Source organism: Pinus tabuliformis, chromosome 2_1, assembly GCF_031772625.1.
Source record: "Pinus tabuliformis cultivar Carrire ecotype Pingquan chromosome 2_1, CPIR1, whole genome shotgun sequence".
NCBI classification, from domain to species: domain Eukaryota; kingdom Viridiplantae; phylum Streptophyta; class Pinopsida; order Pinales; family Pinaceae; genus Pinus; species Pinus tabuliformis.
The window spans coordinates 362,466,771-362,538,859 of NC_142299.1; the positions used below are offsets into that span (position 1 = coordinate 362,466,771).

Sequence of the window (72,089 nt, forward strand, 5' to 3'; positions counted from 1 at the left end):
GATCTTACCATTCAATCTGACGGTCTGCGACCCTTCAACTAACACACGGGTTACCGAACAACTTAGACCCCGCAGTGGACTTTGACGTAAGCGGTTGAAAATGCGACGATGGTTAGGATTGAGTGTGGGCCTTCAAACACGATCAAGACACCCATAGACTCCTAACCTCCATAGTTATGCATTTCACTTTGGCACTCAAATTACATTCAACGTGGATCGTTGAATGTTACTCCACTCCACCTTGCAATCAACTTCATCTCTGGGTTTGCAATGCAAAGCATTTAATTCTGATGATCCACACAACAATTTGCTCTTTCCCTCTTATTGATACCATATACAGGTCTAGGGTAGGGTCAATGTTACCCTTTGACTTCTTTATCAGTGTATCTACACCCACCATAATCATGCGATCATCTCCAACAGTACTGGAACATTTCACCGTGATCATAATTTGATCTCCACTTAGCCATATCTTCTCTTCTTATATGTGCTTAGGTCCTCTATCAATTCTCCTCGAATTCATAAAGGAATTCTTCTCGGCCTTTCTGTCTTTGGTTCCCTTTTTCTGCATGACTCTTCTCTTGAGTTATTCTTCCAAGTTCTTCTTTAAAACTACTACTTCTGAGCTTTGCGTTGATTTCTTTAATCAGATTCATATATTCCGACCACTATCCTCCTCTGTATTCCTTCTCTGCACTCGTTCTCTGCTCGAAATTATCATGCATATATATATTAAACGAAGTTCTCCACTATACACATAATTTATCAATTAATTTCTTAATACACACTATATAACTTAGAAAATGAATCTTTGTATTCAAAAACAAATGTATATACAAAGGAGTCTTTCTCTCGCTTCAATGCCCGTAGGCTACAATCCAAACCCTATATATTTCCTATCTAAGGATTATTCTTCATTCTGCCTTTTTTGCCTTATGCCTTTGAGGTTTATATTTGTACAAAAGGATTTTGTTTCCAATTCTGGTTCATATCCTCAATCTTCTCAACCAAATACTAAGAATCCTCTCAGTCCTCAATTAGTTCCTAAAATATCTTCTTTATCCCTTGAGGATCTAAACTTTCAACTAATCCTAAGGATCCTCCATAAATCATGAACTACTTTCTAAGATTTGCAATATCTCAATCCATACTAATTACTCATCATCACTCATGTTCTCCTGCATTCGTGAACATTTACAAATATCCTCAAAATATTTAATTAACTCCTATTCTAAATGTCTCACCTAAATCACTCAAAATATTTAAAATTACATGAATTAAATACTTAGGAAAACCACTCTTTTGAAAACACAAGACCACCTAGATTCTACTAAATGTACACATTTTCGGAACCATGATGCTCCTGCATCAGACTCCCAAAGTAGAAAATAATCATGATCTCCAGATCATGTGCTTCTAATCTTTGTCCTCCTGGATCCTATATTTTGTTTTGTAATTTATCTTTGCCTATTTCTTTTCCTTTTAGTTGTTATGTTGTTGTTGTTGTTTGTTGTTGTTTTCTAGGTTTCCATACCTTATTCTGCAATGCTCCACTTGCTATGCTCTCACTTTCTCTTGTTGTCTTCCTCTTACTGCTGCTTCTTTGCTTTCCTGTTGTTGTCTTCTTCTGAGACGCCTTTATCATTATCCTTCTTATCAGTTCAATCTCTCTCTCTAGTGTATCTTCTGACTGCTAATTGCCTTCAATTCTTGATTGCTGAATTTTCATTTTTATTGTCGCCCTTTTATCCTTACTCTCTTGTTCATTATTGTCTTCTATAGAATTTTGCACCTTTTCAGTTGCTGTCATATTGTCCTTCAAAACAATTTTCTGCTTTTGTTTATTGTACCTGTCAACTTCTTCTTGACTGTCATTTATGACAATTTCTTTGTCATCCTTCATCAACAATTTACTCTGAATATTTATCCTCTGTTGTTCTAGCTTTCTCCTTTGAAGGTCTAACTCTCTATATAACTCAATGATTTTACTTGGAATAGAATTTGGAAATTTTACACAATTTTCAATGCTTTCATTTGTTGTTGACCAATCGTCAGATGGCCTTTCTGCCTCTACTAAATCTTCCTTAACATCTTTCAGTAGATGTTCTTTCTCTTCTTCTTTCATTTGGTTGTCCACCTGTGCCAAATATGTTCCAGTTTTTGTAACACAATCTGCAATCATAGGCCTTTGTACCTCTTCTTCCTCTAGCAACCTTTCTGTATGTTGCTCTGATCTTTCCTTTAACCCCTCTGTCAGCACATTAGTATGATGATTAAAACTCAAAGAATTCTTGAGACTGTCAACAAGTCTCTTTTCCACACCATCTGTCTTAATGATGCCTCTCTGCACTTGTTCACTGTAGTGAACTGTTTCTTCTCCAATCTCATTGTCATACTCTGCTTCAAAACTTTCATCTTCATGTCTTAACTCATATCTGCTATTCCAATCTTTACTGTTACCAGCTCCAATATTCTACTTCATATTTCCATGAGACCTTTCTGTCTCCTTTTGTTTCTGAGATCTTGCTATCTCAGTCTTAATCTGAACAGATTTCAAATTCTGCTCCTTCTTCTTAACAAACTCTAAAGTTTTTTCATCACCCTATGTTGTACCTGCAATCATACACAAATCATTAGTTTTAAAAATACAATACCTTTCGGTCTCGGTTGATGCTTCAAACATCAAGTCTTCTTGCCACTCTGAATCCTTCATATGATTCAGTTCCTCAATAGATTTTCCCTCTATCTCTTCATTACTTTCAGAAATCAATGGACCATGTTCTGGTTCACATACCAAAACTTCCTTCATATACTCATTTAATCTGAGTAACTCTTCCTTTAATTGAGCATTCACTCTATGCTCCCACTTCACTTGTAATTTATGCCATTGGACTTTCCTTTTCATAATCCAACCATGCCTTTGGTCTTCATTCTCTTTCTCTTGTATCCATCCCTGTAGTATCTCCAACTGTACTCTCATCACTGCAATATTTCTCTCTCGCTCCTCATTACTCATCTTACCTATATGGCATTCTCTAGAACCTCTTCTATGACCCTCCATGGCCATCTTCCCTCATGAGCTCATCTGTGCCCAATTGGTGATCTGCAACATAGCCTTTTCTTGTAGCATTATTCTCTTGCTACTCAATACCCTATCAAGCTTCCTCTATGAGCTTGATCTCTTCCTAGGTATTCTCTCTCTTGGTTCACTCTCTTGAACCTTTTATAGACTCACTGATCCTTTGGTTGCTGCACTCAGTCACCTTTCTCCTTTCTTCCAACCTCTAGTTGGATAGGTTCGTTGCCATCATCATCAAAAACTCTGCTTGTTCTCCGCTACAATTATCAAACATCTTCATAGAATTTTTCAATCAATAATTCATCATTAATTAACTGAAACCATGAAGACCATACCTCACTGTCCAATTTTCTGAACACATGTTGCTGTTGCAGTTTTTCACTATCCCTTCATAAACAATTTCCTCAATTTGTCCTTTCAATAATCTGATCTACTTTCTCCCAAAGTATATTTTTTCTTCTATCTTTTAACTGTTCTTTCAAAAATCAATTTATCAATCACCAATTTCAAAATTAAATAAGAAAATCATTTTTTTTTTACCTCAATCAAATTCAGATCTTATTCTTCTCTTCACTTCTGTCGCACCACTCTGGTTTCTTGAAAATTCTTCCCATTCTATCCTTTTCAAACAAAACTCTTCAAAATCTGTTCTCCGTTCACAAAGTTAATGACGAAATAAAATAGTTCCATAAGTTCTAAATTATTTCAAAAGACAAACCCACTCTGATTTCTCTTCTGTAGAGCATACCTGCTCTAATTTTCTACCAAAAGAGCTTTTTCCAACTATGATACCACTTTGATGCAGGGAAAACCACCTAAAGGCAATTTCCATGACTTTAATAATAACCTTACCGTGAACCTGTGGATTATGGCCCACCTTTACAAATCAGAAGCGTTTACATTGGCGGTTTTAACAAAACCCGACCAATCACCAAACATCGGAATAACACAGAATTCACCAACGAACATCGATCCCACCTGAATACACAAGACCGGACTCCAAATATAATAAACTCGCGTCCATACACTTCTCGGGTTCGCTCAGCAATTGAACAGCAATTGAACAACAATTGAACAATTGAACCACAAATGAACAACATCGATCCCACGTTGTCGTCCCTTTTAGCACAGGCGCTTCTTCTATGCCATTGATCTTACCATTCAATCCAATGGTCTGTGTCCCTTCAACTAACACACGGGTTACCAAACAAATTAACCCCCACAGTTGACTATGACGTAAGCAGTTGAAAATGCGATCAATGGTTAGGATTAAGTGCGGGCCTTCAAACACGATCAAGACACCTGTAGACTCCTAACCTCCGCAGTTACACATTTCACTTTGGAACTCAGATTACATTCAATGTGGATCGTTGAATGTTACTCCACTCCACCTTGCAATTAGACTTCATCTCTGGGTTTGCTACACAGAGTATTTAATTCTGATGATCCACACAACAACGTGCTCTTTCCCTCTTATTGATACCATATACAGGTCTAACGTAGGGTCAATGCTACCCTTTGACTTCTTTATCAGTGTATCTACACCCTCCATAATCATGCGATTATCTCCAACAGTACTGGAACGTTTCACTGTGATCATAATTTGATCTCCACTTAGCCATATCTTCTCTTCTTATCTGTGCTTAGGTCCTCTGTCAATTCTCCTCGAATTCATAAAGGAATTCTTCTCGACCTTTCTATCTTTGGTTCCATTTTTCTGTGTGACTCTTCTCTTGAGTTATTCTTCCACGTACTTCTTTAAAACTACTACTTCTGAGCTTTGCGCTGATTTCTTTAATCGGATTCATACAGTCCGTACAGTCTGACCACTATCCTCTTATGTATTCCTTCTCTACACTCGTTCTCTACTAGAAATTCTCATGCATATATATATTAAACAAAGTTCTCCACTATAAACATAATTTATCAATTAATTTCTTAATACACACTACATAACTCAAAAAATGAATCTTTGTATTCAAAAACAAATGTATATACAAAAGAGTCTTTCTCTCACTTCAATGCCCGTAGGCTACAATCCAAACCCTATCTATTTCCTATCTAAAGATTATTCTTCATTATGCCTTTTTTGCCTTATGCCTTTGAGGTTTATATTTGTACAAAAGGATTTTGTTTCCAATTCTGGTTCAGATCCTCAATCTTCTCAACTAAAACCTAAGAATCCTCTAAGTCCTCAATTAGTTCCTAAAATATCTTCTTTATCCCTTAAGGATCTCAACTTTCAACTAATCCTAAGGATCCTCCATAAATCATGAACTACTTTGTAAGATTTACAATATATCAATCCATACTAATTACTCATCATCACTCATGTTCTCCTACATTCGAGAACATTTACAAATATCCTCACAATATTTAATTAACTCCTATTCTAAATGTCTCACCTAAATCACTCAAAATATTTAAAATTACATGAATTAAATACTTAGGAAAACCACTCTTTTGAAAACACAAGACCACCTAGATTCTACTAAATGTACACATTTTTGGAACCATGATGCTCCTGCATCACTTCTCATCATATAAATAGGTTGTGGTTGTTATTGCATAGATATTTGTGATATAAATTTTTGATCCACAAACAATCTTTTATATGTTTTAGGAGGTTGTTAGATCTAGTTAAATATGAGATATTTTCTCCAACTAATTTAGCTTCTAAATTAGTGTGTGGTTGCCATACTTTCTCTCAAATAAATGCCAATATGCTAAGCCAATGTTTCTACCTTGAGATAAACATTCATGTATTTATATGCATATAATAACATCATTAAATAGAGTGGCTCAACCTAGTTTTGGTGTGAGTGTAAATGATGTCTACTCTTATTTAGATGGTGTCAAATCAAACACGACCCTAACTCTCTAATAAGAAGGGCATGTGATCATGGAATTTTTTTGACATGGTTAATCCTTTTTATATATAGGATTAACGTAGAGAGAAAGAGCATTTTCTACAAGTAATTTTATGTGGCCTTAGTTTGTCCATGGGAGTAAATGTTGTTTTTCCACCATTTCATAAGTAGAAGTTTGTGATCTATTGCAACTAGACTATTACTTTACATATTCCTTGGCATCTAACTAAACCCATGGGTTAGATGAGCCAATTGGTTTTAATGGGGTTCTAATTGGTCATGTTTGTGAACCTTTCAACAATGTAGTGACACTTTGTAAATTGCTATGCTAAGTTGGGTGTTATTTCTTGTTGAAAATAGCAACAAGAAATGATAAAAATAGAATCCAAAATATTCCAATTTTAATTTGTCCTTGAATTAAAATTGTGAACTAAAATCAAATTTAGTCTCACCAGCTGCTTGGAAATAATTAATTAATTCATTATGGATTAATTAGTTGGATAAATTCAAGTTAGAAGTCTTTCTGAAGTCATGCAACAGTTATCCCTTAAATTAAGGAGATTATCCCTTAATTAAGGAAATAAGATTGAGTTATATTTGAGTTGCGATTAGTTAGCTCAGTTTACTGAATTAAGTCCAGTTAAATTAGTTCCAAACTATTTGACAAACTAATTGTGAGTTATCAGTCAGGTGATGCATGCATGCACTCAACTAGTGTACTCCATATAACTGAAGATCCCCTCATTAGTAACTCATGCATGTCTATTCTGAGAAAAACCCAGTTGAGCTAAATGTCAAGGACAATGTACTATCAGTTGCATGTGTTTTCCTATAAAGGAAACTCATGCATGCAGTCAAGGTAAGGTTCCTTGGAGGATTGCGCAGTTCTGACAGGGTGTAGGATCAATGTGAGAGATCATTCTTCCACTTGGTAACAGGAGGATCACCCAGGAGAAACTGCACAAGGAAATAGGAGCTTGGAGGACAGAGGAGAAGGCTTGTGAGAAGCCAAGTTTCCTGTGAGCATCCAAGAGGATTGTACTCAGAGTTGGCTAGTTGTGACAGCTAAGGCTTTGTATAATTCTCATGTATTTCCACCTTGTATGATAATACAGATAGTGGGGTTTTTAGTTGAGGCTTTCCCCTGAGTATTTTTTGTGTTTCATGTGCATTGATTCTTCTTCTTTTGGTTATATGTGTTCAGCTCGATCTTGCTCGATCTTTAAGCTTCCACAAATTAATAGTAGAAGTAGATTATAATATTTTGCTTTGGTATATTGCATTATTGTGTTAATATACAATCAGGTTTTCTACATGGTCTTAGAATGAGATTTGCAGAGAATTTGCAAAATTTCTACATGGTATCAAAGCTAGCCAATCTATAGAGAAATTTCTACATGGTATCGGAGCAAAGTTTATCGGAGCTATGAACAGTATACGGAGAAGATAGTTCGAAGTTTGAAGTTCGGGGTTGCAGGTGCAAATCGAATTCATATCATACTTCAATTGAGATGGGACATTATGTGACTAATTGCCCATCGAAGAAGTCCAAGAAGGGATCCTCGGAAGGATCGGAAGGTGAGGCATTATCCTCTCAGATCGAAATGGTCTTTACCCTCATCGCATGCATGGTGTCTTTGATGATGGGTTGTGTCTGGTATCTTGACAGTGGAGCCTCATTCCACATGACCGGTGATAAAAGTTTATTCAGTGCCTTGGAGGAGAGAGACCTCAAGATGTGCATAGAGATGGGTGACGACGAAAGGTATAGTGTTTTAGGAGTGGGCACGGTTGCTTTTCAGAGGGAGCATGGAGCTCCTATCACCTTGAAAGATGTGAAGTATGTGCCTAGACTAAAGAAGAACTTGGTATCGGTCGCGAGGTTGGAGGACAAAGGCTACGATGTTGTCTTCAGTAAGGGAAAGGTTTTCCTTAGACACATCACCACTAGACAGGTGAAACAGATCGATTCACGAGTTAAGAACCTGTATGCTCTTGAGGTTCAAGATGCAAGAAAAGCCTTGAGGAGCAAGGCAAATGTTAGAGACTTGGTGGTTGAGAAAGAGAGTAAATTACCTCTCAACATGCAGCCCCAGAAGAAGTCTCAAACAATTGTGGAGGAGCCACAATTGGAGAAGCAGAGAGGAGACCGAGTGAAGAGATCCACTCATGCAGATACCTCCATTAGGGGTGAATTTCGATCCAAGTGGGCAGAGGGATCACATGCAGCCATACCTCCAAGTGTGAGGTGGGGCGATGTGAAGTGAGAATCCCAAGAAGGCTAAAATTGGGCAGGGTCCATTGAGAGGTTTTATCTCATGGATCGTACCTTGCTACGGGAGCCCAAAGTACATAGTAGCGGGAGGAATCAGTGGGATTGATGCAGTCAGAGATCAAAGTGACGAAGGCTAGAGCAGACAGATATTGAAGAGCGCAGAGAAGGATTGACAACACTGCAGAAAAGCAGAGTCAACAGAAGAGCAAAGTTTTCAGTTGACAGAGGCAATAGCAGTTAGAGTCTTTGATGATAGATGCATCATATTGATTCAGGTTGGATGTTTTTTTTTGTTTCTGGAGTTGTTGGAGCTACAACACCCGAGAGAAGTGTTGCATGCAGAACATTCCAAAGGCTCAGGATCGGGATTGAGTTGAATTCCTTTCTTGTTGAGAGGGAGTGTTGAAAATAGCAACAAGAAATGATAAAAATAGAATCCAGAATATTCCAATTTTAATTTTTCCTTGAATTAAAATCGAATCTGGTCTCACCAACTGCTTGGAAATAATTTAATTAATTCATTATGGATTAATTAGTTGGAGAAATTCAAGTGAGAAATCTTTATGAAGTCATGTAACAATTATCCCTTAAATTAAGGAGATTATCCTTAATTAAGGAGATTATCCTTAATTAAGGAGATAAGATTGAGTTATATTTGAGTTGTAATTAGTTAGATCAGTTTATTGAGTTAAGTCCAGTTAAATTAGTTCCAAGCTATTTGAGGAACTAATTGTGAGTTATCAGTCAGTTGATGCATGCATGCACTCAACCAATGTACTCCAGATAACTGAAGATTCTCTCATCAGTAACTCATGTATGTCTATTCTGAGAAAGACCCAACAATTGAGCTAAATGTCAAGGACAGTGTACTATCAATTGCATGTGTTTTCCTATAAAGGAAGCTCATGCATGCAGTCAAGGTAAGGTTCCTTGGAGGATTGCGCAATTCTGACAGGGTGTAGGATCAGTGTGAGAGATCAGTCTTCCACTTGGTAACAAGAGTATCACCCAGGAGAAATTGCGCAAGGAAATAGGAGCTTGGAGGGCAGAGAGGAAGGCTTGTGAGAAGCCAAGTTTGCTTGTGAGCATCCAAGAGGATTGTACTAAGAGCTAGCTAGTTGTGATAGCTAAGGCTTTGTATAATTCTGATGTATTTTCACCTTGTATGATAATACAGATAGTGGGGTTTTTAGCTGAGGCTTTCCCCTGAGTATTTTCTATGTTTCATGTGCATTGATTCTTCTTCTTCTAGTTATATGTGTTCAGCTCGATCTTGCTCGATCTTTAAGCTTCCGCAAATTAATAGTAGAAGTAGATTATAGTATTTTGCTTTAGTATATTGCATTATCGGGTTAATCTACAGTCACAGTTTCTACATGGTCTTAGAACGAGATTTGTAGAGAATTTGCAGAATTTCTACATGGTATTAGAGCTAGCTGATCTATAGAGAAATTTCTACATTTCTTCCTACTCCTATAGCCCTTTTCACAATGCATATTAGAATCCATGTTGATTATATAATTGTTAGATTTTTAGGCTAATTGTTGATAGTATCATTTAGTAATGGTTGAAGGCCAAGGTTTCTTGGACTTAATGTGTGAATATGGAGTTGCGATGAGGAAATATGATTGATGGTGTTGCTGATGCATGTAGACTAAACATGCTTATGCATGAACAAGGAGTGTCTAACCACCGATGGATGCAAATAAGTTGTTGAGCATGATTTCCAAGTGTGGAAGCTAATGATAGGATGCGTAGTTTTCTAATTTAAAGGAAATGTATCAAGCTATAAAAAAGAATGACAAACATGAAAGGCTATCCCCAAGTGTGATTTAATCCATTCCCAAACTTCATAGATGAAGGCAAGGGCATATATCTCTTTGACCTCTCGGTTTGGGTTCCAATCCTTAGTGATTACTAAGTTGTCATGGGGAATAACATGTGGGGTGCTATGGCTTAATTTTTAGGTTTAGATCCCTATAATCAACGTATCATAAAGCTCATATTCACCAAGTACTTGAAGATAATGAAGAGATGGCTACAATGCCAAGTTTACCTAGCACAATGCAAATAAATTTGTGACTTCTCAATATCATCAAGAGTATCCATATCAAGGTAAATAATTATATTATTACAACATGTTAAAATAGCTTAACAACATGATTATGAACTCATATAAAGATTGTTGGATTAGATATATGAGGAAAAGTGGACCAAACATTTTTTGAAAAAAATGAAAGTGAATGACAACTACCTTCCAAAGAGATGAAACTCTTAAACTTGAGTACATAATACGATTGAGCTTGCATCGGAAAGATCTCATATTTTGTCTTTATTGTGTAAAATGTATTCATATTATTTATGATCAATATTTATCTTGTAATTACTCTTAAGTTAATGGATATTATTTAATTACTAATCTTTATCATTCCAATTGTATGCAGTACTCAAATGAATAAGATTTTTGTTTTAATTTATAGGATCAAGAATTATGCAAGGTGATCAAGAAATGACAATTACATTGGAATTCACATTGTAGATATTTAATATAGCGATATTATTAATGTATTAATGGTGTAATATTTATAAATAGAGTATTAAGTTAAATGGGTTTGATAGGGAGGAAAATTTCATAAATTGAGATGAGTGACCTCTCAAAAAAATTGATTACTAGATGCAGGCCCTAAATAAATGTTATATCGATTGTATATGATTCATATAACAGTTTCAATCACATTTCTTAATACTTATAAACATCACTTCCCTAACGGGTCTGTTATGAAGGGAGGGCAGGGGTCTTGGACTTTGTGCCCACCACCTTTGTTGTAATAATTGTGCATTGATGAGGGGCAGACGCACTTGGCGCCCCACATGCACGAGCATGCAACCCTCTAGTTGGAAAAGGGGATATGAATTGATGGGAATGGAGGTCAAAGGCATTTGTGAAATCTGGGATGGGGGAGATGGGAGTCCCTCATCGTCTTGGTTCAGTAGTCGTGTAGTACATGTCAATGGTGAATCTTTGGTTAAGAGGGTGAGACCCTGGCTATTGTGGCATAGAATTATGATAGGTCTTGTTAGGGGTGAGTTCTTGTTTCAGAAGAAAGCCCTGGAGCCTTGAGCCTCCATAATTTGGCTACCTAGTGAGGGTTTCATGTGAGGTGACCGTGGTTTTTTGTGGGAATTTCTTGTTAGCGTTTGGGAGTGGTAAGTCTTGTGTACTTATTTTGGTCTTAACTTTTCAAAATTGAATGTCTTACATAGTTTTTATGGGAAAATAATAATTCAGGGTTTAGTGTCTCAGTTGTTGATTGTGTCTTATTCTCGGGTCTTTAGAGGATTTGTGACTATGGTTGGGCCTTGGATGTTGGCTCTATATTTTCTCGAAGAAGTCAGAATTGGGGTTTTGATTCCAAGGGTGGTCTAGGTGCTACTGGTAGTAAAGTTTACCTTGTTTTGTGGGCTGAGTCTAGTTATTAGTCTTTGGTGTTTTGAGTGTTGTAGTGTCTTGGTCCTAGGGTATTATTTGGTGTGCACAATGGTAAAGGGGGTCGAGTCTCTAGTTGATAAGGATTTTTCCATCTCCTTGCTTTGTGGGTTTGCGTCATAAGTTGATTCTCATGTTTCGTGTTTTTGTGACAAAGTTATTTAGTGGTACCCAAGTTTTTCCAAGGTCGAGTTGAGTCAATTTTTTTGTCCCTTTGTAGGTAAAGGCGGCCCTTTCAAGGAAGTGAAATTTCCCTCCTATGTTTCTACGATGTTGCCCAAGCAGAACGGGAGAAGTAGGAGGGGAGGAGGAGGTAGAGCTCAGCCAAGCCAACAAGGTGCTAATATTTTTGCTCATGACTATGTGACATCCTATTTCAATGCCATTCCTCTTGAGATTTGCCAAGAGATTCGTGAGCTAGAGATTAAAGCAGGTGAAGAGAGATAATCTCTCTCAAACTTGGAATTGTTAGAGGACATGTCAATTTTGGTTCCAAACCCTGGGAATACCAGGGGAAGGCACAAGCAGTACCTGAAATCAATGGCACTCCACTAGCAAATGAAAACACTTTTGGGGTTGGTTTTAAGAGACAAACAAGTGGAAACATATAACATCTTCGACTTTATTGAAGATGTGAAAAGAATGTTGAGGAACTTGGGGTAATGTGTGGACAATATAGCGACCAACCTGATGCATGTGGAAAGTCACATACCTTGTGATTCAGAGAGGGGGGGAGGAATTGGATCCCGCAGGTTCTATTGCATGGGTTCTAGCCAATATCTCTTCGTCATAGAATGATTAGCATGGGTAAAAGGTGGTGGGTGAATCTTGGGTCTTCCTGTTGGTTTTGATGAGGCTTTTGGCCGTCTTGTTATCTTTGGATGACAACAACTTAGATGGATCGCGGTCGTGGGTTTCAAATTTTTGCTTCCAGTCTCAAGTTTCAATCTCTAAGGTTGGTTTTTGCTTCCAAAGAGATAAAAGGATGATGCTCGATGATTGGGGTGAAGGATGGTCGCTCCGGGTGAAGGAGGGTCGCTCCTTTTGCTGGTGTTGAACACATATCACGTGTGGACCGATGATTTTCACAGTGCAGCGTTTGAGCCGACTCCTTATGGTCTTTTTATAGTGGTAGAGTCAGGCCCAAAGCCTTTGCTCTCAGCTTTGTCTTGGGCTCCTCATGTAGTCTTTCAATATATAAAGTGTTTTCCTTATCTATGTTGGAACTGGGGAATATGTGTCTCGTTTCAGTGTTTAGTTTCAATCTCTATATAGAAGTACAGATTGAGACGCTCTTCCTTCTTCGAGATAACTAGATACCTATAATTTACTCTTCTTTTCTAAAATAATATAAATATTTTAATTAAATATATGCTTATGATTAATTAAAAAAAATCGAAAATATACACATTAGTGGAGATCTCTCATTGGTGATATTAAGAAAAAGAAAATCACAAATGGACAACCTTAGTGGAGATTTCTCAATTTAAAATGTGTGCTCCTTACATCCCGTGTGGCTTCCCTCCTTGTCAGATTTGATAGATGGGAGGACATCCAAAGGAAAGGAATGGTGAATGAGGGCAGAATAAGGGATTTCAAGTAGGAAGGGCTCCACCATGTCCGTGTCCTTTTCAGTTGCATGTTATCTCGAGACTTGGTCTTCGGAAGCCTCGGGACTTGGTTTGTACACAATCACCGGGTCTCCTTACAACGACAAGGGGGACACACTGACTGTGGATCCTACCTTAACGAGTCAATCATTAATTCCCCATGTGAGGTTTACCAATATGCAATCTTTGAGCCACTATGCAATCTGCATGGAAATTTAAATATTTTATAGAGTAGTTTTTAGTGGGATTTTGTGGGAAAAAAATTGGTTTATTTTTTGATAATTTGTTTAGAATTTTGTTGGGATTTATTGAAATCACAATTTTGAGGGCCGAACTATTTACAATTGAAGTGTTTTCGCTAATTTTGAGGGCGTTGAATCTATATATAGTCAAAAAAATAGGTTTAAACAACACACATTAAGATTTGACCATAAATTTTTCACCCGGGCTACAAATGGGCTGGAAACTCCAAAAAATTGCACTTAAAGACTACATTTTTTATTTGTAATACTATGATGACACTTGTTGCAGGGCACTGATTGCACCCTAAGTATTGCCATTACAACATAAGTATTGCAATGATAAATAATGTGTAATATTTTGGTATTTTATGAATGTTTATAATTATTTTGTTTTTATTTTGGAATAGAGTTTTTATAATTTTAATTTAATTATTAATAATTATTAGATGGATAATAAAGATTTAACCTCTACTAAATATTTTAGAATATTTTTAGTAGTAATCATACAGTGAAAATTGAGATTTGATTGATTAATTAAAATAAATGTCATATGAAATGAGTTATGGTTCATTGGGTATGTGGTATTGATAAGTCATATATTGGTTTGTGGTATTGATAAGTCATGTTATTGGCTCCATGGTAAGGTGGAAGTGAATCTCCATGGTTTAAAATCTTGTTAGATGATTTTTTAAATATAGATATATTTAATTCATAGATTAATTATTTTTATAATTAATATTATTATTATTATTGATAAGAAAAGTAACCAGTAACTGGTTTGTTCAGGGGTTAAATGTTTTTTTTCAGGGGTTATTGGGTTATTGTTTAGACGTAAATAGTTTTTGAAATTTGCAATCTAGTTAAATTCAGGGATTTTATCTTGAAACGTTAACCAGAGATGTTTTCTAGAATCCGCAATCAAGTTAAATTCAAGAGTCTTATTTATAAATTTAGATGCAGATATTTTCTTGAATCTACAGTAAAATTAAATTCAAAAAATTTATTTTGTATTGTTAAAGAGAGATGTTTTCTGGAATCTACAATCAAGTTAAATTCAAGAGTCTTATTTTATAATATTAACCAAAAAACCATCGGCCTTTTGACGAACATTTGGAATGATGGACTATAAGTCCATATACACTTGCAGATATTTTTGCTTTTTCAGTATGTAGATACAGCAGAACAGTACATCTTTTTGTTTATATTACAGTATATATTGCTCTCTGCGAAGAGCCAAGCACAAATTCTGAACATATCTGTCTTATTTTCATGCTCCCTGCGTGGAGACTTATATATATATAGCTGCTACAATGAACTCGACAGGCATAAGCCTGCTTTTGAATATGTTTCGGCATCTGCAAAATGTAATTTTCTTAACTTTAATGAAAATTACGACTTTTTCCCAGGGGAAAAAAATATTAACCAAAAACAATCTTTAAATTTTTTTCTTACACTTTCATAATTATTATTTTAAAATATGTTTCTCAAAATCTGCAATCAATTTAAATTTAAGAATTTCATTTTGGAATCTTATTCCATAAAAAAAACTTAGATTTTTTTCTGGCATTTTTGTAAATGTGAAAAATATTTAATCAATCAAACTAATTTTTCCAGCTCAAAAATGATATTGTCTGATTCATATCATCAATTCCACTTTATACGGAAGATGTTTCTATTTCTGAATTTTTTTCTTTTGAGAATCCAGTAATACAGAATTCATAACCACCTTATGAGACTGATAGTAATCCAGTACCACCTTCATATTATGACAAGAATACAGTATTACACACTTCATGGCACATCAGGAGACTGATAACAATCTAGTAATACCTTGATATTATGATGAGAATCCAGTTTTACACAGCTCATAATGGACCATGAGACTGATAGTAATCCAGTAGTGCCTTGAATTTATGATGGGAATCCAGTATTACACAATTCATAACACTACTAACTGCAATCCATTACAATCTTCTTGATTTATAATAGGCAGTTTGAACAGCCATGGACAGAAAAAATAAATGAAGAACTGCTTTAAAAATGTTGATATTCCATATGAATATTATATTATATAGTCAAGGAGTTTTCATTTATTTTTTTAAGTATACAATTTAAGATTGATTTCTTTTTTAATATACAATTTGAGATTGAGGTGGAAGTTTGGACTTTGGGTATTAAAGGAAATAAATAAATAAAAATTAGGATAATAGGAAAAGTATGGGAGAATGGAATGACGGGCGACTGGGGTTAGGGTTTTGAAGAAGGTTTGCGACATAGGTAACAGGGATGGCAGAACGACCAGGTTTGAAGGCCCCGTTACAGAAAACCTTCGCGGCTACCTTACCTCTCCCATTAGTTGTTTACGGCTCAACATTCTGGTTAGTTTGTATTAACCCTAGATGGTTATCAGTCCTCCACCGACATTCTCTGTTTGCTTGAATCGATACTGTAGGCAGCTGTCAGCTAGCGGTTTTGACAGTTATGGAGGACATTGTTGATTATTCCGTGGATCCTACGAAGAACCAGCCCATTTGGACTCAGCCTGGGACCACATCAGAAGATTTTTTCTCATTTGACCATGAATTTACAGCGAAAGTAGAAGCCCTCCCCACTTTCTCAAGGCCACGCATACCCTCCATCTCTCTGCCCAAAGAAGCCTCGGCTATTCAGGATTTCACTGCCCCTCCTCTCTTACCAGGCACCTTGGCTATTTCTGAGCACTCGCGAAATCCTGGCTTACAAACCCTAGGGCAAGGTTCGGGTTCTTTTCACTCCGCGGCGAGGCCAAACAAACCCCTGGCGGGATATCTACCGGAACAAGACGATCATGCGGCGGTATTATCTGCCCCCTTGGACACGGGGACTCCTCTACCTGGCAATTTCACTGGAATTGGCATCATTTCAAGGCATTTTGACAACATTAGGGTAAAAGACCCTACGGCAGCAACAGGTTCATTCACTCATGCGGCGGCGCAAACTGGAAAAACGACTGAAGACATGAGCAGCGAACACAGAGGGGAATCCAAGAGGAAAAGGCGTCTCCTACAGAGCAACAGTGATATCTTCCTTAAACTTACTGAGGACACATCGTTTCTAGAGTCAATGGATTCGGCTGAAAAAGTACTGGTGGGACGCATCAGGGGAAGGCACTACAATGTGGAGAGGCTGCAAAAATGGGCAATGGAAGTTTGGGGTCATCATTTGACAGAACCCCCTAGGGTTCAAACCTTTGTCAAGGGTTGGTTTGCCCTGAGATTCAAATGTCTCGCACATACAAACTAGGTCCTCTCCACTATTTGGCACATTGACCAGGCACCTGTCCTCCTCCGAAGGTGGACACCGATGTTTGATCCTAAACAGGAAAGAGTGGAGGCTGGACCTATCTGGGTGCGTCTTCCGGGCCTTCCCTGTCATTTCTGGACAGAGCATATTTTCAGGCAGATTGGGGATGCTATGGGATCTTATCTTACTTTTGATGACTCTTTTCAAACAACTGGAAGAATGGCTTATGCCAGGATTTTAGTGCACCTTGACCTCTCGGAAGGACTACCTGAGTACATTAACATTCAATGGAGGAATGCTACGAGGAGGTAGATGTTGGACTATGAAGGGATACCCTTCAGGTGTAGATGCTACCACAAGGTGGGGCACCTATTCAAAGATTGCCCACTAAATGGGTGGAATCTCAAGAAGGCTGCTAGACAGGCTTCTCAGGAATCTCAGGAGTAGGAGGCTCAGTCTCATGGAGATCTAGCAAGGAGAGAACAGCGTAGGGCTTCTAAAGACATGCCTAGGAACATCACTCCATGTTCTGAAGGAACAACTGCATCATCTGGTCCTGGATTGAAGACTTCAGAACCGGCTCAGAGCAACCCGAGGAAGCGTGGTAGGCCGCCTCATCATCCTCCACCACCAATTCCAGCTCCAGCCACGGCAGCCTCGGGTGACTCCAACACTTTGGGTATGAACTCCATTCACTTGACCCCCTCTCAATGCATTTCTGATATTATTATTAATACAATATCTGGGTTGTCATTGGGACCGGGAACTGTAAATTTAATGGCGGCCTCTGTTCAGATTACATGTGATATTGCTCCTCCTCACACTACTTTCCCCCCCACGCCCCCTTCCCTTTTTTGTACCCCTCCTCTAGTGCTCACAACCCCCTTGACTGCTCTTTTTGTACTTATTCTGTACTTAGATACAATACTCGTTCTAGATCGAAGAATTCGGTACAGGATCAAGTCGGACTTGACATCATCCATCCCCCTCCCCCTCCTAAGGCTCTTCGTGACCGTCCCTCTGATGTTAAATGTGCACAAGCACAAGTGGATGATGATATTGCTTTGGGCAAACAATCCACTATTCCTGGGGTTCTTAGAGCCAGAATAGCCCCATCTGAACCCCCTCCATGAAGATTTTATCCTTCAACTACAGAGGGCTAGTTAGGCCCGATAAAAAACTAGCTCTTCGTCGATCAATCTCTGCCGACTCGCTGGATATTATTTTCCTACAAGAGACTTTAGGCTCCGCTGATGATATTACTCGCACTCTTGAGCATTCTCTTCTGGGATGGAAATTTTCAGGATTGGATGCCCAAGGCCGATCTGGAGGGCTCGCTTTGGGCATCAATTCTCGATCTATCAAGTCTATAAACAGCTGGGGAGGGGTTGGATTTTTAGGGGCCGATGTACACATAGCCAAGCTAGGTATGCTTTTCAGGATAATCAATATATATGGGCCTTGCCAGAATCGGCCTGAGTTCTGGGACCATCTTCTGAGATTGGATTTATTTTCGGTCAATAATTTGATTGTTGGAGGGGACCTTAATTTTTCCATAGGTCATTCAGAATCCTAGGGATAGCGTGCTTAGAGGGACTCCCTCTCGGAATACTTCTCATCCATTCTGGATTATCATCACCTGATTGATATTCCCACTGCAAAGATACAAGCCACATGGAGGAATAATCGAGTTGGTGAAAATGGTCTAGCTAGGAGACTGGATAGATTTTTAGTCAAAGAACAGGTTATGGATCTGGGATTCAACATAAGGCACAGGTGGACTCTCAGACCATCTGCCTATATATATGGAAATGGAAAGTGGTAGAGCTAGGCTGAAGGGTCCGTTTAAATTCAGCTCAACCTGGCTCAAGGAAGCTTCGTTTATCAGCATGGTGACTGATTTCTGGAAAGCAAACCCTCCAGGGGAGAGGGGAAATGTAACAGCAGGATTTATCCATAACCTCACAGAGCTGAAGAAGATGTCCAAAATCTGGGCTCACCAAAAAAGATTACAGGATGATCAAACTCTGAGACAGATAGAGCTCGAGTTGGCTGATTTTGAAAATGAGCTGGGTGGTCTATATAGCTCAGAGGAGCATAAGAGTAAAATCACATCCCTCTACTCGACCCGTGGAAAAATTCTTAAAGAAAGGGAAGACAAATGGAGATTGAGAAGTAGGGCTATCTGGATTCAGGAGGGGGATGCTAATACAAAGTTTTATCAAAAGTTTTCTAATGGGAGGAAAGCTATTAATACCATCTGGAAAATGCAGGACGAACATGGAAGGACAACAAACATATTCCCTCAGCTCACTTCTCTAGCCAACTCTCATTTTAAGAAGGCCTACAGTGACCCCAGGGAAGCTAACTTGGCAGAAATTATCAGAGTTGCTCAACATTTCCCCAGATTTGTGGAGCAAGAATATGAAGATGAACTGATGCAAGAAGTAACATTAGAGGAGCTGGAGACCACATTAAAATGGTTTAAAAAGGACAAAAGCCCGGGACCTGATGGCTGGACCATCGAATTCTATCTGGCTTTTTTCGAATTGATTGGAGCGGATCTACTTTGAGTAGTTGAGGAGTCAAGAGCTTCGGGTCATTTGGAAGCTACCATAACCTCCACCTTTATTGCACTCATTCCGAAGTCTGATAATCCGACCACCTTTGATGAATTCCATCCCATTTCGCTTTGTAACTGCTTGTATAAGATTATTGCCAAAATTATAGCAAATAGGTTGAAGCCAATCTTATCGAAGCACATCTTGCCTGAACAATTTGCTTTCCTTCAAGATAGGCAGATCCATGAGGCAATTGGGACAACACAGGAAGTATTACACTCGCTCCATAGCAAAAAAAGCAAAGGTATGATCATGAAGGTAGATTTATCTAAAGCTTTTGACAGAGTGAATTGGTTATACTTAAGAATGCTTTTAACTCATCTTGGGTTGCCTTTCAATTTTATTAAATGGATTATGGGATGCATCACTAATATCCCATTTAGTGTCCTGGTCAATGGGAGTGCATCACCTTTCTTTTTTTCGGCTACAGGACTGAGGCATGGGTGTCCCCTCTCACCGCTTCTATTCCTACTGATCATGGAGGGGCTCAGTAGGATAATCAAAGAGGAACACAGGAAAGGAAGATTAAAGGGTATAAAGATTATTGAAGATTGCATGCTCACTCACTTACTGTTTGTGGATGACGTGCTAATATTTCTCAATGGAAGCATTGGAGATCTGACTATCATCAGAGATATATTTTCTTTATTTCAGATAGCCATGGGGATGATAATTAATGATGGAAAATCTACTTTGACGGCCACTGCCTGCTCACAGCATGAAATTCATTATGCTCTCCACTGATTCCACTGTGAACAAATTGGTCTAGAGCAGGGACTAAAATATCTGGGTTATAAGTTAAAGCCCATTGGATACTAGATAGCGGATTGGACTTGGCTCATTTCCAAGTTGGAAAAGAGACTCAGCATATGGTACCTCAGATTTTTATCTCGGGCTGGCCGACTCACACTCATCAAGAGTGTCTTGGAAGCAACCCCATTCTATTGGATGTCCCTAGCCTGGATTCCTAGAGGCATTTTGACAAGGATTCAAACACTCTGCTGCAGATTCTTATGGAGGAGTAGTCAATCGGGAAGAATCTTTGCATGGGCCAAATGGGATGCCCTCACCCTTCCATAAAAATGGGGAGGCTGGGGACTCAAAAAGCTTGATGATTTTTCCTCAGCCCTCGCAGCGAAGCTAGGATGGCAGTTGGTCACTTCAGAGAGTTTGTGGACGAGAGTGGCTTACTCGAAATACATTGCCCCTTTACAAATTTTGGATTGGATCAGGAGACTGGTTAGACTCAATGCTGGTATATCGATCATTTGGAAGGTTGTCCTGAAAGCCTTGGATCCCATCCGAACAGGCATTACTTGGAGAATCCATTTGGGGAGAAAGGTGCGTATTGGAATTGACCCGTGGATTAGATGCGGGAACATGCACAGATTAGCTCCAGATCTTCTATTGCACCTAGGAGAGCAAAATGTTACATACCTTGCTCATATAGCAGATAAGAAAAACTCCTCTCTCCTCCATCAAGCTTGGAAATCAGGCCTACAGCTCAACATTCCACCACTTTGGCAACAACCCTGGAGGGACTATATACAAGCTCTCTCGGAGGCTCATATTCGCATTACCGACGGAGAAGATGAGCTCATCTGGGCTTTGGCAAAGTCCGGGAGATATTCTCCAAAGGAAGGATACTTAGTTCTAGCAGAGCCGCAGAAGACCCTGATCCTTCATTCCTAGTGGAAACACCTCTGGAAGCTGAAGGCGCCTCCCAGATCTAGATTATGAATGTGGTGCATTCTGAGAAATAAAATCCCCATGGGGGATAACCTGGTGAAGCGTTCCTTCCATGGTCCTCACTGGTGTTATCTTTGCAACAATGATAGTGAATCTGCATCCCACCTGTTCTTGAAATGCCCTAAAGCCCGTAAGTTATGGGCCCTTGTCACAGCAACCACCCCCACACCATGTGACTCGCAAGCGAACTCTCTCATAGAGGCCTAGAACTTGTGGTACTCCACAGTCACACCCCACAAATTGAGGAACCTCCCCTTGCTGTTCTACCAAGCTGTTTGGATAGCCCGCAATCTTTATATTTTTCAGAATACCCCTCCCTGGTGGCCAATAATAGCTCCTAAGATCAAAGCAGACTATGATCTCATCCCCGATGACCCCCCGCCCCCTCGCACAAGGAACATCACCCATGAACTGATTGACCCCCTAATGCCTTGGGCATATTTTGATGGGGCCGCATAAGAAGAAGGTTGTGGTGGGGATGCTATTCTTCATTTATCAAAGAGGCACTCTTACAGCTTGATCATGGGATTAAGGAGGGGTACTAATAATTATGCGGAACTATCAGCAGCCATGCACATTATTCGTTTTGCTTTGGAGAAGAATTACCATGCTTTACAATTGTTTGGGGACTCAAAAATTATTTGCAACTGGTTGAATAAAAGTTCTTATTGTTGGTCATAGTCATTGAGACACATACTAGATGAGACTTTAAGATTGATATCCAATTTTGACTATTTTACATGTAATCACATCTACAGGGAGCGGAACACAGATGCTGACTGCCTTTCCAAAGAAGCTGTGATCCGGGAGTCGGGCATCTGGTTGATTCGAGAACAGAATGAAGGAGCTCACTACCAATACTATCACCGACTGTTTATGGACATTATGGATTAGATTCAGGGCTCTTGATATCATATTTTTGTACATATTTCTTATCATTGTTACTGATCTGGCATGCGGCTATTTTTATGAATAGCACAGTACTTTGTTTTGAATATTATCTCCCTGCATGGATTAAGATAATATTTTTCTTTTTTGATCCTGTTGCATTTTTCATGGATATTTTTCACAGTTTTGTTGGGCTATTACCTCCCTGCGTGGATACAGGTAACTAGCTTTGCTGCTTCTACGGAAGATGATAGACTATCAATTCCATGGGAAAAAAAAAATAGGAAAAGTATTGGTCTCTTAAGGCTATATAAAATCACAAATTAAATTTAAATTATTATTATTATATTAATTAAAAATATATTTTTATTATTTTAATATATTTAAAAATAAATATTATTTAAATAATTAAATATTTAACTAATTTAAAAATATTATTTAAAAATTAAAGATAATATTTATTCTAATTTCGGATCTATCAAGGTTAGATGGACGATCCGGAATTAAGATAGATCTATGCTAGTTTAATAATTATTTATAATTAATTATAAATATAAATTTTATGCTTTTTATGAATCAAAATATTAAAGATGAAAACATCTCTGCTAAACTGGGATCAAATGTTTACATAGGAGTTAAGTTTACTTATCAACCTCATATATATATATATATATATATATATATATATATAAAGTGAATCACGTAAGGGGAAATCTTGGATAAAATATAATTTTACAATATTATACATTACTCAATACTTATTACGAGCCCCACCCAATAAAAAGTGGTCAGGGGTGGGGGGAAATACTAATGAAAACGTAACATTATTACATTTTACTTAATATTTCCCTTCACACTCCGCCTAAATATTACATTTCAGTCAATATTCCCCCTCGTCCCTACTAATTTTATAGTTGGGTTTGTTTATCTTTAAACTTCAAATATAAAGAAAAATTACAATACGAAGTGGACTTGTTGAGGGAAAACACTGGGTAAAATATAATATTATAGTATTATATTTTATTATATTTTACCCACTATAACCTAGTAAAAAGTGGATCGAAATAGGCATAAATATCAAATAAAGTGCAATAATTACATTTTTCCTAATATTTTTCTCACCCTAATCGTATCTAGACAAATGTTCAATGCCAACATGCATTGATTCAACATTATTTTCTACAGCCAATTATATATTTGAATATAACATCGAATTAAGATAGATTGAGGCTAGTTTAATTTCCCCCTTAAATAGATTATTTTGTTACTTTTATTTTATTTTCACCAAGGTAAAATGTTTACATTACATTAAATTACACATTTCTAATACTATAAGCATTAAATTATGTATATCCCTCCTAGTATATATATGTTAATTTCAATTACTTTATCTTACTATATAAAATTTAATATTTAATATAAAATTAAAATATTTTATTTATAACTAATATTAATTTTTCAAATAATATTACACACAACATCTCTTTTTTTTTTTTTAATATAAACGCAACCAAAAACTATAAATATATATTCTTATCCATTTATCATCTCGTTAAAAACCTTATCCAAAGATTAAGAGAATACGACTTTCTCCTCCCACCCCAAATGTTGTTGGTTATCCTCCACTCCTCCTTAAGACTTTTGAATATGTATGGTTATCAATCTATCACCTTCTTTAATTAAAAAAATGATAATACAAAAAATAATTAAAAGATAATTAAATGATGAAGCATACCCTTGGTTAATTGAACCTAATTATGATATCATAGAATGTTCTTAAAGTTAAAAAAAGAAAAAAAGAGAGATTAATATTATAGAGGTTAAGGTTTATTATTATGATTTTTGTGAATACATGTTTATTAAGTGTAATATTAATTTCTCAGAAGTTTACCGTGTTACTTCCCAAAAGATCGGGCTATTAAATGTGAATATTTTTTTTATAAGTAATTAGGCCGATAGGCCTTCCTTTGAAAGACTTTTTCGTCGTCCTTTTGTTTCTGAGACTGACACCTGGCATCCACATTCAACAGGAAATTGTTCAAGCGTTTCTGTTAGCAGTTAAGTGGAAAAACGCAAAACGCAGACTCGGATTTCATAGATCCTGTATGGCTGATAGGTAAGGCCACCAGATAACCATGGACTCCATAAATATTGCAGATAACTATGCCCTCATTAATTCAAACTAATGACATGGAGGCTTATCCCGACAAATATGGCATGCCTGACTTCGCAACGCCTTCACCGCATTCGATTATCAGTGTTTCAAGGGAAGTGGGATATAAATTCAGGAACCATATCTGCCTTCACCACCAACGCAAGAAGCAAGCCTTTGTTTGTCCTGCATAATACTACCATAGCGAGAGAAGACCATTTGCGCAGAAAGGAAAATGGCGAGCTCTACTGCAGGCCAGGTTATCAAATGCAAAGGTAATTACTCCAGTTGAGTTCAGTTCAGTGCAAAGAGTCATGGCCACATTCTATTTATTTCATGTATATCATTTCAGGGCAAAATTGAATTTCAGGGTTAAGTTGGATTTATGCAAACTGTATGTGTGCTTCTTGAAATCTGATATATTTTGATATTTGTATATCTGTTGCAGCTGCTGTTGCCTGGGCAGCAGGGGAGCCTCTGAAGATTGAAGAAGTGGAGGTGGCTCCCCCACAGGCAATGGAAGTCAGAATTAAAATTCATTATACTGCCTTGTGTCATACAGACGTTTATTTCTGGGAAGCAAAGGTATGCTTTGAAAAATTATTGGAACTAAATTTATTAAACATCAATAAAAATTAAAGTCTGGATATGTGGCATTCCCCTGCACTGTATGATACATTAGCTTCCTCTTTATACAATTAAGTCACTACAAACATTGATTATTACATATTTTCAACAGTGAAATTAAATTACTGATACTCATACTGCTTTCTGTTGCAGGGCCAAACCCCTCTCTTTCCCGGCATTTTGGGACATGAAGCAGCTGGGTATGCACTCTGTTTTTTATTCAAAATAAATTAATTAGTTATACTAGTAGGCATGTAGAATTTCAGAAGGGAAAAAGAGACAGAAACTTTGTGATTTATTGTTCACTAACTATAGGTTGGTTGACACAGGGTTGTTGAGAGTGTTGGAGAAGGGGTGACTGACCTCAAGGAGGGTGACACTGTGCTTCCTGTATTTACTGGAGAATGTGGAGAATGCAAACACTGCAAGTCAGAGGAGAGCAACATGTGTGATCTTCTGAGAATTAACACTGAGAGAGGGGTTATGATAAATGATGGAAAAACAAGGTTTTCAAAAGATGGGAAACCGATTTACCATTTCCTTGGTACATCGACTTTCAGCGAGTACACTGTTGCTCATGCCGGTTGTGTTGCCAAAATTAATCCAGAGGCCCCTCTTGACAAAATCTGTGTTCTGAGTTATGGTGCCTCAACAGGTAACTACTTCATGCGAACTTCTTAATGTACTTGGTTGATGATTGTGAAACCCATGATCGTTTCCTAGATTAGAAATGTCATTCAAACGTCATTTTGCTGTGGATTCAGGGATGGGTGCGGCTTTGAATGTAGCCAAACCCAAGAAGGGTTCAACATTAGCAGTATTTGGCCTTGGGGCTGTTGGGCTTGGTGTAAGTACTAACGAAAAGTGTACTCTCTTTATGTTCGTGTCAATACTCTTATTTTACAGTCATTAATGGATTATGATGATTATTTAACAGTTCAGCACTGTTCCTGAATATTTTGGGACCAATATCATGAGTGTACCCTTTAGTTTTCTGTTACGCATCTTGTTTGGGTTAATCTATGCAGGCTACTGAAGGGGCAAGAATTGCAGGAGCTTCTCGAATAATTGGAATCGATTTAAACAGTGAAAGATTTGAAAAAGGTTGAAAATTGACCATTTCCACCATTTGTTAATCAGTGTATATATGTTAAATTGCCCATTTCCGTCATTTGTGAATCAGTGTGTATATGTTTGACTGAAGAATTGCCTTTCCTTTCTAATTTTTTTGATCCTTTTACAGCAAAACTCTTTGGTGTAACGGAATTTATTAACCCACTGGACCATGCCAAGCCTGTTCAAGAGGTCACTTAGTTTATATTAATTAACTTTTAAAGCTGAATACAGTTTTACCTTGCCTTGCAAGAACTGCTGATTAAATTCTTTTACAGGTTATTGCTGAGAAAACTGATGGAGGGGTGGACTACAGTATCGAGTGCACGGGGAATGTTAAGGCCATGATTCAAGCCTTCGAATCCTGTCATGACGTATTTAGTCTGCCCTGCCTTGCCTTCCCTCTCTTCTGAAATTGTAAATATACGCTCAGTTTTAGCAACTATGCATATGCTGATCACATGGGTATCCCGCCTGTCTATCGCCGTATGTGTCTCGTGTCTCGTCGAGGTCGAGAAGAGTCCCAAGCCCATGGCATCTTGTGCCATGCCTGCAGAGTCCCAGTAAAGCCAAGCATCCATTTCCAAGGAATGGGAATGAGCGAATATTAAGAGATTTCAAAGATTCACAGGTGGGTACTGGAACTTCCCTAAGTCCAGACTCTTTGATCCCGGTGCATTTTTCAAGTGTGAGCACCTTCAGCTTTCCACTACAGCTTCCTAAAGCATCTATCAGGCCAAAGTGAGATATCATATTGCGTTCCTCTAACTGTAAATTTTCAAGCGAAATTGCAGTTTTGGTAAATGCTTTCAAACCTTTGTCAGACAATAATTCACACTTGCGCGCACTAGGGCAGCCTTGTCCTATGGACTCCAAACCCGGGTCTGTTAATCCTCGACAACAGGTAATTGACAGTAGTTTCAGCTTTTGCATAACTGAAGAATTTCCCAGAGCCTGAAAACCCTTCTCTGTGACTTTCTGGAGATTTACAAATGTTAATTTAGTTAAATTCTTGCAGTAAAGTCCGATAGCAGCTAAAGTATGATTAGTAACTTTTACGGCCTGCAGCTTCACCTTCTCCAACTTTGTTGAACTTGACACTAAAGACATAATCCCTTGGTCACCAACAAGAGAACAGTCACTGACGGATAAGGATTTAAGATTGGGACAGTGCTGCCCAACTGCTTCCAGGGACTTGTTTCCGATTTTTGGGCAGCTTTCTATGTTGAGGGTTAATAAGCCAGGGCAATTTTCCGCAATAGCTTCCAAACTCTTGTCTCCAATCAATGGGCAGTTGAACAGGTCAAGCTTTTCCAACAGATGACAGCCCTTAGCAATTGCCAACAGTCCCTTACCGCTAATTAAGGGGCAATCCCAGAGAGATAAGACCCTGAGTGCTGGGCATCCAAGACCAATTGTACTAAGACCTAGATCACTCACCCCTCGGGAAGGGTGATTTCCTCGGATTTTGAGCTTGCCTAGTCCTCCTCGACCACCCATGCCTATAGAAATTGCTGCAAGCCTAATATCAGTAGCTCTCTTTCCTTCCAAACACCTGGACAGGTCTCTAATAGCCCATCTTGGCTGCTTTTCACCTGTTCCTTTCCATCCTACGTCCAACTCCGTTGACTCTGACTCTAAATATTCCACTTCACCAAATCCATCATCGGAAAACTCTTCAAAATTGTTCTCAGTAAAACTTGCATTCTTTTGACACAGTTTACATTGTTCTGAGCAGTCTCTATTAGGTGTTTCTCCACAAGTTTTGGGGCTTGGCTTGGATCTCTTGATTTCACTTCTCTGCATGCTGCTCTGGAGCATAAGCCAGCGCTTCGACACACACGCGGATACGCTGCGGTCTCGAGCTGCTGGTAGATGTCTGAATATTTCAAAAAGACATTCATCAGGCAGCATGCTAATAAGATCTTTCTGTTCTTGCCTTCGCTTTGTCTCTCTGAATGGTATGATGAAATTACCACGGAGTCTTTTCCGAGGAGGGCAAAGTACTTCCATTCGAGGTGCAAGAGACAAGAAAAGATCTGTATCCACATGACCAGAAAACTTAGGCCTTCCAAAGTCTTCATCACCTGCAGATCCAAGGTATAGCACCCTCAGCACAAAAGATATATAGCACCAGTCATTTTTTTACTACCTCAATGGCAAATAAACCAAACATAAAGACTGAAATTTAGCTACAGCACCCAACAGATCACAACCAACCCTCGTAAATCATCTACCATACTTGAAAAGTTGAAACAAACCCACAGATCGTTCAGAGAATAATTCCAGATTGATGAATAGAGTGATAATACGTTTATCCCTTTTAAGTTAATATTAAGATTCATTATTCAAATAATTACACAGCAGCTGAAGGCCTAAAACTAGACAAAACCAAGGCTCCTGCTCCTAAGATGCTAAATGATAGTCAAAGGTTGCCTTAAACCCAGCAAGAACAAGCAAAAGCACAAGGTAAAATGGATGGAAAGAAACGTAGCAAATGATTTAAAATCCACAAATCAAAAGTCCAAAACATTAAAGCCCCGGACACCCATTAACGATAGCAACAGCGACAACCGAAGAAGAAAAGTATTATGAATTTGAGGTTGAAGATGCAGAGGACGAATCAGATTCTGATGTTGGGGAGATAAAGACAACCAGCAAGTAAAGGGCAAGGGATTGAGGTGGGCTGATGTAGACGACAATGGATTGGATAAGACGCAAAAAAAGGCTCATAGAAGCTCTGCCTCCAAAGTTGTCTGGAAGGAGCAAGGCCTTGATGAAACATATAATTTGTTTATCAGAAGAGGATGATCCATCTGAATTAATCATGAAGTGGGTGAGAATAATGAAGCCCAAAAGAGTAGATTGGCTTGCAGTCCTCAAACAGATGGAGGAACAGAACCTCAACCATCCCCTCTTCTTCAAGGTCAGTGGCTTTTCAATTATTATAGATGTGCTTCTTAAATATAGATGGACTGAGTAAATTATTAACCAAGTTGATCTGTATGACATTTTATTTTCAGTCCACTAATGCCTTTACTGCTCTGCAATTTATGCCATACGAAGCTTCTTGGCAGTGTTATCAGACTCTTCGCAGTCCAAGTGGAGTCGGGAGTTTGACTATGTTTTAAGAGGAAACAGAGTCTAATCAGCTGAATCTGAATCAATCCCGACTTATTCTTTAAAGTTTAACTCATAAATATCACCCAAACTCACTGTTACCACTCAAATTATCACCTAGGAGGAAAAGTCCTAACCTCAATGGGACAACCTAGACGCATAATACGCAAGCCACTCACTGTCACCTTGATGGCCTTGCCCGACCAAGGAGACTGCCTATCCCAGGGGGAATCCGCATGATCAATTTAAACTTAGATTGTTGGGAGAGAAATTGGAAAATACTAGCATGACACCTTGATGGCCTTGCCCGACCAAGGAGACTGCCTATCCCAGGGGGAATCCGCATGATCAATTTAAACTTAGATTGTTGGGAGAGAAATTGGAAAATACTAGCATGAATTGACTACTCTTATACTTAACTCAATCAAATCGATTCATTCGTCAAAGATGTGAGAATTTGCAAATGTTGAGATCAAGTGTGAAATACCCCCGAAGTGAATGCTTAAATGGTTACAAACAAGTAGATTAATGTTGAGAACAAGTGTGAAGTAATCCCAAAGTGATGCTTAAATGATTACAAAATGTAGATTAATGTTGAGAACAATTGTGAAGTATCCCAAGTGATGCATAATTTGTTATAAAATTAGATTGATTCAAGTCACAAGGTAATGCTGAATCTAAAACCCCTGTTTAGATAGAGACCATTCACGTATGGAAATTGCAACAAGTAATCCATAAAGTCCAATTTTAAATACCATTCAAAAATTGCAACTGAAGACCATAAGATTTTGTGATAAATCATTTTTGCTTCATGTATTACTCCTTAAGAGAGTGATCTTATTCACAAAAATGCAGCGAATTTGAGTCATATCCAATATCTCTAGAACCAGTGGGTATTGACACGCTCAAATAGCGCTTATCAAAGTGTTAGGTTGTAAGCAGTTGTGGTTATCAATTTGAAGCGTTGTCTTAGTACGTGTGTATGATCACAATATAAGCAATGAGATAATATTTCAAAGTATGGCATATATCAATGTTATCATAAGAAATAGTGATTGCAAATGAATGAAAACAAAAACATCTAAAATGCTATACAAATAATTCCAAGTGAAGTATTACTCTCTTGATTCTGCCTTAAACTGAATCTGCCCTTAAATAGTATAGCCTTAAGAAAATATTCCAACCATTAAACTGTCAACTGAAAATTTTGAATGAAGTCATTTGGCCCACTCTTTGTAATTCGTCTCAAAGTAAAAACATCCATTCCTTTTTTAGCAATATTAAACCGGATCTGATATAATCATTGCAAGTGCAAATGTTGTGATATGCTAAAGCAAGGTCTAGAATTATTGCCAGTATTTAAGATATTTACCATTAGCAAAACCTAAACCCTAACGTCCTCTTATTGGAGAAAGACTGACCTTCTTCAAAGCTTATATCAGTTGGAAAAACAATGGCAATCCTTGCAAAAAAACCTAGTCATCGATAAAAGAGAAACATAGAGCGAAAACCTCACATTGAATTTGCCCCTTAATTGCATTCTCCCAAATGTTTTTCAACTAAGCTTGTAGAGGAACTGCCACAAATCCAACCGTGACTTTAGCAAGTGAATCATCTTTTCTATTTATAACATTCAAATTAAAACCTGAATAATAAAATAATATTTCTTTACAAAAGACCCTGGTATCCTCCTTTTTTTCCCTTTGAGTGAATAAAATAGGCCCACAATGCTACTTGTCATCTCCATAAGGAAAGAGCTAGCCTCTAAATCTGTAGAGAAGACCTCAACATTGTGTCCTTATCCCAAAACACCTCAAAAGGTGACATATGCTTTTAAATATGTGACAATGGATTAAATAATGTGTCCTCTTTAGTTGGTGGTCTGCACTCATATAAGCGATATTCTTCTCTTCTGGAAACTTTCCAGTTTTGTCCCTCAACATTCTCGTAGATGTTTTCTTCCAAATTGTAGGATATAATTTCAGGTGTAATTTCCAGCATTATTTCTCAGTGTGCCCATAAATCAACACTGCAATGATTGTAGTGATTCCTGGTGTTGTCTTTTGAGTCACTGAGCAGCGGTGAAAGTCCTATTTCTGTTCGTTTGCCTTTCCTTGGTTTTCCATTTCCCCACTTACTGTTGGTTTTCTGTTCTTGTACTCAATAAATAGAGCCTTCTTACCAGAATCATTAAGGTTCTTTACTTCAAATGGGGTAAATTCCTTTCTGATGTAGCCATGTAGTTCTCCTCAATTTTTTATCAACGTTTGAGGAACTTCTACTTTGAGATTTAGCAAGCTTGCTGATTTCTTATATTCAGTGGTGTAGTCCTGAACAATTTTTCTTGTGTTTGTGAAAATATCACAATTAAATGGATCTTCTTGATATCCAATATCATAGAACTGATCCTTCAACAGCATTTTGAATGTCTCCTATGATACTATCGAGGGTCTCCTTTGCTGCTTCAAAGATTGCATATAGCTGTCTCACCTTAAAGCATGGTGGAAGATAACGAGGAAGTCCTCAAATTCAGAAGGTTTCAGGTTGTTTACCCTTAGTATCCTCTTGATGAGAATTTCCTTCTTTCTTGAAATTTACTGAGCATTCCTCTTTCTTTGTCATTAGATGGGTCATCATTTTTGTTAACATACCAATATTTGTTTTTAACCGACTAAGGATGATATTGGTTCTTCTCTTTCTTCTTGGTATTGTTTGTCAATATGAAAGACCAAATACACAATGCATGGAAGATGTAAAATATGATCTTTATATCAAATGGGGCCATTGCATACAATGAGGCAGATCTCCTTTTATATTACTGGTTATTTCTTGTACAACTAATTTCCCTAATCACGATAATTACAAGTGAATTTGAATTAATCTTACCAAAATTCTTAGTTCCTTGAAGTTTATCTATTATGTTATCAATGCATGGCAATGGATATCAGTTTTTAAGGATATGGATCAACAATCGTCAACACTTTTAACTGCTTTGAAGTTTTGCTCTGCTCCGTTGGATCAGGTGACACACTTTTAACTGTTGATTTGAATGGTGACTGCTTTTTCCAAATATCAGTTGAGTTGCCTTACTACTTTTTCCCATTCTTTTATGTCACTATTGAAGATATTTTTACTGCTTTTTCCCTGCCATTTGTTGTTGTTTTTCTTCTTCCCTGGCTTCTGGCAAGCACTGTTCTTTTGTGCAGAGAAAGGCTGGTTGATGAAGCTCTTCACATTCTGCACTAGATGCACTTCAGTAGAGAAATCCCTGTGGATACCCAAATCTACCATATACTCCTAGATTGATGCATTGTCCAGAAATTATTGGAAGAAGGCAAGCAGGTCCACGCCCACATGAGAATCACAGGGGCTCATCAGAATCCCTACTTGGCTACCAAGCTTGTTTATCTTTATTCTGCCTGTGGAAGCATTGTCGATGCGCGGGCGGCCTTCGATGAAGCCTCTGAGCGGACTATGTTTATGTGGAATGCTTTGCTCAGAGATTATGTTAAGAATGGGTTCTGTGAAACCAAGGCTATGGAGATTTATAATCAGATGAAGTTATCTGGCACAGAGCTTGATAATTTTACGTTCTCAATCATGCTGAAGGCATGTGGAAGCTTAATGGACCTGCAACACGGGATGGAGATTCATGGGCAGGTTATTAAGACCGGTTATGAGCTTGATGTCTTTGTGGGAGGTGTGCTTGTGGATATGTATTGCAGGTGCCGTTCTGTGGAGGATGCAACTAAAGTGTTTGAGGAAATGCGCCATCGAGATGTTGTCACATGGACAGCTATGATTGTTGGACTTGTGCATAATGGGTTTCATGGCGAAGCATTGGAATGTTTCCGACAGATACATGTGGAGGAACACAAGAATGTTTCACTAAGAAGCAATGCTTCGATTTGGACCCCGGGGATATCTCTATACTCCTGCGCCTGATGTGCACAGGGTGTAGTATTTCACGGATACTGAGTTTTTCATCAGATGGGATGGCCATTGGGATATATGTCTGGACGAGGATTTTCCCATAGCAGCCAATCACATTAAGGCGAATGCAGAGGAATTCAAATAGGTGTTTTTGCGTGTGCGTACAAGCTCATATGCAAGTGCAAGCAATAGGTTAATTTCATGGTACTATGCTGTTTAAAGTTTCTGTAGTTTATTGTCTAGGGATGGATTCTGTATGCTATTTCCTGAAATTATGTTCAAGGCCTTTATATATATAATAATTAAACTATGTATTCAAAGTTTGCCTAATACTCTTTGTGATGTAAACAAATTTCAATGAACATCAAACTATTCTCATAATTGGCATGGATTCTTGCAACATATCATCGGCAAGTTTTTTTTCCCTTCAATTTTGTGATTCGTTCCTTCTGGTCGAGGAAGGTTCCAGACCTTCACGTCTTACCTGAGCTCAAAAAGATAGAACAATATCAAAGGTCAATGAGCAAGTAATTCAAATGACAAGTATAAGAGCGATATAGTGCACTATTGCAAGTAAGATGGAATGTTCACAAATCAATGGGAGAGCCTAGACGCATTATAGGCAAGCCACTGTCATCGACACTTTCATTCTCGTTGAGACATCTGGCGTGGTTTCCTACTCGACCTCTGGGTATAGTCCTGCTTGACATATGTGCACAGATTTTACGTCACCTTATAATATTTATTATTTTAAACCAAAATACAATTCTTTCAATTTAACATTTCTATCGGCCTCTCTTTGCACCTTTTGGGGCAATTGCTAGTAATTACAGAATTTTAATTTATAATTAGACGATGAAGCATAAAATTGGTTACCTGAACCTAATTATGATATCTTAGTGTTTTTAAAAATTTTAAGAAAAGAAATTATAGATGCATTTTATCTTTTCATTTGTTAAAGTTTATTATTTATTAAAATGAAAATGTAAAAATTTAAATTTAAAAGTATAACTATGTTTTGACTATTAATTCAAGTTTTGTTGTAGTCATAAATGTATTAAATTTAACCATAATAGAGGTTATATTTTATTCCATTTTATCTGGTACTTAATTCTTCAAAATATTGAAAGGTTTCTTGGAATGTTGAAATCTACCACATTAGCATTTATCACAAGCAAGAAAGATAGTCATGAATTGGTCTCCCATGTCGGGAGTCATTGAAGATAGTGTTGCATATCATTGTGATTCTAGAAACTCTAATCACCTTTCTTGGATTGTAGGAAATCAAGCCTCATTCTTGGTATACAACAAGAAGTCTAATATGGAAGGCAATGTCCCTAGCCTCTTTTCAATTTCCCTCATTGTTTTTTACATTGGAGTAAAGAGATTTAACCCTAGTGAGAGTGGGTCAAATTCACAAGAAATGTCATAGTCAGAACACTAATGGAATGCAAAAGTAGAATATGGAAGAGAGGCTATGTAAGGAAGGTCTAATGCAAGAGCTCTTGCACCTAATAACAAGGGGAGTGCACATTGTTAGCTCTCCCTTCAAGTTGTTGCATGCAAAAACACTAGGAGAGATGGCTAGTAGAAGGGGAATTAGACCTCCCATTTCTCTTTAAATTAATGTAACCATTATAGGGAAAGGAGGAGCCCCCCCCTTTGACAACAATCAAATTTCTCATGCTTAGGCATTATCATGCTCACAATGTGATGGAGGGGTGGGCTAAGCCACTTTGATTCACCAATTCATCCATGATAGAGTTATTGTCACAAAGAAAATTGAAGATAAATACATTGTGGAATCTTGATAAGCATTAATTCTTTTCAATGCTTCAATAACAATAAGAGTTGCTTAAAAGGAGGGCGCAAGCTAATGATGGTCTCTCATGACATGTTACTAGCAATGCAAACATGGAAAAATATCAATCTGTTAACTTGGAGGGATGATTTGATGAATTCAAATATAGTGTCAATATGCCAACTAAGAGTTAAAGGATACACTTGGGAGGTCATGTGTGTGTACAATGTGTTATTTATGGCCTTAGATGCACCAAATCAAGGTGGTGTTTATTGGATTTGCTTATGGTTAGGGATGTCGGTGCCACTAGATGGTTTTGAGTTGTAGGTATGTGCCCTAGGGCCTTGGAAATTATACTCACTAGTTGTAATATGTGTTAGGTGTTCTAAAGGAGTTGGCTAAGCCCCCCACCCCCTCTTTTTGATGTTTTGGGGTAGGAGCTCCCAACTAAAATTCTTGGGTGGGTCCTCAAAGGTATAAAAACTATTTAAAAATTAGTAGGAATGCATGTGTGCCATAGAAAATTTTAGGGGCGAATTTTCGCCCTTGGGCTAAATTAAGGGGTTTCATATTTTTATTGGGCGAATATTTTGTATCATAGTACATTGTTACAAATCGCCTCAAATTTCTTTTCTAAAAAAATTAGGTATGGAGGTTAGCCCACCTTATTTTAAGGGAGAGGGTAAAAAAAGTAAATTTAGCCCTTGAAATTAGGAGTTACAATCTTCCATTTGCCTTCATTTTCAAGAAAATGTATTTATGATAGTTATAAATAAAAATATATGTAGAAATTTTGAATAATTTAACACATATTGAACAGAGATTATCCTGATCATGTACTTTTTTCCTCTGGAAAAATCAGTATATTTCATTGATTATCAGTAATTACATGAGAGTCAGTTTATCATGATGTTCAGTACCATTCAGTTGCACTACCACGCAGGGTCTGCATATCTGTATACTATCAGTGAGTTTTCATCAAAAAAATTTCAAAAAAATATCAGTCTATGTCTGTATGCTGTCTATACAAATAATAAAAATAAAGTAACTATGATGTTGCCCGCTGATCCAGAGTTGGATACTCTGGATCTATATAAGGCCGATGGTAAAAAATCCTGATCATGTACTATTGCGGAATACATACACAATACATAAGCTCCTCTATGTTGATCATCAATATAGCAGCATCAATAACAATAAAACATCAAGAGCATTCACACATTAACATAGCATGTAACCCGAGGAAAGCATCTCGCTAAAAACTCCAACTATCTATATATTAATGATTGAGACCATGTAACATTACAAAGTACAATGCTTATCACAAGCAATCCAGTACCAGCTCCACCTATTACACACAATACAGCTAAGATCTAATCTCCAAATCTATTCCACTGCTTGCCTGCCTCCGCTGCTCAATACCTGCTCAAGAATGAATGAGAATGGTTTACCAAACTCGTATTTCACCTCCAAAGAATCACTCACACTGTGTACGTGAGCAGAGGCTATAATACTGGGCAAATACATGAGCAAACTCATTGGCATACTCAATCCCTTGATTGTGAAAATCCTCATGCACAACTATAGTCACAACTGATAGCAATCTGATTCTCTAACACCTGTCCCTGTTGAACTGAACATGCACTGACATGCAACTGAGTTAACTGATGTATTCTATAGTTGTATTATGAGTTAATAATTAGTTTAACAACTCATCATTAGTCTATTTGCAGTTAGACTAACTACAACTAGTTTAACCAAGTCAAACTGAACATAACTCCATCAACTCCACCAAACTCAACTGATTGAGTTCTAACTGAAGTCATGCATGCAACAACTCAACTGACTCATAAGAAAAGCGTACTTCCTTATGAGAGCTGCATGGGCCACATCTGTAGCTCAAAGTGAAGTGCTCCAAGAGAATAAGATCAAGTTTATAGTCCAAATATTATTATGAGACAATAATATTTGACTTTTCTATTTTGGACAGCCAATCTAAAAATAGACTTTGATCACTCCTGCTATGATCACTCCTGCTGTGGTCACTCCTACTATGATCACTCCTGATGTGGTCACTCCTGCTTTGATCATCCCTGTTGTGGTCACTCCTGTTGTGATCATCCCTGCTGGGATCCAAAAATAGAACTTGCGCCATAATTTGCCTGCGGGCCCACTTAGTGAAGGCGACTCTTTTAACTAAGCTCCATCATCTTGTTGCAATCTCAACACTCCCTCTCGACAAGATATGGATTATCAGCAACCCCTATCCTGCCTCGGTGGTACTTGAATTTTCTCCTGGTGAGAGCCTTCGTCAGAATATCAGCATCCTGATCCTCTGTTGGAATGTATGAAAGCAACATGATCCTCCGCTGCACACAATCTCTGATATGATAGTACCTGATGTCGTCCGTTGAGCTCCCTGCCCAATCTGCATCCTCCTGTTTGTACCAATATCCATATCCTGATGTACCTCTCAAGTAGCGCAATACATGCTTGCCCGCCTTCCAGAAGAGCTTGGTAGGCTTAACCATAGCTTGTGAAAGCTAGTTAACTGCATAGCATATATCAGCTCGTGTATTGACCAAATACATCAGCGACCCCACCAACTGTCGATAAACAGTGGCATCAACTTTTTCTCCCGAAGTGGCATCCTCCTTCCTCCAACCTCCAGGAAGAGGAGTATCAACAGGCTTGTAGCCATGCATGTTGAACTTCTCCAGTATCTCCCAAGCATACTTTCCCTGAGAAACAAACATTCCACCACTGTGCTGCCATATTTCCAATCCTAGGAAATAGTGAAGGAGGCCCAAGTCCTTCATCTCAAACTCTGTAGCAAGATCCTTCTTGCATGACAGTATCAACAGCTCATCACCCGTTAGAATCAAATCATCAACATACAGTACAATGATAAGCAACTTACCCTCCACCACAATCCGGTATAGGTTAGGATCCGTCTCGCTCTTGGAGAATCCAAGTCCTGTGAAATAGATGTCTATCCGTGTGTACCAAGCACGTGGTGCTTGCTTCAACCCATACAGCGCTCTCTTGAGCGTGCACACATGTGACTCACTGCTGAAGACCTCAAAGCCTTCGGGTTTCTCAATGTACACCTCCTCCTCAATGAATTTGTTGAGAAACGCAGTCTTCACATCCATCTGATGAATGTGCCATCCCATCTGCGCTGAGAGAGAAATAATTGTCCATATGGAAGAATACCTTGCGACAGGTGTAAAGTTATCCTCATAATCAATCCCCTCTATCTGTGAAAAGCCTCGAGCAACAAATCTTGCCTTGTACTTCTCTACACTCCCGTCAGCTGCCTGCTTAACTTTGTAGATCCATCTTGAACCCACCACTGATTTCCCTTCCGGTCTAGGAACAATCTCCCATGCACTGTTTCTGACAATAGAATCATACTCTTCCACCATGGCGTCTACCCATGCGGGATCCTCCACAGCTTCCTATGGCTCAGTCACAACACACTTGCTCATAAGAGCCATGTATCCAGTGTACCGATCAGGTGACTGTCTCTGCCTGTGTTGGGCTGTAGGTGGTCCTACAACTTTCTCTGCATCTTGAGCCAGTCGCTCAGCTTCTGTCAAGCGCTTTCGCCCTCTGATGGTTGGCGCTGCATGAGTGGTCTCTTCCACTCCATGAACCTCGTCCTGTGGCTGATCCACATCCTGAAGCTCATCCTTAGGAACTAATAGCTCCTCATCTGCATGCAAGTGTAGCTCCCTCTCAAGTGAACACTTCATGGCTTTCTCCTCCTGAAATTTTATATCCCGTCGCACGACAGTTTTACCACTGTCTAGCAAATACACACGATAGTTGTGGGGCGTATCAGTGTACCCCACAAATATCCCAACCTCTGCGGTCGGCTCCAACTTCTTCCTGGCATCCTTCGTCACATGCATGTAAACGTTAGCACCAAAAATCCTCAAATGAGAAAGATCAGGCTTCTTACCAGAATAAGCCTCCTCGGGTGTACTCATGCCAAGTATCCTATGAGGACAATGGTTCTACACATAAACTGTTGTATTGCATGCTTCCGCCCACAAGTGAAGGGGTAGGCCCTGATCATGCAACATTGCCCGTGTAGCACCCACAATCGTTTTGTTCTTCCGCTCAGCTACCCCGTTCTGTTGTGGGTTATGGGGAGCTATGAGCTCTCTACGAATCCCTTTTGCCTTGCAGAAATCCTTGAACTCGTTCGAGATGTATTCACCACCATTATCGCTCCTAAGAGCCTTCACCTTCTTCCCCGACTCCTTCTCGACCAGTGCTTTGAATTCACAGAACTTTGAATATGTCTCGCTCTTCTTCTGCATGAAGAAGATCCAACACTTACGAGAGAAATCATCAACAAAAATCACATAATACCTGTGTTTTGCTGTCGAAGCAACTGAGAAAGGTCCACACACATCTGTGTGAATTCTCTCAAGGATCGTCATGGCGTGACTATCCTTCTCGTGAAAGGTGGCTTTCACAAACTTCCCCAAGGTACACCCCTTGCACCGATATGACTGTGCAAGTGTGCCTTTAGGAAGCCCTGTAGTGATCTGCTGCAGTATCTTCAAGGCTCCATGGTGAAGGTGACCCAATCTCCTGTGCCACAACTCGCCATCATCCCGGCTCACTAATCCTTCTACCTTGCCTGCCATTGCTGCACATCCATCTACATGCAACTGATAAAGGTTCCTCACTCGAACCCCTATCTTCCGGGTCTCACCAGTTGTCTTGCTGCGCAGGAAGGCCTTTCCCTCGCTGAAAACAACATCATTCCCCTTGTCTTCTAACATCGCCACTGAGATAAGATTCTTCTTCAATCCTGGAACATGCATGACTTCCTTCAATACGAAGGGTTTACCAGACTCCCTCTCAAAGGAAATGGTACCGATACCGGTTGCACTGTATCTACCATCATCGCCCATCTCGATGTGCACTCCAAGATCTTTGTCCTCCAGATCATAGAACAAATCTCTATCTCCCGTCATGTGGAAAGACGCACCACTGTCCAAGAACCACACTGATCCTATCACACTTGAAACCAAGCATGCGATCAATGAAAAATCAAGCTCAAACGGTGAGGCTAGAGCCTCTCCTGCTGAAGATCCAGCAGCCTGCTTGTTCTTCTTCTTCTGCGGACAATTAGTGGCATAGTGTCTGTGCTGGTGACAGTGAAAACACTTCACCTTGGACATATCCTGCTTCTTGCCTTTCACACCAGACTGAGAAGCTTTCTTGCTCTTCCCTTTCTTTGCTTTGGCAGCCAAAGCGTAATTCTCTTCATCAGCTCCCTTTGACGAAGATCCGTCCCTGGTACTCCGCCTGATCTCCTCCTGCACAAGATCTGACCATAGTCTTTCCCATCCTAGCAATTTCTCCCGACCATTGACAGAGTCCTGATAGGAATGCCAACTCTTTGGAAGACCAAGGAGAGCCAAGCTCACCAAGTCCTCATCATCGACAGTAACCCCCACACTTCCCAGCTCATCTCGACACTGAGAGAACTTCGTGAGATACTTGGGCATACTGTCACCCTTATCGCATTTGATGTTTCTGAGTTTATCTTTGAGCGCCAGCTTCCTCTGATCGCTCTTTCTTTGGAATAATTTTGTTAATGATTTCCACATCAAATATGGAGTATCCTTTCCATGGAGGCTGGACACAATGTGATCCTTCACGCCCTCCAACAGAATCCTTCGACATTTTGCGGTCTTCTTTTGCCAAGCATCAGCTTGAGTAGCATCAGTAGGCTTTGGGACATCCGTCTCTATGAACTCCTTCAGCCCGTTATCATCCAATACTGCCTCCATCCTATCCTTCCATGCAATGTAGTTTGAGCTGCCCTCAAGAGCATACTCCAATCACAATCCGTTGAAAGACATTGTTGCGTTGCCACCAAGAAAACACTGCTGCAAATTCGAATTCCACCAGCAACCAACTCAACCGCCTCGGATCTAAGATTCGTGAGAACACAATATTTCTCGTACAGAGATTGACTGTATGGGCATTCACCGGATATCTCACCTTCCAAAGGAAGGATGAATCCAGAGGCTACCTGGCCCGATTACAGACTCTGCCTGAAGAAATAGAATGTAAACACTTCCTGAATAGTAGATCTGATGATCAACAGCTCTGATACCATGTAGGAATTTTAAATAATTTAACACATATTCAACAGAGATTATCTTGATCATGTATTATTGCGGAATACATACACAATACATAAGCTCCTCTACATTGATCATCAATATAGCAGCATCAATAACAATAAAACATCAAGAGCATTCACACATTAACACAGTATGTAACCCGGGGAAAGCATCTCGCTAAAAACCCCAACTACCTGTATATTAATGATTGAGACCATGTAACATTACAAAGTACAATTCTTATCACAAGCAATCCAGTACCAGCTCCACCTATTACACACAATACAGCTAGGATCTGATCTCCAAATCTATTCCACTGCTTGCCTGCCTCCACTGCTCAATACCTGCTCAAGAATGAATGAGAATGGTTTACCAAACTCGTATTTCACCTCCAAAGAATCACTCACACTGTGTAAGACGTGAGCAAAGGCTATAATACTGGGCAAATACATGAGCAAACTCATTGGCATACTCAATCCCTTGATTGTGCAAATCCTCATGCACAACTATAGTCACAACTGATAGCAATCTGATTCTCTAACACCTGTCCCTGTTGAACTGAACATGCACTGACATGCAACTGAGTTAACTGATGTATTCTATAGTTGTATTATGAGTTAATAATTAGTTTAACAACTCATCATTAGTCTATTTGCAGTTAGACTAACTACAACTAGTTTAACCAAGTCAAACTGAACACAACTCCATCAACTCCACCAAACTCAACTGATTGAGTTCTAACTGAAGTCATGCATGCAACAACTCAACTGACTCATAAGAAAAGTGTACTTCCTTCTGAGAGCTGCATGGGCCACATCTGTAGCTCAAAGTGAAGTGCTCCAAGAGAATAAGATCAAGTTTATAGTCCAAATATTATTATGAGACAATAATATTTGACTTTTCTATTTTGGACAGCCAGTCTAAAAATAGACTTTGATCACTCCTGTTGTGATCACTCCTGCTGTGGTCACTCCTACTGTGATCACTCCTGCTGTGGTCACTCCTGTTGTGATCATCCCTGCTGTGGTCACTCCTGTTGTGATCATCCCTGCTGGGATCCAAAAATAGAACTTGCGCCATAATTTGCCTGCGGGCCCACTTAGTGAAGGCGACTCTTTTCACTAAGCTCCATCATCTTGTTGCAATCTCAACAATATAAATACAGTGGAGGTATGGTAAATAAATAAAAGCTCTTTTTATACTTACTCCAAAGGTATGGTAAATAAATAAAAATACAAATAAACTAGAGGTATGGTAAATAAATAAAACCTTTTTTTTATATTTAGTCCATAACCCTCTTTCTTTTTAAGAAGGCTCAAAAACGAGGTTTCATTTAAGTGAATCCTATGGGCCAAATACCATATTTATAAAAGAGGTATGGTAAATTAATAAAAATATAAATAAACGAGAGGTATGGTAAATAAATAAAACATTTTTTTATATTTACTCCATATGTCACCTTATATTTATGAACACGCAAGCGTGTAAATAAATAAAAATATAAATAAAGTGGAGGTATGGTAAATAAATAAAACCTCTTTTTATACTTCAAAGGTATGGTAAATAAATAAAAATATAAATAAACTATAGGTATGGTAAATAAATAAAACCTCTTTCTATATTTAGTCCATAACCCTCTTTCTATTTAAGAAGGCTCAAAAAAGAGGTTTTATTTAATTGAATCCTATGGGCCAAATACCATATTTATAAAAGAGGTATGGTAAATTAATAAAAATATAAATAAACGAGAGGTATCGTAAATAAATAAAACATTTTTTATATTTATTCCATAAGCCACCTTATATTTATGAACACTCAAAAAATGTGTTATATTTAGGTGAAGCCTATGGGCCAAATTATTATTAATACCATGCAAAAAAAATTATTAACCGTAATATTAGTATTAATAAAAATAAAGATGGCACATGGTATTGACCCATGGTATTTACATGGAATGCAGCCTATTTAAAGGGGAGAATTAAACTAGCATAGATCGATATTTACTCTGGATCAAATATCGTGATATGCAAACTAACATAGAGTGAAAAAATATTTGATCCCTCTCGGGGCTTGGTAGATCAAGAGTAAAAATGGATCTTGTAATTTAATGTCACTTAAACATTTTAACTTGGTTAAAATAAAAAATAAAATAAAAATCAATTATTAATTTTTTTAATTTTTTTAAATTACTAATAGTATTTTTTAAGCTCCGGGTTTATGATAACCCATGGTAATACCATGGTATTCATGTGAGCATAGACTATTTAAAGAGGAAATTCTATCAGGTTAGATCCATCTTAATTCTGGGTCTACCAAGTGCTGGGAGGGATAAATAGATTTCATTCCTCTAAGAGTGGTAGATGTGGAGTTAAGATGGATATAGGTTGGTTTTTATGATAATGAAGATATTAAATAGACTTAGGAAATTATATTGTAAAAAAAAATCTTAAGGTGAATGGTTAAAACTACATTTATTCACTTCACAAAATTTAGTAAAAAATATCGATATCTCCATTAATATTAGTTTTTCTGATTTAACAAAAAAAAATTCAAAACAATGAAATTTTAACTCTTTCCGCATCACCCTCGCAGAAGCGAGACAGTCGCTGCCTAGATTTTCCACCATTTTTCAAACATTCTCAATATGATATCTTCATGAAATAGTTAAGGTACTGATCTTGGATTAGTTGTTTGAAAAATACGTTTCTTTGTACAACCTTTCATGTTCTCTGCTATTCTTAGTTTGTTGTAATGATCTATAGGGGTTGGGTCACTGCACCATATTGTCCTAAAAGGCGGAGATTGTGCACCAAAAAGGAAATTAATCCACATGTTACAACGCTGTTAAAAATGATATGAAAGTAGTGAATTATGCTAATAAGAAATTTAGATTAGGAGAGACGTAATTAAATTTTATTATTTAATTGAATATTTCCAATTAAAATAATAATAAACCTACATTTATATATTTATATATTGATTGGAAGGCTTCTGACAACGGTCACTACTTTCCATTAGAACCCCTTGAGGCCTTTGGGGTACCTACTACTTCATTATATTATATAGTTGGGGCTTGCTACTTGTTAGCATGTTGGGGTAAACAAACTTATGTGGTTTTGTTTTTTTTTTTTTTTTTTTTTTTTTTTTTTTTTTTTTATCTCGCAGTTGGAGTCTATGGAATCAAAAAGAAATTTGATAGCTTGGCAAAAGTGGTAGGTTGACAAAAGTGGTATAGAAAACATTAATCTCTCCTACCATGACAAACATGGCCACTAAAACTTGCAACATTGTTTGTAGGAAGTGAAAATTATGTTTCTTTTTTCCAAACATGTATGTTAGTATATTACAGTTTAATGAACATGTTTTATTATTATTATCATATATGGTTTCATACTTTAACAAAACATTCGCCAAGACTTCACAATGTTTTATTATTCAGTGAAAGATTTTCTAAAATCTTACAAGATTTTATGATTCAGTGAAAGATTCGCCATGACTTTACAAGATAATATAATCTCGTGAGAGATTCACCATATATATATATATATATATATATACATATTATATTAGTGATCAAATCGCCTCCCATTTTTTCTATGTATCATGGGGATTCGCCCATTTATTATACATATAAATTTATGGTGGTTCAAATTTTCCCTGATGCGTGAATTCCTAATCATGTGCATGTTCATCATAGGAATACATGTGTGTTCCTAAGCCTGTGCACATTCATCACAAGAATGCATGAATGCTCCTAAAAAATCATAGATGGCAAGTGTGTGTAGCAGTTCGGTGAGCACTAAGGCTATGAGAGTAGGAACATGTGTTTGTATTCATTCACACCCTTTACCAGTTTTTTGACCATCAACTTCTTGCGAGCACCCAAAACATATATCAAATCTTGGAAGTGGATACTAAGAAGGACAAAGCCTTGTTAAATTATCAAATGTTTGACTTCATCATTCAAAATGATGATAATTTTTTATATAAAAAGTACTAGCTATTATTCCTAAAAACAAATGAAAACCTCCACATCTACCACCCCATTATGAAATAAATAAATTAAATTAAAAACCATGTCATGAAATCAATTCAAAATGGATTTCGAAACTTTATAATGTTTTATTGTGATAGAAGTAGTTTTTGTTAGGTAAATTGACTCGATAAAAGGGCTAAGGTTGTTCGGTCAATAATGGTGGTTTTGTGCATTTGGTATTGGTGACCAATGGTAGTAATATTGTGGCATTACATGTAGCTAAATACTTTAAAATTCTTTGGATTCACCATTGTAATTTTCCAAATTTGAGCAAGTGGAAGGGTCACTTTTGTCTAGGCTAGGCTATTGGTCGATTTAGCTGCATGTAAGCCAAAAGATAATAGATCTATTACTAGGTTAATTTTTCCCTAGTTGGGGTTTTCCATGGTACATCATGGTGTGCATGATTTATGTGTGTTTTTTCTATGTATGATTTGTTATCATTTAGTTCTCTCATATTTGTTTATCTCTAATAATTACTATCAGAGTCATAGTAAGCAAAATCTAAGTAAGCATATAAAGGAGTCGAGAGATTACTTTGATATGAGAAGGCATTGAGACAATGGAATAATGTTTAGCCATAAATAAGAGATGAGACTCGGTTTTAGAGAGGGTCACAATTGAGAATAAATTACAATGAAATAAAATATCTAGGTCAGGTTGAGGAGTAAATTGCAAAAGTAGTGTAGAGATCGAGTTGTGTATTGGCATTGGTTGTGTTGTGTAGCTCCACATGGAGAATAGCAATGGAAGCAATCATGGAGGATCATTTTGTGAATCCAATATAGCAAGAGGATTGTAGCATAAGTTCCTAAATAAGAATAAGAGAAAAAAAAATTACTTTGGAAATGGAAACTTATAAACTACATGCTAATGAGCATATCGTTGTAAAACCTAGTTAAGTATGCATACCCCTGCTACTAAATTTTAGACATATAGTTAGGTGATGGGGAGAAAGCATGTGGATTTTCTAGATTAGATCCCAAGAATTTCCCCAAAAGAATTTAAAGGGGAGATTGTTGGGTGAACTTAACTTGGTAAAAGAGACAAGGTTGTTATATCAACAATAGTGGCTCTGGGAACCTAGTATTGGTGAATTGCAATATCAATCCCATGATATTACATGTAGTTAACCTTTAAAAGGATTGGAGATTCTCCATTGTAATGTGCCAAAGTTGAGCAAATGGGAGGTTCATTTCATTGGAGTCAAGATGTTGGCCAAGTTGCTTTCATTTAAGCCAAAAGATAATAGATCCATTATTAGGCTAATTTTTCCCCGATTAGGGTTTATCAAAGTAAATCATGTTGTCCATATTTTATGTGTATTGTTGTTATGTATGATTTTTTATCATTTATTTCTCTCGTATTTTGATCTCTAACATTTTTTTTAATTACTTTTATAAAGTTGAAGGGTTCTAAGATCACGAGCCTTTGATAATATTAGGTCATTTTATAGTCCACTTAAGTAATAAAAATATAAAATCTTTACGTAATATTTTCTTAAAATTGAAGTTGATACTCACTCACTAACCAAAAAAAAGTGTTGAACAAAGCAATGAAAGGTTATATAGTTTGGCCCCTTGGGGGTAGCTCACATGGCAAGGTTATGTTATGTAAGTTATGTACTGAGTATTGATGTCCTTTTCTCAAATCCCCCATATGTAAAGCCATGTGCCATCCTTGGGGAAATACAATTACACCTAGAGGTTATAGTAATGGTGGTCAAAATCAACCCTCTGTCATGCAGGTGATCCAGAATCTCTAGGTTACCGACATTGTCCAATATTTTTTCTTTGGTTGACGTTAGCATAACTGCATGAAAAAGCATGTAAAAACCATGTATGCGAACACTTAAAGAAGAAACAACATAAAAGAGATCGTAAGAAAACACACAAAAATTTTTGATAACAAAGTTTGTCTAGTGGGGAAGTCGCTTCTCATCTCATAAAAAAGAAAGGAAAGCACATGGAAAAATACATCATTATACCTCCATTAATGGGAGTGACTTGAAATTCAACTACTAAAATCACAACACCAGTAGATTTATCTCATCATCCTGATACTTTTGACAGTAAACATGCCCTACTTCTAAAATGTGCATTGTTGTCTCAAACTTTGTGCTCAACAATTAATGATGAAGGTGGGTTTCTGCCACGATCCTTGAATTCCACTACCCAGATGCAAAAATTGACTACACAATTGTGATCCTTGAGAAATTCTAATTAAAATGAATAAAGTCAGTCACATTCCACCACTTGCAATTTTGACCCCTCAAGGAATCTTTAAGATTCCCACAAATTCTGCATGGAATATTATTTGGAATATATTGCCTCGAAAATCATGCCATAAGGTTCCCCCCGTGTCAGAGGACACATTGTTCCAAGGCATCTAGATTCCCAGCACACTTGGTTCCGCTCGTTGTTCCAATTTTTGTTCCTCCTTTTTTCAAGTGGCCAGGATTTTTTAACTATGTTTCAATGGGTAAACTTAACAAAGACATCACTGCTAGCATACTTTTTGGCGGTTTGCATATTGTACATTATTGTTTGGCCAATTTGGAGTCAAATCTTACAGCCCACACATTTTGCAAGCCATATATAAATATATGGTTGTTTTAATATTTTGATTGGTTGGTAACATTTGCTTAAATATGCCTCCTACCATAAGTTGGTTTTGGGTTTTCATATAACAACCATATATCAAACCTTTTATTTTAAAAAATATTTGTTTGTTATTGTGATTTTGGAGTTTTAATATAATAACCATATATGATAATATATGTTTTGTAACCATAAAACCTTTTCTAAAAACATTTGTTGTTTTTTGTAATTTTGAATATGGTGTTGTAATTATAACCACATAATTTTACATTTTTTTCGAATAACCAATTTTTTATTTTTTATGGTTATTTTAATATTTTTGTGTATGGCCCAAGGAACCAATAAGCCATTGACAAGTGCCATTCACTGGTAGGCCACTAGTTGGCTGCCATGTAAGCCATAGGTTCCACTTGCTCATTGGGATACCATGTGGTATGTTGTCGGCCCCCTTTTCCCACTTGTTCTATCAAACTTCAAACTATGATAAGTTGGTCATACATACTCAGATTGAGTCGTCATTTGCATCGTTGGAATCCTGGCAACTAGTTCTTTAATTTGACATTGGTTTCACTAGAATTTAAAGACTCCGATATGTGGCCCATTATATCCAACAAATGTTTAATTACTTTTATAAAGTTGAAGGGTTGTAAGATCATGACCCTTTGATAATATTAGGTCATTTGTAATCCACTTAAGTGATAAAAATATAAAATATTTAAGTAATATTTTCTTGAAAATTGAAGTTGATACTCACCCATTAACCAAAAAAAATAGTGTTAAACAAAGCAATGAAAGGTTATATAGATTGGTCCCTTGGGGTAGCTCACATGGAAAGATCGTATTATGTAAATTTACGTATTGAGTGATGATTTCCTTTGTCCAAATCCCCCATATGTAGAGCCATGTGCCATCCTTGGGGAAATGCAATTACACCTAGAGGTTATAATGATAGCGGTCAAAATCAACCCTTAGTCATGAAAGTACATTGCAACATGATTGTTCTAGGAGGATGGACAATGATTGTTCTAGGAGGATGGACATTCAAAGAAAAAGGAAGAAGGATAGGGCTTTTGGTTTTGCACCAATGGTGATACATTATCAGTCAAGGGTAGCACATGGATCTACAGAGGGCATGTTGACAATGTTCTCAACCCTTCCTATCTCAAGTCTCCTCTTACTAGTGGTATTCAAAGATGAGATTGGACAAGTTGGATTAGGTTAGGTTTCCTTCTTGTGCTAAGATTATTAACTCCTACTTGTCTTATGGATTATTATGTGATAGTTATGATCATGCGAGTGGTAATGTGCTTGTTATTGCATTGGTTATTGTGATGTAGAGTTTGTCTCTGCCTAAATATAATTATTGTGTGTTCTAGGAGATTGTTAGATCTTGTTGGATATGGAATATCTCTCCAACGAATTTAGCTCCTAAGTGTGTGGTTGAGATATTATATAAACTAATTATTAGTATCTTAAGATAATGTGACTATTTTTAAATAAACATTCATCTATTTACATGTGTATAATTGCATTGTTGAGTAGATCACTCAACATAATATTGGTGCGTATGGAAACAATGCCTACTCTCTCATTTCTTGACATTGCACTTTATGGAAATGGTTAATACTTTGTAAATAACAATAGGGTTAATATAGGGAGAGTGATTGTTTTTCTACATATATTTTTGTATGGCTCTAGTTTGTTTATGGGAGTATGTTGTTTTTCCATCATTTTATTAGTGGAATTTTGTGATCTATCGCAACTATATTGTTACTTGACATATTCCTTGATGGCCAAATAAACCCATGGGTTGGATGAGTGCACTAGTTTTAATGGGGTTACAATTACTTATGCCATTGTATTAATACACAATGTAGTGGGTCACTAGAGATTGATTTTCCAAGTTGGATGTTGTTGCTTCCTACACCCATGACCTTGGTCGCAATGCATATTAGAATCCAAATTGATGATTGAATTGTTAGATGTTTGGGCTAGTCATGGATAGTGTCATCTACTAATGCTTGAAGGCTAGCGCATTTCTTATACCTAAAGAGTGAAGATGGTGCTAAGATGAGCAAAGGCAATTAATCATATTGTTCCTACATGTATCCTAAAACTAATTATGTGTAAATGATAAGTGCTCAATGATTGTGGATGCTAATTGGCTATAGAGGATGGTTTCCAAGTGTGGAAGTTATCGACAATATATCATTGTTTTCTAATTTGGAGGTAGCGCGTCAAGCTATAGTGAAAATTGATGAGATTGAAAGGCTATCCCTATGCATGTTTCAGGCCCTTCCCAATATTTAGTATGAAAGCAATAGCATCCATATCTTTAACCTCTTGTTCCGAGTTTGAAGCCTAAAAATTCATTAACTCTTATTTTTCTTATTGACCAATGTGTGATGCTTTGTTAGGTCCCTATACTACTAGTGTAACCCCTTATTGTTATTACTGCAACTCCATTCTTGTACTATTGTACCCATATAGTCCCCATGTTTTTATTATTATGCCCCATAGAAGCCCACTATTGTTATTGTTGTGCCCCTACAATATTATTGTTATGTAGGCTCTGATTGTATTGGGACCCCTTAGACTCCTATATATAGAAAAGAGGTCTTGTATTTTGTATCATCCAAGAATTGTTCATTTATGTAATGTAAAGGAGGTTTCCTCCTTGAAGAGACTTATTTTTAAGTCGTTGATCTATATTTTATATCTTTTTGTAAGATGGTTCCATAACATTTGGTATCAGAGCTTTGGATTATAGGGTTTCGCTGCTCCAAAACAGGTCATCGTGGCATTGTTGCTATAACTTTTTTTCTACAAAGTTTCAGAAGGTAAAAAAATCCCATTTGAGCTGAAATCTTTCTGAACCTCGAGTTCAAATTTCAGATCTTGTATCGCTATATATTCGGAGATATGATCTGAGGAAGTTAGGGTTTTTGAAAGCTCCAAAATTCCATCTCAAATAGATCATCATGGAATTTTCACTATAATTTTGTTTTTACGAAGGTTTAGACTCAGAAATTAAAATATGTTTGAGCCAAAATCTTGGGCCCGAATTTCAGATCTTGTTTCACTATATTTTCGGAGATACGGTCCAAGACATTTAGGGTTTTTACAGACTCCTGAATTACATTCTAAACAAGTGACCATGGGAAAATCATCATAACTTTCTCTCTGAGCATCAAATTGAAATTTCGTAAGAAGTTACAAAAAGAGGACAGATTGTACTTTTTTATATATTGTTTTCACGTCTGAAGGTCGAAATAATGACACGTGGAACTTCGTACAAGTTTTCTCTACTGGAAAAGTATATAATTAGGTCATCTTGGGAGATTGGGCATAACTCTTTATTGGAGAATCCAAGTGCGATCAGACTAGTGGGATTGGATATAGGACATAGTGGGCTATTACAGGTCGCAATTTCATACCTTAGAGATTCGAAATTTCAGAGATACAATAGATTCAAGATCTAGCTCCTAAAAGCAAGAAAAAGAATGACTCGAATCAAGAAAATAGAAACACCTAGCAAGAAAAATTGGATGGATGATTTGAAGAATGTGATCGAAGCTAAGATAAATAGTTTTATAAGTGCCATGGAAGCTAATATCGATGGTAGGGAAGCAGATTTGAAGAAAGGCATGGAAAACTTGAACAAATTCATTGAAGGTTTGAAGGAAGGTGGGATAAAGTTGCTAGAAGAAAGGCCTCCTAATGACGAAAAGGTAGTAGAGGAAACTCATGATGAGAAAAAGATAAATGGTAATCATGATTTCATAGAATCTAACATTGGATTGAAGACCCACCATATTCCAAAGATCGATATGAGGAATTTTGATGACAAGGATCCTATAACATGGATACTACAACTGGAGAAATATTTCGATCTACATGATGTGCAACTGTTACAAAAGGTATGTATTGCATCTTTATATTTAGAACCGAATAAAATTTATGGGTATAAAGGGATTTGTTCTCGTAAACCACTTGTCACTTGGTCAATTTTCATGGAGGAAATGATAGCACATTATGAGGATACAAAGAGAAACACCTTCTTTAGCCAATTAACAAATCTCAAACAAAATGGTTCAATGGTAGAGCACATTGAGGACTTCCAAAAATTGAATATAAGGGTAAATGATATTCCAGAGAAGCAGAGGATTGATGTCTTCATAGGGGTTTTAAAGGATAACATTCAACATGAGGTTTGTCTTTGGGAACCTGATTCATTGGAGCATGCATTCAGGCTGGAAAGAAAAATTGAAAGCAAAATTATGGCAACAAGAAATCCTACTACTCACAATTATAAAGATGGAAGTGTTGTTGCTCCTAGCCTTTCACCACCTCCAAGGTTGACGCCACAAAAATTGGAAGAAAAAGGAGAAAATGACCTTTGTTACAGTTGTGATAGAAAATACACTAAAGGTCATAAGTGTGCTAAGAAGAAATTATTTTACATTGATTGTGAAGAGGAGGAAGAAAAGGCTCAAGAAACTTCAAAAGAAGAGGATATACACTAGGAACCAACCCCATAGAAAGAAGAAATGAATCCGACCATATCATGTAATGCATTGGCAAGAATTACCACTCCTCAAACTCTCAAGATAGAAGAACATATCAAGAAGAAAAAGGATAACCTCACTTTCGCGCAGAATCAAATGAAACAATAGGCAAATCAACATCGCAGCGAAATAAGTTTTAATATAGGCGACTGGGTATTTTTATGAATACAACCATACAAACAAATGTCCCTCAAGAAAGCTAGGAAGGATAATAAATTATCACCAAAGTACTATGGTCTTTACAAGGTGCTGCAAAAAATTGGTACTATGGCATACAAATTGGTGCTTCCCGCATATTCCCGAGTGCCCTCAGTTTTCCATGTTTCATGCTTAAATAAGGTTATAGGTGACAAGCTCCCAATTCAAACAATATTGTCGGAACTTGACGAGGAAGGAAAAATCATATTGGAACCTGAAGCAGTCATGGAAACAAGAACCCGACAGTTACGAAATCGATCAATTTCAGAGTATCTCATCAAGTGGAAGAACTTACCCACTGAAGATTCCACATGGGAGGACGAGAATTTTATACAGAAGCATACAAAACTACTCAAGCGTTGAGGACAACACTTTTTAAAGGAGAGCGACATGTTAGGTCCCTATACTATTAGTGTAACCCCTTATTGTTATTAGTGCAACCCCCTTATTGTATTATTGTGCCCATATAGTCCCCATGTTATTATTATGCCCCACAGAAGCCCACTATTATTATTTTTGTGCCCCTACAATATTATTGTTATGTAGGCTCTGATTGTATTGGGACCCCTTAGACTTCTATATATAGAAAGGAGGTTTTGTCTTTTGTATCATCCAAGAATTGTTCATTTGTGTAATGTAAAGGAGGTTGCCCCCTCAAAGAGGCTTATTTTTAAGTCGTTGATCTATCTTTTCTATCTTTTTGTGAGCTGGTTCCATAACATACTTATGATCATAAAAATAGGTCGTGGTTGGTATTTCATAGATAATTTTGATGTAAAGTTTGCCTTTACCTAAATAATCTTATTATGTGTTTTAGGAGGTTGTTATATCTATTTAAAAATGAGATATTCCCTCCAGTTAATTTAGCTTCTAAGTTAGTGTGTGGTTGATATTTTCTCTCAAATAAATGTCAATATGCTAAGACATTGTTTCTATCTTGAGATAAACATTCAAGTATTTATATGTGTACAATTACATCATTGAATAGAGTGACTCAACCTAGTTTTGGTGTGTCTGGAAGTGATGTCTACTCTCCCATTTATTTACATGGAATGAGATCAAATACGAGCCTAACTCTCTCACAAGAATGACACGTGACCATGGAAATTTTTTGACATGGCTAATCCTTTTTATATATAGGATTAGTTTGGATAGAAAGAGCGTTTTCTATAAGTAATTTTATGTGGCCATAGTTTTTCCATGGGAGTAAATGTTGTTTGTCCATCATTCCATTAGGAGAAGTTTGTGATATATTGCAACTAGACTATTACTTTACATATTCCTTGGTGGCTAACTAAACCCATGGGTTGGATAAGCCAATTAGTTTTAATGGGGTTCTAATTAGTCATGTTGTTGCACCTTTCGACAATGTAGTGATACTATATAAATTAATATGCAAAGTTTGGTGTTATTGCTTCCTACACATATATCCTTGACAACAAAGCATATTAGAAGCCACATTGATTGCCTAATTGTTAGATATTTGGGCTAATTGTTGATATACTCATTTATTAATGGTTGATGACCAATGTTTCTTGGACCTAATGTGTGAATATGGTGTTGAGATGAGGAAAGGTCATTGATGGTGTTGCTCATGCACATAGACTAAATATGCTTATACATGAACAAGGAGTGCCTAACCACCAATGGATGCCAATAAGTTGTTGAGCATGATTTCCAAGTTTGGAAGCTATTGATAAGACACATTGTTTCCTATTTTAGAGGAAATGTATCAAGCTATAAAGAATAAGCACAAGCATGAAAGGCTATCCCCAAGTGTGCTTTAAGCCCTCCCAATCTTCATAGAGGAAGGCAAGGGCATATATCTCTTTGACCTCTCAGTTTGGGTGCAAATCCTCAGTGATGACTAGGTTGTCACAAAGAATAACATGTGTGATATTGTGACCAAGATTTTTGGTTTAGAGCCCTATATTAGACTTATCCTAAAACTTATATTCACCAAGTACTTGAAGTTAGTGAAGAAACAGATACAATGCCAAAACTACCAAACACAATGTAAAATATAAATAAAATTGTGATTTTTCAAATATCTTTAAAATTAGTCATATCAAAATAAATAATTATATTATTACAACATGTTAAAATAACTTAATTAGCTTAATTGAAAAGTAAATTAACCATATATAAATATTAATAAATCAGTTGTATAAGAAAAAATGGAACAAACTTTTTTTTAAATAATGGAAATGATTAATAACTATCTTCCAAAGAAATGTACCTCTTAAACTTGAGTACATAATAAGATTGAACTTACACTAAAGATCTCATCTTTTGTCTTTATTAGGTAAAATTTATTCATATTATTTATTATCAACCTTTGTCTTTTAAATATTAAGATTTATCTTTTAAATATTAATTTTTGCTTTGTTTGTAATCTACTTTTAAGTTAATGGATATTATTTAATCAATAATATTTATCATTCCAATTGTATGAAGTTCTCAAATGATTAAGATTTCCTATTTATTTTATAGGAGCGAGAATTATGTAGGGAGAATTAAGATTTCCTTGTTATGTATATTCAACATAATGTTATTATTAATTTACTCATAGTCATATATTTTTATGTGTGATTTTTTTATTAAAATAATTTTTTTAAGGTTTTAATTTACAATGTGGGTTAAGATTTGGTAAATGGTGAAAGTTAAGTGGGTTTGATAGGGAGGTAAATTTCATAATTAAATGTGTGATTTTTTTATTAAAATAATTTTTTAAGGTTTTAATTTATATTGTGGGTTAAGATTTTGTAAATGGTGAAAGCTAAGTGGGTTTGATAGGGAGTAAATTTTATAATTAAATGTGTTTAAGTGAAAAATATTTGATATGAGTGATTTAAAAGTAACAATTTTGTTTTTATAATAAAAAAAATTTTGTTATAATTTGATATTTTTTTTCAAAAAATATAAAAATAGGAGTGTTCGAATCATTTTTTAATAGTGGAAATAGATTTAGCATCTTCAAAAATTTCTAAAACACTTAAAATTTTGAAACTTGAACGCTGTAACTTGGATTTCCAAAATTTCCACAAAATTTCATCAAAATTATGCTCCAAAAAAACTACTATATTTTAAACAAAATCATCACCTCTTTAAATTATACTCTAAAAAAATCTTATTACCATATACAAATCCTAAATCAATACTATGTAATTCATTTGAAAAATTTCAAACCCATTTTTTCATACTTATAAACCTCCCTCAGAACACAATAATTGCTCAATAAATTATTCAAAAATCAAAAATAAATATATATATATATATATATATATATATATATAATGAATTAATGAATTATTTAAAAAATAAACATAAATGTACAACTTAGTGGAGATCTCTCATTGGTGAAATTAAGACAAACAAAAATCACAAGTGGACAACCTTAGTGGAGATGTCATCACTTTGAATGGAAAGGAACGGTGAACGAGGGATTCCAAGGAGGAAGGGCTCCACCATGTCCAACCCCTTTTCGGTTGAATGTTATTTCGAGACTTGGTCTTCGGAAGCCTAGGGAATTGGTTTTTGCATAATCACCGGGTCTCCTTATAACGACAAGAGAGAGACACACACTTTGCATCCTCAATCATTCATTCCCCCATGTGAGGTTTACCACTCTGCAATCATTAAGGACATTTTTTATTTGTGTTACTGTGATGACAATGATTGCAACCTAAGTATAGTCATGATAAATTATTTTTCATATTTTGATATTTTATGAATGTTTATAATTATTAGGTGAATGGAACAGATTTTACTTTTATGAAATATTTTAGAATATTCTTATGTAATATTTTCTTTCATTTTTTCGGACTTCTTAAATTTATTGGGCGGTGTTACTTTCAACTAACTCAACTTTCATGGCTTCGTTATGGAAATGGAGTTACAAAATTTATTTTTCCCTAAATTGTCTGGAACTCACTTTGGATAACATCATCGTGTCCAACTCATTAGGAGTTTTAGAAATATAAATTTTATCCTAATCTAAATCTTGGATCAAAAGTTATGCCCTTTTGAAATATGGGCCCCTTTACCCTGCCAAGTGGTACCCATGTGGCACTATTACCTCATGTGTGGTCCAACATAATGCTCACCACATCATAATGCCATAATGCCACTGTGCCATCCTCTAAGAGCGTCAAGGAAAATTTTAAGGATGGAAATTTATTTTAAAGTTTTTAAACCTTGGCGAATCTTACTCATTCCTAAACTGAAAATTGTAAATAGCTAGTGATACTTTCGTAAAAGTATTGAAATTTCTAATGATTTTATGTTGTCTCTATAAAATATTGACAATTTTTAAGGTAAAATATTTTTTGCTATAAAATTTGGGTGAATCATTTAAAAAAAAATGGAAACTGGTGAATCTTTTTCTTTGAAAAAACACAAAAATTTAGTCCACTTGCGAAGATTCGCCCTAAAATTCTCCCCAAAAAACGTTCCACTCCTAAACACTAGTTATGCAGCGGTCTCCTCCATGGCATCCGTCAATCCAAACCCTACTTACAAAATACACTACAAAACATCTCCAAGGTACCAAGCTCTGCAGTGATGTGGCACTGGACCACGTAGCACCCCCACACCAAGTGGCACCACAAACCATTTCCACATGTCATTTATGTGCCACATTAGCATAGGCTTCCACGTCACCTATTCCCACGACATTACTAATGTCATACTGACATGATGGTGATGTCACCTTGCCATGTGGCATCCCCTCATGATGCCACATGTCACCCAACATTTTTCCACCTGGCCTTCCAAAAAGGCCATTCCTGCCTTCCACATGTCACATCTTCAGTATACTATGTCAATAGCTCTACCACGTCACTTAAGCACATCCTCCATAATCCGACACGGCTTCGAGGTAGCCTGACCTAGCATATGTGCCTTCTGCCACCTCAACCTAGTCAAGGGTTCTAGCCTTTCACATAATGCAATGATTTCATGTTATAAAGTTTCATGGTCGACTGGAAATCTTCCACATTAATCAACACATCTCTGTTGTTTCCCATGGGCATACTTTTTCCCGTCCCCTATGACATGCACATGTTCATAACCGAATGTTAAGGTCTTTCTATCCCATACATACATACCTCCACTTCTCAAGACATATATGTTTTTGTTCATTGACGAGAACAATTTTGTGTTGTGCCCCACATCTCCCATCAATAGCTCCATCCGCCCATATTTGGATGAAGTAACTGGAAAACCTTTGTGGCGCGACGTAAAACTTAGCAGCAAGTGATGCGCATTTTCATGTCCTATGTCTTCTATCGTCCATGCCCCATTTCAGAAATATTTCCCTTCAACCCTAACGAGGCAAGACGTGAATCATCCATGAAAGACAACAGGAATTTTCCCATCCCGTGCTCCCATTAACTCTGCGCCTTTGCGAAATTTCCTATTTCCCCTTATACTTTTATCAAGCTCATTCGACCATACATAAGCCTATTACCCTATGATGCACAAGCTTAGAAACTTAAGGATTCCAGGGATTCACCCAAGCTTCCTTGAAGCTCAGTGTTACTCAAAACATTGTTCCTTATGGAAATGAAACCCTCATTTCCACACTAGCATTCACACATCACCATGGACATAATACAATCCAATAAGTCTTATAAACATTCCCTTTACCAGGCACTAAACAAGCCAAGCAGTAGCTAACAGAACTCTATATATTAAGCATAGTAACAACATACCACACCCCAAGATGGGTGCAATACAATGTTAAAATGTTAATGCATCATAAAAAGAGTTAATGGATCTTAACCAGTAAATAACCCTAGCCATACCAACAATGGAATCCACACTTATAAATTATCTCTATGACCCAGGAAAGTATCAACAAACCCAAGGGTCTCTAAGCCCCTCAAACCATGAAAACAATCACATATACATCTAATTAAAGATCGCCATGAATAATGCAACTCCTACATAAATAATGTCGATATAGCCATTGTTATAGCTCATAACAACATCATCTATTATTCACAGTTCATTATGTATAAGTAAATACACTTATCTATGTGGCTTATTGACTAGAAATTGAGGGAGGGACTTCAACTTTCCACCCAACCATAGGCCAACTACACTACAATATTTCTTGTAGTTGACCACCCTTGGGCTTGATTCAGAGTCTGAGGAGTAAGTGCTCAAAGGAATTCACGAGGAGAAATCCAAAGATCACCCTTTCTCCTCCTTCTTAGTACAAGATTACATCCCATAGTGTTTGCACCTGTTTAACTAAGAATCTAGAATACACTAAGTATCCATCTACCAACCCTACAGATATCTAGAACATATAAATCTTTCCCTCTACAAACTAGTAATCTAGAGCACATTGAGTTTCCACCCACTCAACCCGACAGCTCTCCAAAATACATAGTGTCTCCACTGACTTCTTCTCTTCAACAACGTTCCTCAGTTTTATCTAGCTCCTACACCAATGCTTGTTCCTAGAGTTCTTCTTCTGCCTTGACAGTTCACTCACAATTCTCATATGCCTAACCCAACATATGTGCATCTACAACACACGAGTCGTGTCTATATACCACTTCCATTAATAATCATGCCACTTCTAAGTGATCCCTACTTGAGTGTTTATAAGTGCTTACTCAATGCCAATCCACTACTTTTTCCTATCAACTCCCTTTTCTTCCACTGACCCCCTCAGCACCTCTTACATGTTGACCTCACAATAGGACCCATGATGAATAGAGGTGGTATGGGATTTCCTTCCACTTAAGAGGCCCATACTCAACCTCCCTTCCTGCCATGTAGGCCATTAAACCTAATCAAAAAAATTGATGGTAAATAAATTAACAACCCAAGTTAACCAATTCTCAAGCAACTCCTCCCTAAACTTTGAATCTGTGTTCACTTCTCTCAATTAGTCATTGTGTTTACATTACCACAAAATTTACATGAATTACAATTTGTTGAAATATTTATGATAGGGATGGAAAAAAGGGTTGTTACAGACCCCACTGCCTTAGAATAACATCATCCTTGGTGTTCTATACCCCATCAAAATTCAATCGTGCTTTGTACCGAACTCAAAATTCACAATGAACTTTATATACATTGCTCTTTATAGTTACTTACATCATAAACAATGATATGATACCCCGATTTGCTCAACATGTTGAATGTGGAGCTTGATTATCTTCTTGATTCATAGGTCTTGCTTCAGCCGCGTTTGGATCCCAATCCTCGGCGGGAGGGTGTGGGGGGATTCCCTCCCCACTATTTCTTCCTAGGGGTTCAGCAGGGGCAGCTACATGTTTGGAGCCCCCCCCAGTAGGGGTTCAGGTGCAATGCCTCCAAAGCTAAAAATAGATGAAAATTTTTCCTTGTAAAATATTGTAATTTCATATTCAATCTGGGTCGTTCATTAGGCAGATGATGTGAATGTATAAGTTATGTTTCATTTAGGGTTTTTTCCCTAGAAGGCAACCCCTCGATTTATATGAGGGAAATGTATTGCAGATGATCATTATTATTCTGAGCAAGAAACATTGGGGATACCGTGTGAGAGCAAAGAGGAAATTACAACGGATCTACTATAGGTTGTATCTCTTCATTTTTTTCAAAAATATAAAAGAAAGGATTGGTTGTTTCTCTTTGGACGTAGCCCAAATTGGGTGAACCACGTATATCTATGTCTCTCTTGTTCTATGCATTTTTTAATTTGTGTTTCCACAATATTGTGTATATTTCATTGATCCGTTAATTAATTTATAACCACTGGTATCATAGCTAAAGGTTTATTTGGCTTATAAACTCGTAGGAGAGAAGGGTTACTAGTTCGAGTGTGAGAAATGGTAGAAGATGGTAGGTTAGGACTCAGAAATTTAATGGCCAAAACTACCAACTATGGAAGATGCATATTAAAGATTATATGTATCAAAAATCTATGTACCTACCATTGAGCAGAAAGACAAAGAATTCGATGAGTACGTTGGACGAAGAATGGGATATTCTTAACAGAAAAGCATTAGGAACAGTACACTTGTGCCTGGCGGCATCAGTAGCCTTCAATATTTCATAGGAAACAAAAATATAATGTATAATGAGGGTCTTGGAAAAAACTATATGAAAAACCCTCAACCTCGAATAAAATATTTATTATGAAGTGTTTGTTTAGTATGAAGATGTCAGAAGGTGGATCTATTTGTTATCACTTAAATGAGTTTAATATGGTTACTAGTTAGTTAGGTTTTGTAGGGGTAAATTTTGACGATGAAGTTAGGTCTCTATTATTTATGTGCTCATTACCAAAAAGTTGGAATAGTTTAGTTATGGCTATTAGTAACTTTGTCTCTGGATCTAGTACTTTAAAGCTTGATGATATTGTTGGTGTCATCCTTAGCAAGGAATTGCGATGGAAAAGCTTTGGTGAGACATCAGGTAATGCTTTAACTGCAAAGACTAGGGGAAGAAAAATGGAAAGAGGAAGGAGCCCAAGAAATCATAGTAAGTAAAGAAAAGGTAGATCCAAATCCATATTAGGGATAGTGTGTTGGAAATGTGGGAAGAAAGGACACCTGAAGAAAGATTGTAAATCTCGGAAAGGAAAAGAAGGAGATGGAAAACAAGAGAACAATCATGAAGCGAATGTGACAAGTGATGTGTTGCAATCTGATTTGATTCTTTCATTAGAGAATATTAATGATGCATGGGTGGTAGATTCAAGGGCCTCATTCCATGCCACAACTGATAGAAAACATTTTCATGACTATGTTCAGGGAGATTTTGCACAGGTCTATCTGGGTGATGATAAACCATGTAAAATCGTTGGAATGGGTAAGGTTTTCATAAAGAAACAGAATGGAAACCAATGGATATTGAAGGAGGTAAGGCATCTTCCAAATCTGAAGAAAAACCTAATTTCAGTAGGGTAGTTGGGAGGTGAAGGTTGTGTAACTACTTTTACAGACAAAACTTGGAACATCACCAAAGGAGCACTAGTAATATCAAAAGGAGAAAAGGTTGGTATATTGTATTTATGAAATAGTATTTCTAATAATTTTAATTATTTAACCTCTACAAGAGCAGATATAAAAATCTGGCATCACAGGCTTAGACACATGAGTGAAAAGGGAATGCAGATTCTTCACTCAAGAGATTTGTTGCCAGGTCTGAAGCATGTTGATTTGGATTTCTATGAAAATTGTGTTTACGGAAAACATAAGAGAGACATATTTATTAGAGTTGGGAAGGAAAAGAAGAGAAAAAAATTAGAGCTTGTGCATACAGATGTATGGGGACCTACTCGGGTATTATCTCTTGGTGGCTCTCCCTATTATGTTACTTTTATTGATGATGCAACTAGGAAAACTTGGATTTATTATATTCAGAATAAATCTGATATATTTGATACTTTCAAGAAATGGAAATATTTGCTTGAGAATGAGTCAAGAAAGAAGTTGAAGTATCTTAGATCAGACAATGGAGGTTAATATTGCAGTAAAGAGTTTGATAACTATTGTTCAAAGCATGAAATTCATAGAGAGGAGACAGTTCCAGGAACACCAAATGAAAATGGTGTGTTAGAAAGGATGAACAACACAATCATGAAGCATGCAAGGTGCATGAGATTGCATGTAGGATTGGCATTACAATTTTGGGCAGATGTGTAGATCTTGTTGTTTATCTAATAAATAGAGGACCTTCAAGCTCCTTGGATGACAGTATTCCACAAGAGACATGGACAGGTAAAAAGGTAAACTACTCAATTTTAAATACTTTCGGTTGTGAAGCCTTTGTCGACATCAATAAAGAAAATAGAGAAAATCTTAAGGCAAAATAAAAGAAATGTACCATTATTGGATATGGTGTAAATGATTTTGGTTATCGCTTATATGATTATGAAAATTAAAAAATCATTAGAAGCAAAGATGTCATATTCAATGATTTTAATGTCTTGTATAAGGATCAGATGCAAGGAAAGAAACAAGAAAAGGAAAAGAAAAAATTCATAGTGCTTGATGAGATCATTGAAAAAGTGAAGGTGCCTAAAAATCATAATGATCAGTAGCCACAACAACAACAAAACCACAATAGTAATAGGCACCTCAAACACCTGAAACTGGTGTTAGAAGATCTAGCAGGATAACTAGACCCCCTAAACGATACTCTCCTTCATTATATTATGTATTTTTGACTAATTATGGTGAACCGGAAAGATATGAAAAAGCAATGCAGGTAGAAATCAGGAAGAAGTGGGAGAAATCCATGGAAGAAGAGATGGAATCCTTGATGTAGAACTAGACTTGGGACTTAGTCAAGTTTCTTGTTGGTAAAACAACATTGCAAAATAAATGGGTTTACAAGTTGAAGGAAGAAGATGGAGGTAAACATAGGTATAAGGTTAGGCTTGCGGTGAAGGGATTTCAACAAAAGAAAGATACAGGCTTTGGTGAAATTTTTTCTCTAGTTGCTAAAATGACTTCAATCAGAACTATTTTAAGTCTAGTGGGCGCATAAGATTTTCATCTTGAGTAGTTAGATGTAAATAAAACCTTTCTCCATGGGGAATTGGAGGAAGAAATATATATGCAGTAGCCACAAGGGTATGAGGTAAAAGGGAAGGAGAAATTAGTGTGCAAACTGAAGAATAGTTTGTATGGATTAAAACAAACTCCAAGGTAGTGGTATATAAAATTTGACAAGTTTATGTATGAACAAGGTTATACTAGATGTCACTCTGACCATTGCGTTTATTTAAAGGGAAAAATGATGGAAGTTATATTATATTTCTATTATATGTAGATGGCATGCTTGTTGCAGGGTCTAACATGAAGGAAATAAATGTGCTCAAAGGGAAATTGGTAAATTAATTTGCAATGAAGGATTTGGGTACTACAAAACAAATTCTTAGTATCAGAATAACTAGAGACAAGAAAAATCGCAAATTAACATTGTCTTAGAGTGAGTACATGCAAAAGGTGTTGGAAAAATTTAATATGCAAAATGAAAAACCAATTAGTACACATTTGGCTAGCCATTTCACACTAATTAAGGAGATGTGTCCCAAGACCCAGGAAGAGATGGATTATATGTATAAATTTCCATATGCATCAGTTGTTGGACACTTAATGTATGTGATGGTCTACACAAGACCTGATATTGAATATGCAGTGGGAGTTGTAAGCAGTTATAGGAACAATCTGAGAAAAGAACATAGGATGGTACTGAAGTGGATTCTCAAGAATTTGAGAGGTACCACAAATCAAGCATTATGTTTTGGAGGTTAAAACATTTCTTTACTGGGATATGTTGGTGTAGATATGGCAGGTGACGAAGATAATAGGAAGAGCACCACAGGGTATGTGTTACCTGTAGGTGGAACAATTTCTAGTTGGATTTCAAAATTGCAAAACAATTTTGCACTTTCAATAATGGAAGCAGAGTATGTTGTTGCTACAGAGGCTAGTAAAGAAATGATTTGATTACAAAGGTTTATAGATGAGTTGGTAAAGAAGCAGGAGATGAGAAGGTCATATAATGACATCCAAAGTTCCATTCATTTTTCAAAGAATTTATCCTTTCATTCTAAGACTAAACATATACAACTCAGGTATCATTTCATACAGTCAATTTTGGATGATGGACAGTTGAAGCTGGAATAGATACAAACTAGCCAGAATCCTAAAAATATGTTTACAAAGCTTGTAACCAGGGAGAAATTGAGCTACTACTCAGTTTCAATTGGCCTTCAAGAATGAGGATGAAAATGAGAAACATCTGGCAGGTCCAGAGTGAAAGAATTGTCCAACAAGTGAAGTAGTGATGGCGTTGATATAATCAGTCTCCAAGTGGAAGATTGTTGGATGTGAAGCTTGATTATCTTCCTAATTCAGAGTTATTGTTTCTATCACGTTTAGATCCCAATCCCCGATGGGGGCAGTGTTGTTTCCTGGGGGGTCCCAGGCAGGGTGGGGGGGTGCAGCTGCATTTTTGGAGCCCCCCCTTGGCAGGGATTCAGGGACAGCAGCCCTGAAGCTAAAAATAGATGAAAATTTTTCTTGTAAAATATTGTAATTTCATAGTCAATTTGGGTCATTCATTAGGCAGATGATCTGATGGTAGAATTTATGTTTCATTTAGGGTTTTTCCCCTAGAAGGAAAACCCTCAATTTATATGAGGGAATTGTATCGGAGATGATCATTATTATTTTGAGTGAGAAAGAGAGAGAAGAATGTGTGATAGTGAAGATGAAATTAGAGCGCATCTGTTGTACGTTGTATCTCTTCATTTTGTTGGATAATATGAAAGGAAGGAATGGTTGTTTCTCCGTGGACGTAGCCCAAATTGGGTGAACCCATATATTCGTGTCTCTCATTTTCTATGCATTTATGTATTTGTGTTTCCACAATCTTGAACTTGTAGAAATTCCTTCATTCTCAAAAACCAAAACTCATCATTTTTACCAAGCAGAGATGGGTCTATGGCAAAGCGCTGAAGAAATCCATTTCTTCAAATACATATTTGCATGCTCTTCTGCCTTTTTTAAAAATCTCTTTTAAAAAGTGCAATGCACTCTTTTTTTATAACAATATTGAATAAACACCACTTTCTTAAAAAAAATACTCTTTTTCCTTCCAGGTTTTTTATTTTAAAAAAAAAAACTTTTATAAAATTATAACAAACCCTTTTAAACAAAACAAACTCCTTTTTAATACTTATTTTAAATCATAACAAAGCTTCATACTCTTTAAAGGAATTTTAAAACACTCTTTTTTATTTTAAAAAATCCCATGATGGAGCTTACCAATCATGACTTAACTCTGTTGAAAAACATTTTCGGTGGATTGTGTTGTTGTAGACCTATAACGTAGCGTTTGTAACACTAACGCTTCCCTAGTGTTTTGGGTGAGCATTAATAATGCTTTGTTTTGACTATTGGGCTACATTATTCTCCTAGAAAGAATGCATCTCTTCCTTCAATGTAGTCTTTTGACTTATTCTTTCCTTTCAACGACTTCGCCCCAACCTTCCTTTTTGCAGCAGGAGGGGTCTCACAAGTGCTTCACCTCTATTCTTTTTCTGTGAATACACACATATATGAAATGTTGCTCTCAAGGAATTTTATGCGACCTCATTCTATATTTGATGGTCACTCAAAGAGTCATTTGAGTCTTAATGAGTCTAAGATTTGATACCATGACAATGAATGAAATCGAAAAGTGGAACAGAGATTGCTCTTCTCAATATTCAAAATGGCTAAATAGATTTCATTGTAAAAACCAATAATAAATGACTAAAGTAAAACTCGACACCTATGGATTAGAACTCAAGTAAAATTGAACTCTCTATGACACCTAGCAAACAATAGAATCAAATGTGATGATGCCTCACTAACAATAAGATTAATATCTCAATAAGGCTGAGATTTAGGTGAGATGGACAGCTTTGGAAAGGAGGATACAAACTCCGAGCAACAACAGAGGCTTTTACTACCCCTGGATCGTCAAAGTTGAGTCTCCCACTGACACGCCATCTTCTTACACAGTGTGAAACAAAAACCAGTAGGTTATTATTAAAATATATACCACAATATCAAAATCCAAGTTTACGAAATGACAAATTGTTTTTCCAGACAAACCTATTCACGTGATTATTGATAGTTGTCCATAATCATGCATGAGTTCTTTCACCCACACACCTGTAATAACTTTATGAATTGTGCGAATTGAGATTCTATAACATTTGTCATCACTTTCAACATTGAAATTTATCTTTGAAATCTCCTCTCCTTTGTACAACAGAAACTAAAAAACATGATAAGAAATGAATAAATCCAAAAAAAAACACCCATAAACATCTTAACATTACGATATCAGAAAATAATTTTTCCTCCCTTGTTATTTGAAAGGAATAAAGGTTGCATAAGCCAAATATAACTAGACATTTTCAAACACTAGTGATGTCATGCCTTCTGTAAATAAGAACAAATACCTTGGTAATTCTTCCATTCGATTCGATTAGTGAATAGTTCGTGGCAATTCGATTCAGTTCATTCACATTTTTCTTTGTTTGAGCGAGTCTGTAAAGAAAGAAATTTTAACACAAGAGAATACTTCAACATAAGAGTGTTTTTCTAATAAGTTAGAAGGCCAGGAAATTTAGGAGACATGGCTTGACTTTCTAGGTGGAAATGAAACTTAAATATCTGAGAATGTGCCTAGTTGTTGCCTAATGTACCTTTTTCGTCTCTACCATGAACTGACTAAGGTTATTGACAGCAAAACAAATATCTGTTCTAGTGTTGACCAGATACATGAGTGACCCAATTAACTATCTGTACAAGGTGGGGTCGACTTTCTTGTCCCCTAAAGCATCTATCTTTTTCTAGTTGGTAATCATGGGTGTCGCCATGAGTCTACAATCCTGCATTCTGGATCTCTTCAGAATTTCTGTAGCATATCTCCCTTGTCCGAGGAATATTTCCCCATTCTTCTGCCAAAATTACAACGCTAAAAAATATTGCATCAACCCCATATCCTTCTGTTGTGGCCACCAACAACCCCCCTCCTTATTTAGTATTAGCAATAACACTGTGTAAGTGGGGACCCTTAGTCAAAAAATTCAAAATATCAATTAGTACTCATATATGTTACTCCTTAAGAAACATCGCATCGCGCAAAGAAAGATAGGGTATTTCCTTATGAGTCAAAATGATGAAATGTGAGATTGCGACACGAACTCCATCGCATCGCATGCATTAAGTAAAACTCACGTTGGAAAACCTTAAAAAATCGCCGATATGCGATATCGCATCTCGCAAAATTGCAGAAAAGACACATAACGATTTAACGATTAAGCGATCTGCGATCTTGCGATACTGCGATCTGTGATCTTGCGATGGCACGATCAAGCAACCTTGCGATAGCACAGCACGATGAAATTGCAGTAATGCGATACAGCGAAATACGATACTGCGATGCAGATCGCAGAAACATTCCATCGCAGATTTTCCTAGCTCAATATTCAAGAAAAAGTTTTCCATAAACTAAGAACTGGTTACGTGCTTTAAATGATAATTAATGTATTATATGCCAGTTGTTAATAAAATATGGTTTTGTGTTGTTCGAAGAGCCAGTTTACGTCAGGTGGCGTGTTTTTGCATATCCATAGCATTTAAAGCTTTCCTGTCGTTATTTATTATCATTACTCTCTCCTCACTTGTGAACTGCAAGAACGAAAAACAAAAGTTATACAAAGCAATATGCAGGAAGCTATGAGGAAAAAGGGTAAAGCTCCAATGTTCAAAGACAGAGAAAATACGCCCTCATAAACAGATACCGCATGCAACAGAGCCGCAGATTCACAGAATGTTGTTGAGCCATCCATTACAGATCTTTCATATACAAACATGGTTGAATAAGTACTGAAGGATGCTGATATCAACAAGAAGTTTAATGCTCAGAGTCAAGAGCTCACAAGGAAATTATTTTTACAAATTTTGAAGCTTTATACCCGATAAAGATGAAGAGGCACAAAAGGCGAAAAACACATCAGAGAAGCCTGGATCAAAGAACGGAGGCACTGAGAAAATTGTTCGAGAAGGAAAGCCTCTAATTGCTCAGTCACTTGTAAGCCCGAGAAGTGCAAGAAAGCAATGGTAAAAAAACAAACTGGAAATAGAAAGCTAAAGAAAAGGCAGAAACAATCCAAAGGGTTAACCAAGTGAACTGAGATTATTATTGGTCATACGCAGTAAATCCACATAGTCAGAGGGTGACTCTTGAGTATATCATCGACTTTGCTGAGAAGATGGTGCCAGCTCTTACCAATTCTATTTTCTTAGCTCAACCAAAAGCGGAAGACATTCAACCAACTCTACCCAGGAAAATACTGAATGCTTGCAACATTAAGGAGCAAATGCAGAAATAGTTAGATATTAGATTTAATTTTTAGAAATAGTTTTGTTTTATTTTTGCTTAGAAAAAGGGCAGTCATTTAAACCGTATCCTGAATCTATGTAATTAAGTTATTTAGTTAGTAGTATTTAAACCCTTCTCATGCATTTAGAGAATGGTCCATAAATTTATCAAAAACTTGTCCTCATAACATGCACTTTTGCACCCCCAGAGGAGGTTTTGGTGAATGAATGGAACAAGATTTGTTGATGTTTGCATTTGATGTCTGCTACTGATGTTGCACTTCTGTACTCTTAGTGGATGTTAGAGCAAGGAGAGATAAATCATTGTCGCTTGAAGCTTATGAGTAGGACTAGTCATAAATGGTACTTTTATCTCTTGACCATTTATGCTTATGTGTTAAAGTGATATACAGTTTTTAGTTGTTTATGTATTATTGCATGAATGCCTGAGTTATCATTTCGCATTTTTGTACGGTGATAGCTATTTATTTATGCTTAATGTATGAATAGCTCATTATGCGATATGTTTTTCACAACTGTTTCGTCTAACTTTTTATGCGAAGTGGTTCATCCTTATTGATTTCTTTTCTTATAATAGCTGAATGATCTTTATTACCAGTTGTTATTTGAAATCTTTTTAGATCGCATAATAGAAGAATTACATCCCGAGTTAGTATAGACTTAGATGTTGTTGCTTATTAGATTACAATAGCATAACATTAGATTACAATTAGAATATCTTAATTAGGAATTGTTAGACCAGGAACATCAAATTCTACACACACACACTCGTAGATTTGGAAATTAGTCCCATATCCCCAGTCGGACCCGCTATACCAAACGAATAAGGAGCTGCCAACCAAGGTCCAGAGCGGGCGGGTATCCCCCTTGTTGTAGACTCGATTTTCGGGGCTTCAACATATTTGGCGCTAGAAGGAGGGCCTGAACTATGAATGGCAAGTAAATCTAAATCTGAATACCATTCTAAAAGTAAATCGCCCTCACCATCTCCCCCGACTTCTCCATTACACTTAAATCCAGAGTTAGAAGTCGCTCGAGTATCAACCTTTGCTACAAACCCTGACATTTCAAAACAATCTACCGTTGAACTTCCTGAAGTCGAATCTCTGATTCACAAACTTCAGCAATTTTCCATTTCTCCTCAAAGGTCTGATAAATCTCAAGGCAACATGACTTCGCATTATAACCCCGCTCATCCCCTGACCAGGCTAAAGAGTAAAAATTTTGGCATTCAGCCAACCGAATTACCTCTTCCCACCAGGAAAAGAGCAAGGAAATCACCTAAAGAGTCTGACAGTGAGACTCTTTCGTCAACATCATCCATCTCAACTTCTTCACCGCGAAGTCAACCATCCACTCCACCACTTCAGATCATCGTCCATCCATCTACTGGAACCCCCACAACTCTTCCTCAATCATCTACAATCATAGTATCCTCATCTTCCCAGCCACAGGGATCATCTTCTGCACTTTCCTCTGTTAGCAGTTCAGCAATGGCCCAGTCTCCATGGAATAACCCTGGGGCAGTCTTAATGCCTGCACCCTTGAGTCAAATACTGGCCCATCCTGAGAAATGGCTGCCTAAATTTAATCCCGAGGCAGGCATGCTAGCATAAGAGCACATAAACAACTTTACGCTATCCATTAATCTCAATGGGGTTACTAATGAAGATGTTGTTCGACTCTTTCCTTATACTCTGCAAGGAACAGCCGGATCATGGTATTTTTCATTACCCTCCGGATCTATCACTAGTTGGGATATCTTCCAGGAGCAATTCCTGACCAAGTTTGGTGATGACAGGTCTACGGCAACGTTAATCAACGACCTATCCAACCTTAGGGCCGAATCTAGAGAGCCTATCAAAGATTTCAATTTACGTTTCAATAAAATCCTGAACAAAATTCCTACTGCTTCCCAGCCCAGTGAAGAAGTACGAAGTGAATGGTATATCACCGCTCTACCATCAAACATAGCAATCTTCGTGGACAGGGCTAATAAAACAACCTTAGCCGAAAACATGAAAGAAGCAATAGCGGTAGAGAAACGTATAATAGCCCTGGAAAAGAAATCCGCGATAGAGGAACGTAAATCCAAGAAAGTCACCTTCAAGGAAGACTCCAAGCAGAAACAAGCAAAAGATCCATTCGATTTGGAAGGATTGCAGAAAGTTCTAAAGACCATGTCCAATGAAATGGTCGACATCAAAAATCAAGTAGCAGAAACTTCTTCAAAAAAGCCCTACAGAGCTTTTAAAAGAGGCCCTTCAACGGATTCAAAGCCACCCAATGCTATTTCAAATGCTGAATCTGAAGAAGAGGAAGAGGAAATTGCCACTGCAGGGAAAACTGATGAAGAAGAGGTTGTGGAATTACAAGGAATGTGGGATTTCATCCTCCCACAAGAAGAAGATCAAGAAGTATTCCCAGTTAGCACACGAAGCAAAAATCAGCTTGATCCTCCCCAAACTGTCCCTAAGCCAAAGAGAGCAAGCTCTGCAATAAAGGATAAAGTCACAACAAAGAAAACGACATCTAAAGCGACTCAAACCAGCCCAGTCCAAACAGATGAATCAACTCCATCTAAAACACTGATCGTGTCGGATGAAATGGAGTACAATATTATAGAAGATATGAAAAAGTCTAGGGCCAACATCACCCTTTACGAACTAAGCAAGTTAAAGCATCAACAGAAGATAATGATGAAAGAATTATATGTCGTGCCAATTGCACCTTTGCCTGTCATTGTACTTTCTCAAGCTTCTCATAACATGGGAAGACCTCCAACTAATGCGATCAATAAGATTGATCCAAATGAAATCGCTCTAATTGGAGGAAGATCGAGATCTCATACTCCCCCGTTTCTCCTTACTTATGAAATTTTCAATAAAAATGTGCACAATTGTTTGGTAGATTTTGGTGCTTCATCCAATATTTTACCAAAGTCCATATGTTCCAAGTTAAACATTCAGCCGCAGAAATATGTTGTGCGCATAGTTCAGCTAGATCGATCTCAAGTCGAAGTGATTGGCGAACTAAATCAAGTAACCATAAGGCTATCATCCAACCCAAAGGTATGTCAAGTTATTGACATTTTAGTTGCTGATATTCCAGAATTCTATGGCTTAATTCTTAGCAGGGATTGGTCAAAAAAACTTCATGGGTACTTCGCAACTGACTGATCGCACATGTGGCTTCCCTACAACGGTAAACCGAATCAAATAAATGTTGAACGAGAACTACACCAGAAATACATAGTAACAGAGCTAGAGGGGGGAAATGAACTAGTAGCATATAACAGTACCATTATTCGCAATTACTCGGTAGATTCTTTCCTCGGCAATTTCAATGCTCATGCGTCACCCTATTTAGAACACTCTGTTTTGTCCCAAGTTGAAAATTTTTCTCAAACTGATAGTTCGAAATGTATCAATTTTTTAGATAGTCCTGTAAATAAATCTTTGTTTTGGAAATTTTTTTTGATGGTTCTAGATCTAACGAAGGAGCAGGAGTAGGATGCGTTCTGATTAGTCCAGAAGGAGATAAAATCATGCTAACATGCAAACTCAAATTTGATTGCACCAACAATACAGCAGAATATGAGGCTTTGGTCCAAGGGTTGTACAAAGCAATCGGGTTAGACGTCAAGTATCTTCAAGTTTTCGGAGACTCTGAGATTGTGGTTAAACAAGTACGTAACACTATACATTGCTTATCAGGTCATTTAAAATATTATCAATCCTTAGTTCAAGATCTG

The 72,089-nt window shown here is 37.0% G+C and overlaps 4 protein-coding genes across 4 annotated transcripts; 3 read left to right on the forward strand and 1 right to left on the reverse strand.

Moving 5' to 3' along the window:
- The first annotated feature begins 24,145 nt into the window (after positions 1 to 24,145).
- On the forward strand, positions 24,146 to 25,505 carry LOC149200362 (alcohol dehydrogenase 3-like). Its single transcript, XM_089399564.1, has 3 exons — positions 24,146 to 24,530; positions 24,704 to 24,840; positions 25,036 to 25,505. The coding sequence occupies exons 1-3, from the start codon at positions 24,491 to 24,493 to the stop codon at positions 25,114 to 25,116; spliced, it is 258 nt and encodes an 85-aa protein (XP_089255690.1). The 5' UTR covers positions 24,146 to 24,490; the 3' UTR covers positions 25,117 to 25,505.
- LOC149200363 (alcohol dehydrogenase 1-like) lies at positions 25,327 to 26,408 on the forward strand. The gene is made up of 5 exons (XM_089400925.1): positions 25,327 to 25,537; positions 25,647 to 25,729; positions 25,911 to 25,986; positions 26,126 to 26,187; positions 26,274 to 26,408. Exons 1-5 carry the CDS (start codon positions 25,327 to 25,329, stop codon positions 26,406 to 26,408), a joined length of 567 nt encoding a protein of 188 aa, XP_089257051.1.
- Positions 26,409 to 26,430: 22 nt separating this feature from the next.
- LOC149200364 (EIN3-binding F-box protein 1-like) lies at positions 26,431 to 28,078 on the reverse strand. Its single transcript, XM_089400926.1, has one exon. The coding sequence runs from the start codon at positions 28,006 to 28,008 to the stop codon at positions 26,431 to 26,433; it is 1,578 nt and encodes a 525-aa protein (XP_089257052.1). The 5' UTR covers positions 28,009 to 28,078.
- A 4,391-nt stretch (positions 28,079 to 32,469) lies between these two features.
- LOC149200365 (pentatricopeptide repeat-containing protein At2g33680-like) lies at positions 32,470 to 33,060 on the forward strand. The gene has a single exon (XM_089400927.1). The coding sequence runs from the start codon at positions 32,470 to 32,472 to the stop codon at positions 33,058 to 33,060; it is 591 nt and encodes a 196-aa protein (XP_089257053.1).
- The last annotated feature ends 39,029 nt before the right edge of the window (positions 33,061 to 72,089 follow it).

Excerpts from the sequence above, each read along its gene's own strand:
- LOC149200362 (XM_089399564.1), top strand. The coding sequence starts at position 24,491 with ATGGCGAGCTCTACTGCAGGCCAGGTTATCAAATGCAAAG. Across the intron at positions 24,531-24,703 it reads CCAGGTTATCAAATGCAAAG|CTGCTGTTGCCTGGGCAGCA; the intron begins GTAATTACTCCA and ends TATCTGTTGCAG. Across the intron at positions 24,841-25,035 it reads TTTATTTCTGGGAAGCAAAG|GGCCAAACCCCTCTCTTTCC; the intron begins GTATGCTTTGAA and ends TTTCTGTTGCAG.
- LOC149200363 (XM_089400925.1), top strand. The coding sequence starts at position 25,327 with ATGTGTGATCTTCTGAGAATTAACACTGAGAGAGGGGTTATGATAAAT. Across the intron at positions 25,538-25,646 it reads GAGTTATGGTGCCTCAACAG|GGATGGGTGCGGCTTTGAAT; the intron begins GTAACTACTTCA and ends CTGTGGATTCAG. Across the intron at positions 25,987-26,125 it reads CAGTGAAAGATTTGAAAAAG|CAAAACTCTTTGGTGTAACG; the intron begins GTTGAAAATTGA and ends ATCCTTTTACAG.
- LOC149200364 (XM_089400926.1), bottom strand. The coding sequence starts at position 28,008 with ATGGAAGTACTTTGCCCTCCTCGGAAAAGACTCCGTGGTAATTTCATC.
- LOC149200365 (XM_089400927.1), top strand. The coding sequence starts at position 32,470 with ATGAGAATCACAGGGGCTCATCAGAATCCCTACTTGGCTACCAAGCTT.